General features: G+C 42.9%; 1 protein-coding gene across 1 annotated transcript; it reads left to right on the top strand.

The window, feature by feature from the left end:
• The first annotated feature begins 29159 nt into the window (after positions 1-29159).
• On the top strand, positions 29160-52768 carry LOC119660019 (diacylglycerol kinase eta-like). The gene is given in 8 exon segments (XM_038068398.1): positions 29160-29645; positions 29740-30269; positions 34722-35268; positions 35596-35712; positions 50615-50816; positions 50917-51274; positions 51329-52148; positions 52637-52768. Coding segments are annotated over 8 exon segments (3177 nt in total). The 5' UTR covers positions 29160-29174.
• The last annotated feature ends 19321 nt before the right edge of the window (positions 52769-72089 follow it).

The raw sequence follows: 72089 nt of genomic DNA, 5'->3' as shown, positions 1-72089 counted from the left end.
CAGAGTTCATAGCCTTTCGCTTAAATTTTCAGAGCCGATAACAGCAGGTTTCATTTTTTTGGCTGACTAAGAAACCTACTCCGGGCACCCATGCTGGGTGGCCATTATATTAGATGAAGTAGCAGCTCCTCTCCAGGAAACACATCAGCCTTATATCGGGACAGCGTATCGGCTAGCTGCTCAGCAACATTAGGTCTATACAAGGACTGCATGTTCCATGAGAAACTGCGCAAATCGTTAATCCGTTGTCGTTGCCGGGTTCGTCGATTTGAAATCCATCCTAGTCTAGGCTCCTGTTGTGGCTTCGTAACATCGGTTTTCCGTGTGGGGATGTTAGCCCTACCCAACCTCAACCTGGAGGACGAGTTGGTACATTTAGTCCCGTTTTTAGGTGTGGCAGACTCGCCTTTATCGTTCTCCGATTGCAGTTTTTCACAAAGGAAGAATTCTCAGTGATCACCAAATGGAGGTGGAGATAGAGTTAGGTTATATCAAAACCCCTTCGTGTCTCTCTTGGTGTTCATCAAGGAAACGCCCTCTCACCACCCTTCTTTGTTCTTATTACGAACACCTTCACACGGGATATCCAACGCCCAGCACCCTATACACTACTTTATGCGGATGATGTTTTCCTAGCACATGATAGCAGAAATGATCTGGAGCAACTTATCCGAAAATAGAATGATCGCCTCATGCAACACGGTCGCAGATTGAATCTGAATGTACCTGAATTTGTGACCACCGATCCCCATGAAACAGGCCAAATCACTGGCAGCGGCAGTTTCCTGCACAGAACTAGGCAATTTAATTACCTCGGGTCAATGCTATTAGCCAATTGCGAGCTGCGTCATGAAATTGATTCACACATTAACGCAACCTGGATGAAGTCCAGAACTGGTGTTCTTTGTGATCGACGTATCAACGAATGTCTCAAATCTAAAATTTACCGCAATGTCGTCCTCTATAGTTCTGAGTGATGGCCGACTATAAAAGCCAATAAACGGCGCCTTGCGACGAAGATGTTGGGTTGGACTAGTGGAGTGACACGTTTTGGGCACATCCGAAATGAGGATATCCATGATACATATGGAGTTGCACCGATCGTGCAAAATGGCGTCTTCGATGGTATGGTCACGTAATTCGCGGTAACGAGAATTCACTTGTCAAGATTGGTCTGAACATGAAAGTCGATGGTAAACGACAAAAAGGCCGAACAGTGGCTTGATACGCTGGATGGGGATTTAAAAGCCCCGATATTGCATCCACATCAGGCATCTGATAGAGCCAAATGGCGAAATCGATCACGACGAATCGACCCCGCTTGTGAACCGGACAAGGGCTGAAGAAAAGGAAGAAGTTATAATAATGCCTTGTTGCCAATCGTCGGGCATCGGTTCACTGTCGCAAACCTTGCGCATCGGTTGATGAATCGCTCCGTGTAGTTGATCGCCTCCTCCGCTGTAACTCCATCGGTTCCTGGCGTCTGATGGCTTATAAGCCAATAATTTGCATAGACTGTTTCTCCCATGCTTAGTGGTAGAATCATTTGTCCTTCGTTTTCAGATGACGTCACCGATATTTTGGTTATTGAACAGCTCATCAAGGTATTCAACCCAACGCTCTAATATGCCTATGTAGTTTGGAAACTAGATTCGCATCTGTTTCTCAGCAGGATGAGCATCGAGGTGTATAAGGCTTCATTCTGGTGACATGTTTGTAAAACTTCCGGTTGATCTCTGTACTTCTCCAGTTCACAGACCTGTTTGTTCTCGAAAGCTTCCTTTTTCTGTCTATGAAGTCGCTTTTACGCTCCAATAAGTTTATAATAGGGATTCTAGGCGGTGTTTAAATTCCAAATGTTAAAGCGGCTTATATTTTGAAATTTGCATGGAAAACGCCTATGTTTTCAAAGCCGATAACAGGATCACTAGTGAATCTACTCCGAGACTATTGTTTACTGGATGGCCACTATGATATATGATGTAATGGCCGTTATCCAGAAAACCGGTGTCTGTTCGGCGCAACTCTTGCAAAGTTGTTACATCAGCCTTATATTGGGCCTCTGAGTTCATCGCTCCAAGATCCTGTCTAGCTTCCGTTTTCCGTACCCAACCTCCAACCTGGAGGGCCAATTGGTACACTTTGTCGCGTTTTCAGGCGCGGTAAGCTCGCTTTCATTCTTTTCCTTCTGCAGTTTGTCATTAAAAAAGAACTCGTAGGGATCACCATGTAGAGGTAGAGATAGGGTTTGGTAGTAGAGCTGTTGGCGTTGGTTCAGAATGTGTTTCCCAGGTTTTATGCTCCATGGTGGGTAGCAATCCACGTTTCACCCTGGGGCCTACACTACCCTTAAACTTCCTTAAAAGCTTAATAAATAACGATAATCCATAACATATGTTGAGCCATCAAATAAGTTCTAAAGTTAAATTGCGGATTCAAGCAGTGCACTGCAGGATGACTGATGCGGAACATAGCTCCCTGAGGCCAACCTATCTCTCTCTAAGGATGAGCTGTCTCTCCTCTGGGACGGTGTGTGCCTTCCAGAGGCCAAGCCTCTCGTCTACCAAGACCGTTAGTGAGTGGTGATAGCCATACTCTGTACGAGGTGACCCTACTATTAACAAAACGCTACGGATCTAGACTGGGGAGTCGAAAAACACCTCCCCCCAATCCAGGCTGTCATGCGAACCGTGCCCATTGGATAGTTTGCAGTCGGGGCTAACTGACTGTATTCGAACGGAGCCTCACTGATACCTGGTCGCCTCAGTGAGTAAGTTAGACCTTACCGTGCTACGGGGGACTATGGCACGGCGGACCTCTTAACCCCCATACTCGTGGGAATCAAATGAGTACAAAACAAGAAAGAAAACAAAAACCAAAACAGCGGGACCCCGTACCGCACCAAAACTGGTTAATCAGGCGGAGGCACGTCTCCGAATTACTGAGAGCCAGGTGACTATACCCAAGAAGGGAGAAATTGGGACGTCAAGCAGTGGATCCAAGGTGAGCATTGGTATACTGCGTGGACTACAGCCAACGAACACCACTGCTCAAAGAGCAGGAACCAGAAAAAGCATGTCTGAGATAAATATAACAGACGTCAGGAAGGAGACAGGTCTCAGTGGCGCCGGTGTTAAATGGTACCTGCGCTATCTGAAGGAAGGCCTGAAACCAGAAGAGGCCCTTAAGAAGGCTCAGGACAGACCTAAGCCATCTCTACCGGAACCGAGAAAGCGGAGAGCAGCAGAGATCAGACCCGCATGAAGGGAATGCCCCCAAAAAATCCAGACCTGAACCCAAGGGAGGAGAAAACCCGGGCAGGTCAGGAGTGAAGACAGGACCCAGGAAGCCCGGCATTAGCTATGCTAGTGCGGTCAAGGGCATTCGACTGGCCATACTGCCAAAAAGGTTTCCCGAGCAAATACTCACTCGGGAGGAACAGGAAATCATTGAGGAACTTGTCGTCAAGCAGATGATCAAGGGTTGGACGTCGAAACTGGTGTTCACCAGGATACGCTTTCGACCAGGTTTTATACTGGTGGACTGCGCGACGGAAGGCACCGCAGAATTGGTTAGAACCATAGTTCCTAGATTGCCAGGCTGGGAAGGGATAGAACTGTCAACATGTGCTGGGGATGATATACCAGGAGCCCACATGGTGACAGTTTTTCTGCTAAAGGCCGCGGCAATAGAAACGGAAGACCTTATGAGACTCCTAATTGCTCAGAATGAAGATCTCCATACTCGACTATGGAGAGTCTTCAGAAGCAAGGTGGAGGGCAAGGGTAAACTCCTCACGATCTGGGTAGATGACCGATCCCTGGAGGCAATTAAACGTCGGAGTTATCGTATCAACCACCGATTTGGCAACATACCCGTGCATGTGCACAAGGAAAAGCCAAGGAAAGAGACCTCGTAGGAGGCATCGGGTGGAAAACTTACCGAGGTGCCTGAAGAAGTCTCGGAAGCCATAGAGGCGGAAAGAACTGGATCAACCAGGGAAATAGACCTGCTGCCCAGTGAAGAGCAGAAGTTGGACGACCTAGACCTAGGACTCCTAGGGCTCGGGGTGGACAGCGACGCGCAGGAAAGCGCCATGTCGGAGGAGGAGGGTGACACTCCGACAGTGGAGAAGAGCTCCAAACAATAACGGAGCCAATGGTCAGCACTAAGATAGCCCAGATAAACCTCCACCATGCGAGAGCTGTATCTGCAGTGATTGCAAGGGCAAATTCCAAGGAGAACATTGGAATAGTGCTGGGCCAGGAGCCCTGGATGTACCGAGGGCAGATTCGCGGTCTGCAAGGAGGAGACATGCAGGTAATTTGGGACTCCTCTTGTGAAAAACCAAGAACTTGCATAATTCTCAAACGTAATTTAAAATACATATGTCATTCAGAGTTCTTAACCTGGGACCTTGTGGCTATCCAAGCCTCAGTGGAAGCCGGGAGGAGCACTCGAGAGGCAGTTGTAGCATCGGGATACTTCCCAGGAGACGAGAGCCGGGCTCCACCGGAACAAGTCACAAACCTGACGAAGTATTGCGAGGAGAGGGCGTTACCACCTCTTCCCGGCTGCGATGCCAACGCCCACCACGAAGTGTCGGGAAGCAGCAACACTAATCGTAGAGGTGAGTACCTTCTCGAATTTATTCTTAGCAATAAGTTAGAAATATACAATGTAGGGAACACTCCAACATTTGTGACCAGCACCAGACAGGAGGTACTAGATATAACTCGTCGGATGAACCCTCAATGTCTGATCACAGGATAATCCGATTCGACATTGAGGGTAACTACGAAATAAAAAGAAGAGAACGGATTGGGAATCCTACACAACGCACCTGAGCAACAACATTGCCCACCTTCAAGGGTTACATACCAAGGGCATGGAGATGGGCAAAAGTGGTCTTTATTCCGAAAGCGGGTAAATAGGATCCTTTTCACCCTAAATCTTTCAGACCAATCTGCCTAACATCGTTCGTTCTCAAAACGGTGGAGAAGGTCATAGACAACTATATTAGAACTAACGTTCTAAAGCGTAATCCCCTACATCACTGTCAACACGCTTACCGGGCAGGACGGTCAACTGAAACTGCTCTGTATCAGCTGAGAGAAGTACTACGGGACGCCATAAAAACAAAAGAAATTGCACTGTGCGCGTTTTTGAATATCGAAGGAGCATTCGACAACACATCGCACACAGAGATACAGGATGCCCTGAGCCGCAAAGGACTGGGAAATACCCTGGCACTCTCGATGGGCAAAATGCTAGAAAGCAGACAAATACAGGTACAAACAGGTACAAATTCTATTGTCATGAACACCACTCAAGGCTGTCCACAGGGTGGAGTACTATCGCCGCTGATGTGGAGTATGGTAGTGGATGAACTCCTGGACGTGTTAACTAATACTGGAATACAAGTCCAGGGCTACGCGCACGACATTGTTCTAATCTGTAGGGGCAAATATGAAGATACCCTATGTGATAGAATCCAAACTGGATTAAGGGTTACTAGTTCCTGGTGCAGGAAAGTGGGACTGCGGATCAAACCCAACCAAAGCCACCATAGTACCATTCACTAGGAGGCGTAAGCTTGATCACCTGGAAGCCATAACATTACATGATATGGAGGTGAAACGAGAAACAGAGGTCAAATTTTGGCAATCACGCTAGACCAAAAATTACTCTGGAAGACACATGTCGGAAACACTTGTCGGAAAGCCACGAAGGCTCTGATGACTTGCAGATCGATAGCAGGAAAAAAATGGGGTTGCAGCCCGAAGATACTACTTTGGATATATACTGCAATAGTAAGGCCAATGATTACCTATGGAGCGGTAATCTGGGTAGAAAGAACCCAGCTCAGCACATAAGCTCCAAAGGCTGGCTTGCGTGTGTATCACTGGGGCAATGAGGACATGCCCAACGGCATCCCTGGAGGTCCTTCTGGGATTAACCCCTCTCCGTCTGCACATACAGATGCAGGCAAGGAGATCAATATTCAGGATGGCCGGTAGTATGAGTGAACCGGGGAGCTGCCTAAATCGAAGGAAGATTGATATCCTTTCTAGGTGGTATCCCGAATTACTGATACCGAGGGACAACATGACAACGAGGTTTCACTTCGATAAGAAGTTTGAAACACGTTGGAGTAACAAGGCAAACTGGGAGAGCGTGGCTGCGACATACGGCTTAAACCAGCAACTGATTACTTGGTACACTGATGGATCCCTCACAGCAGAGGGAGCGGGTGCCGGTGTCATTGGTCCAAGGAAAATGTACTTTGAGCCAATGAGCAAGTACACTAGCATATTCCAGGCGGAAATTTACGCCATAGACAAATGTGCCTGCTTTAATCTGCAAAGGAACTACAGGGGGCAGAACATAGCTATTCTCACCGATAGTCAAGCAGCGATCAAGGCACTTAGGTCCAACCAGGTGAACTCTAAACTGGTATGGGAATGCCTTGAGAGACTGAATACATTCGGCTCGTCCAACAAGGTCTGGATACTTTGGGTTCCAGGCCATGCTGGGTTGGAAGGCAACGAGGCAGCGGATGAACTAGCCAAGAAGGAAGCAGGGATGCCTTTACATGGGCCAGAACCCTTCTGTGGAATCGGAAACGGTTTCATGGTTATGAATCTAAGAAACGAAGAGAAACGGTTGAGGGAACTATATTGGGCGGGCCTACCAGGGATGGAGCAGTCCAGAGTGCTTATTGGGGGATACGAACCCATGCGCACAAAGGATTGCTTAAACCTCACCAAAGAGAACCTCCGAATCATAGTGGGAATTCTCACTGGTCATTGTCGGCTGAACTACCACCTAGGGAAGCTAGGGATATCTACAGACACTGCCTGCAGCTTTTGTGAGGAGGAGGACGAAACCTCTATGCACGTCCTGGGACAGTGTCCGGCACTTGTGCAAAGTAGGTCGATACATCTGGGAGAACACTTAATACCAGATGCAAAGCCGAAACTTCTGGAAGTGGGGAACATACGAAAGTTCCTAACGGTTACAGGCCTGCTTGAGATACTATGATCAATAGGTACACTATAACCAGTAAAAGGGTCACAATAGTTCTTCAAGGACACGGTGCGACTTTCCCTTAACAGAATAATAATAATAAATTGCGAAATTGTCTTCTAAATTGCCTGCAAATTGACTCCAAGACTCACCAAATGCACTTTTTGGCCATTTATAAAAGTGGTCAAAAAAAATTTACCAGGTAACAATTTAACCAGAATTTTATCAGGGGCTCAGAATAGAAATTTCAATGAAAAAAGAGGGATATTATTGGCAATTTAAAATGGGATCTTACCAATTTGAATGTTGTTAGCAATCACGGGTTCCAAGTAACAAGAGGGCATTCATACAAAATAGGCGTCAAAAAAGTTGCATCAATGTCTACGATACCCACATATTGATCAGTGGGCGCAACTTCCCATTTACCAATCTGTTGCGTTTCATTATTTACCAATTTATCATTATGCATTCCCTTCTTCCTCTTCGAAGCTTGTATTAAAAGAAACAAACACGAACGGATCTAAAAGGATAGCTTTCTAGCTTTTCATTCGCAATCCACACCCATACACATCAATAAATTTGTGTATTGTGTAACACTCAACGGTCCACGATTGGATGAGGATGTCGCGCTTTGAATGTGCATGGGATGCGCTTTCCTTTATAAAGGATGCGTCCAGGACGAATTGTACATTCGCAACCTGCGTGCAATAGTGCAAAGTTTAAAAAATAGTTGCTTCATAGTCATAAAGAATTTCAATAGTGAACAGTGTACTGTACATAGTGTGCAACAGCTGAGACAAGTGTGTAAAGGTCTTCCCTGATTTAACTTCCGGTCTGCAAAAAAGCAACAGTTTGTTAACCATTGTCCTAAAAAGTTCTAATTTTAATTGCAACTGAAAGCGAACTTAAAATATTTTGCTGCAGTGATATTTGTGAACTTTATTAAATTTGAACTTCCTGTGGAAAGTTTTTAAACGATTAGAAGTTTCCGGTCTGTAATAACCAAACAATTAACAATTTGCTATCTTTATTGAATTTCGGTTTTGGTTGGAAATTTTTTAAGTGATTGGAAGTTTGTTAATTTCAGAACATCATCAGGACTTCCTGTATCCTGTTCTGCGTAGAGTAGTGGAAAATCTCCGAAACAGTGTTTTTGTGTTTGAAGTAAGTCCATTTAGATATTTATGGCAGGCCGGATGAATCTGCACATTCGATTTATGTTCGTTGAGCTATTATAATATTTAAACTATGATGGTAGGGTACAGTCAAGTGGTTTATCTTCAAAAAAGAAACTGGAAGATTTTGCAGTCTCTAATATTTGTCAAGCGTCTCGCTTGGTAGAGCCCCGCCTTAGCCCTTTTCAGTGCTTTTATGTTCAGTATAAATTTTGGGATGCTTTTTGTACTTGTCAAATTGTCGTTTTGAAGTTTTCGTTTTGTTGTAATGGAAGGATTTTCAGTTCAAGTTTTGATTCTCCTCTCTCTTACCAGACAATAGTTTCAGTCGAGATCCAAAACTTTCTGCTTTGCATTGAAGCAGCCTTTGTCAGTTCCAAGCAGCGATATTCAAATTATAATATACTCATGAGGAATCTTGTAGAAGTATCAGGACTTTATATATAATATAAATAAAGTATATGGTAATAATATGTTTAGCTTACTTATAACACTTTAGAAAGAAAAACTTCTCTAGTTCAAGCCACGATTTTTTTTCATATTCCTGCTCTATTTCATTCTGCCTCCCTAAAACTACATCGAAAATCGTGATATGCTGGATCCAGATCTTAGTAATCCGAATTTCCTGCTGAAGTTTGGCTGGTAATTCAGTAGTGTAAGCTATTTTCGTTTCCTTGGCCGCATTTGAAAATCTGTGAAAATGTCTCCTCGCGTACGTAAATCAGTTTCTCGATATGGTAAAATCCTCGCGACTACCACTCCTAACAATCTAAATGCTTACGCCTGTTTATATCTATGGTTTTCCTGGGTGAGATATATTCCCTGCAATACATTTAACCATTTAACACCCTCGAATGGACCGTCCACGCCTCTTTTCTCCCAACACAACATATACGAAGGGGGACCCAAAAAAAAACGGAAATTTCATCATAACTTCTTTATTTCTCAATATTTTTACACCAAATTTGGATCACCTTCAAAGTAGTCGCCTTTGACTACAATGCACTTCTCCAAACGATTCTTCCATTGTTCAAAACATTTTTTAAATTCACTCATCGGGATGTCCTTTAAACCTTCCAGCGATTTTTGTTTCACCTCCACCACAGTAGCAAAACGCTTCCCTTTCATATTCCTTTTGAGTCTGGGGAACAAAAAGAAGTCACAGAGGGCCAGACCGGTGAGTATGGTGGGTGGACAAACGGTGTCATGACGTTTTTGGTCAAAAATTACTTCATGGAAAGGGCGGTGTGGGCCGGCGCGTTGTCATGATGGAAGAACCAGTCGCCTGTGCGCCAAAGAGCTGCCCTTTTCTTCCGGATAATCTCCCTCAATCTTTTCAAAACCTCCAAGTAGAACTTTTGGTTGACAGTTTGACCCGGAGGAATGAGCTCCGCGTGCACAACACCTCTGCAATCGAATAAAGAAATCAGCATTGTCTTGATGTTTGACTTCACTTGCGAGCTTTTTTGGGACGAGCAGAGCCAGCTATCTTCCACTGACTTGATTGCTGCTTTATTTCGGGGTCGTATCCATAGCACCACGATTCATCACCAATAATCACCTTGGAAAAAAATTCAGGGTCCTCTTCGAGCTAATTTTGAAGCTCAAAACATGCCTGAAGTCGACGCTCCCTTTGCTCGTCTGTGAGAAGGCGCGGGACGAATCTGGCTGCAACCCTTCTCATGTGCAAATCTTTGGATAAAATTTTCTGAATTGAACTCCATGACATTCCCGACATCTCACAGAGTTGGTCAATGGTTCGACGATGGTCTTCACGAACGGGGGCATTGATTTTGTCGACGTTTTCATCAGTTCTTGACGTTGAGGGGCGCCCTGAACGAAGTTGGTCTTCAATAGAAATTTCTCCATTTTTAAAACGTGAAACCCAATCGTAAACTCTGGTTTTATTTAAGGAAGCATCCCCATAAGCAGTCTTAAGCATAACAATAGTTTCCGCCGCCGATTTCCCCAACAGGAAACAAAATTTCACAGCCGCGCGTTGTTCTCGACAATCTGCCATAACGTTTTCGCCGAAATGTAAAAAGTTGTTCTACTGAAAAAAATCTCACAGCGACATAACTTCGCACACTGACGCAGGTGGCGTAACGCTAACGGACATGTGGTCAAACAATAGGTTCCCCCACTCTCCCTCCCCACTACAGCGTAATTCACGGAACTTATGAGTCCCCCCTCGTACAAGTGCAGTGCAAGGACGAGCACTAACATCCATGACGACCGGATTTCGAAGTCAGGGTGACGAAATTGATAGGCTGTCGCCCAATCACGGCACCCAGTTAATCCTAGTCCAATTTGATCTGTTCCTGATTTGCCTAGAGTGAAGCCTGTTTGGTATGAGCCAATGATGTTCTGAGCGTATGGGGTTATCCGGCCTAGCAAAATTGAGAAAAATACCTTGTAGATTATATACTGTGTGATATGTCCCTTCTTATGTGTGAGACACATAATGCATCTTTGCCAGTCGTCAGGCATTTATTCGCTGTCCCATACCTTGAGCACAAGTTGATGAACCACTTGGTGTAACTGGTCGCCTCCATATTTAACTGATTCGGTTGTGATTCCATCGGCTCCTGGCGACTTATGATTTTTAAGCCGATGAATTGCACTGACTGTTTCTCCTATACTTGGTGGTGACGGCACTTGTCCGTCGTCTTCAGTTGGCGGGACCTCCAACTCGCCGATGTTCTGGTTGTTCAGTAGCCCATCAAATTACTTAACCCATCGTTTCAATACGCTCATTTTGTCGAAAATTAGATTTCCTTCTTTGTCTCGGTAGGATAAGCATCGAGGTGTATAAGGCTTCATCCTGCTGACTTGTTGGTAAAACTTCCACGCCTGGTGCGGTTGCTCCTTGTACTTTTCTAGTTCACATACCTGTTTGTTGTGACAGCCTTCCTTTTTCCGTCTGTGATAAGCCTCTGCGAGTGGCCGCGTTCTCTGAGAATGCAACATTACTCGGAATGCAGCATTCTTCTGTTCCGTTGCTAGCTTACATTCATCGTCAAACCAGCCGTTCCGACTTTTTTGCGGCTGGGGAGAAGTATCTTTGTGGCCATATCAATGATAACATTCTTCTGATGGCTGTGAAGATCATGTTTTGATGCTTCATCTCCAGGATATCTGTTGACTGTGCGCGTTCATTTCCCTCTTATATGTGTTGCGGAGGGCTGTGTTGTGAATGGCTTCAGTATTCACTTTCACCTGATTGACAGAGGGGATTGTAGGTGGTGTCGTAATTCGAAATCGGAGCACCGTGCCAACGAAATAGTGATTCGAGTTTATATTGGCCCGCCTCTATGTTCTGACATTCATCAAGGCTGGGTGGAGGCGGCGTTCCATCTGCACGTGGTTAATTTGGTTGAAAGTGGTCCCATTCGGAGAGGCCCAGGTATGTTTGTGGATCGCTATTCGCGGAAACCAGGTACTTCCGACAACCATTTCGTGCGATACTGCTAACTGAATAATCCGCAGTTCGTTATCATTGGTATCCATATGTAAGCTAGCCTGAATATGGGCTCCGTCCCTACTTGACTGTTGAAGTCTACAAGTACGATTTTGGTATCATACTTGGGACAGACTTCGAGCGTCCGGTCAATTGCCTCGTAGAAGGTATCCTTCTCCGACTCTGCAGTCACCTCCGTAGGGGCGTGGACGTTTATGAGGCTTATATTTCTAAATTTGTCTCGCATATGCTTATATTTTCAAAGCCGATAACAGCAGGTTTCATTTTTTGGCTGACTAAGAAACCTACTCCGAGCACATGGTTTACTGGATGGCCGCCATAATATATTGTGTAGCGGCTCTTCTCCAGGAAACCGGTCCCTGTCCATCCAACTCATGGCCTGATTTATGCTGTGTGCCAACGTGTGTACACTGGTAAATTTCTTATACCAGAAATTCTGGACTCCATCCAGACCTGGGCCCCTCCAGTTCTTCGAGTTGTTTATGGCTCGTCGAACTTGCTCTTTGGTAACATCCACAAAATTGATTCCAGACCTATTGGCATGCTGGGCCGGTAGCCCCCAAAATCCACCCGAACACTCTTTCCCTTCGGTCACCGGAAACTGCACTGTCTGGACGTTCTGCTGGGATTCGTTGAAAGATATGAAAATGCTCGCTTCCTCGCGTATGCCGCATTCTGTACACGTCTGGAATGACTTTCGCTATACCGTCGTAACCGGCTGCATATGACAGAAAATTTCTGTTTTAGTGGGTCCAGAGTTTCAATTCACTCACTCAGTGTCTCACTGGGGATGGCATAGTTTCGGTAAACCCTCTGCACTTTATTCTTCACCCGTCTGCTAGCATTGCCAGTGCTGATCTGAATCAGTCTAGCAGTGTCCTGCTTTTGTGAGTCACCCCGACCACCCAGACGAATTTGGTCACTCAAACCAATAACACGAAAGCGAATCTTCCTTCCGTGCAAATCTGCTAGCCGCAACTGCACCACAATACACAAGTTATTGTAGTTGCAGCCGCGACATATCGGCACACAGTCGAGATGCAATCTCATCATCGATTTGAGATAGATATACCTGGTCTATGCAAAGGATCCATATTCGAGAATTTTATACCCGCTCTTTGTAATTCGTCCCGATCCTCAGCGGAAACCTCAGCTGGATGGTGGAGAAGAGTGCTTCGGCGAGTACTGAAACAGCTGCTGCGCTGCGGCGTGATGTTGTTGATGCCACCGTCTCTGCCCCCATCGACTCTCGGTCACCAGTTTCGCCGATGACCTCAAGTAGAATACGCTCCTTTCACAACCAGGCTTGGGACCGGCTACGGCGGAGTTTTATTTATGCTATTGTTAACTTTATTTATACTATTATTAACTTAATTAATTTCGAAAAAGATATCGAGAATATTTTGAGACCTGGGCTCCGATTAGAGGCAGTTCCATGTTTTTTTCAAGTTTTTTTCGACTGGGTATTTTCTGAGAATGAGTCCGTGCAAGAACTCATCAAACAAATTTGGGACATCGTTCACTTGATTCCCAAAGTGACTACGTTCGGTGGAAAACAATTTGACTCGCACGTGTGTTTTTTGTAAACATTTCAAATGCTTTTTTTGGTCAGTTCTCTTTTTCTGCACTTTTTTACTTATCCCCATGCGTACCCGAAGACCGAAAAACCATGGTCATAGGGATGACGTTCTGATATGCTTCAAGAAAATTCTCGACTTGTATTGTTGTGTAAAGTATTGTATAGGTTGATTATTGCTACTCAAATCCCTGAAATTTCTGGTAACGAAATTTTCCTGTAATGTATAGCACACACATGCTTCGTCACACTGGATTGAGTAGTGCATTCATATAAATATAATTAATTAAATAACATATAATTACCTTTTTCTGTCTACGTATTTTGCTTTGTTCCCACAACAAATAAATAAATAAATAAATAAACTGAATAGAGCCAATTAGACCCCGGTAAATTTTCCAGCAAGTTGTGTTTTGCTGGAAACTATAGTCCCCTAAGCCAGTTTGATCATATTGTCCGACTTCATTCGCTTCATTTTATTCGATTAAAGACATCACCTGACACATCACATCGCGCCCACTTTTCAAAATTTAATAATTCCACTTGTTTTCCACTATCCTTTCCGTTCTTCCATAGAGTTTCCTTCTCTTCCACCAGTCAAAGCGCTTTTCTTGCATTTTGCTTTGTTCCTTGTAATTTAAGTTGTCATTGTTTGCATGTTACTATGCGCCTTGTCTACTTTTCGTAAGTTACCTGCCACGTGGAATAAAATCTTCGCTACACTTATTCTGTAAGGATCCATATTCTAATTATCAACAACTTCATTGCGATGCCACATTGAATTTTCGCGCTGCTCGCTTGAATCTTTCCGCATAATGACTCTACTATTTGCGCTTCCCAATTTGTTGGTTTACCAACTCTTCAATGGTCACGCCTTGAGGTTTCGTAACCTGATGACCTTGCCATCTACTTTGGAGCATCCAGCTGTTTTGCAACCTCTCGTATCGTTTTCATTGCTTGTTTCATGCCTCAAATTGCTGCTGTTTTGTCCTTCCTTCTGCTAGTTTGAAACTGACTTTTCTCGGATGAATTATTCTTGCACTATTGTCACTTCCGAGTTACTCCCCTCTTAGCCCATTGAGTTCTTATTAAAAACTTCCATTTACTTTTGTTTTACGGAGCTTTCCCAAGCATTGTTCAACTTCTGGTCTGCATTTTCATGCCACCTTTCTGAAAGTTTGTCTCAATATTTTACTGTTTTTTCTTGCTATGTTGACTGACTAAGTTTATTAGCAACATGTAGGTTATCACACGGTTGAAGCTGGAATTTGGAGTATTTTTTGGAAAATAGCATTCATGGACGCGAACTTCACACAACTTTATTATTTCCTCAGTTCACGATAATGAATCCATTCAAGCAAACTTTGCAGAAATGGCTACCGTGTCGATAATCCAAATGTATGATATTGGATCCAAAACAGAATATTCAATTAGTAAACTTCCTGGCATTTGTTCCAACTTTGCACTCCTGTCGTGGGTAAGCTTTAGGCATAGTAGATTATCCAATTAAGAGTCGCCACTACAATTTATCCAACCATTAGCCAAAATGGGGAATTTCCTCTCTACATCACAACTCCATCAGCAATTTCACCATCTTAATTGAAATTTTCTGACCTATTTGGCTAAATAAAGTACAGCCACACCGTAACTGTCGACTGATTTGGATGAACGTTGATTACGCTTTCGCATCAGGTAGGATACGCTTAAACTGATTACAAAAATTCGAACGTGATAAAGGCATTTCGATTCATCCGGTGGAGAGATATTTTTTAATGCTAGCTTGCTGCACGGTGATTGAGTAAGAAGCATACAAGGACACATTGGTAAATACTTTAGTGTGCCGTCTAATATCTTATGAATCTTATAAAAGAGTAATGTTGTAAGCACGATCCAATGCGATGAAATTAATTGGATCTATCTTTTGGCTAATTAGCGGATAGAAAGGCCTGGGTCTCGGCTTGATAATCATGGTGAGGTAGTTTTCATTTCCGACTCCATATACTACTGCCCAATGCAGAAAGGACAGAAGTTATCCAAACAAAGTATCTTTCCCAAGGTGTGAATCTTAGAAAAATATCATATGTTTTGGAGTTGGAAATTTGCGATGTACACTGACCCAACGCTTGAAATTTCTTCCCTATGAAACCTCCCAATTAAAAAATAAAAATATTTCATTTCAGCCCTGCAAGCATATATGTAGCTGCCTCTTCCTTTATTCGATCAATTATCCCTTTATTACATAGAGTAGAGGAATTTGTCCTTCGAGCGTTTAAGGGCATTTGCAATTACTTTTCACATTCTTTGTGCCCATACAATTTTCAACTACTACCATTATTTCACGGTCCTTCGTCATGCGGGACTTAAGACACAATTCACCTTTCCGGTAACTAAGCGACACAAGACCATTCCCCTTGCCTTAACCTACTTCGTATAAGTTCTGAACACAAATTTGACTGAAGTTTCCCCTACTACTAATATTATCCAATGGCATTTCTTGGTGAAGTTGAACAAATCCTGATCCGATTCTCGGTAGGTTCGCCCCTTATAGTCCCCCCTGCCGTTCCCCTCTACTTTTTATCCTTGCAACCATGAACCTCATTTCCGATTTCACAGAAGGGTTCTGGTCCACATAACCGCCTCCCTGGTGGTTTCCTAGCTAATCCATCTGCTGCATCATTGCCTTCCAACCATTCCCATACCCCCCAACTGCCTCCGTAGCCGCTTGGCCGTCGGCTGGAGTATCAATATTCTGTCTGCTGACTAGAGTGTCTTAATAACCGCTAAGCTGTCGGCTGGAATGGCAACATTCTGCGCCAAAACGTGTGCTTACCCATTGCTTCAAAGTCCCCTCTTCATCATCATCATTAACGACGCAACAATCGATTTCCCGTCTAGGCCTGCTTTAAAAAGGGACTCCCGACACCCCGGTTTTGCACCAAAGTCCACCAATTCGATATCCCTAAAAGCTGTCTGGCGTCCTGACCTACGCCATCACTCCATCTCAGGCAAGGTTGCTTCGTCTCCTTTTTTCACCACAGATATTGCCCTTATAGACTTTCCGGGCTGGATCATCCTCATCCAAACCAAAATTAAGTGACCGGGCCACCGCAGCCAGTTGAGCCGAACTTTATCCATAACCAAACAGTCGTGGTATCGCTCACAGATTTCGTTGTTATGTAGGCTACGGAACCGTCCATCTTCATATAGGGGGCCAACAATTCTTCGGAGAGAAGAAGAAAGACAGAAGAACGCGGTCAAGAGTTTGTAGTTATTTTGCTAAGAACCCAAGTCTCCGAGGAATACATGAGGACTGGCAAGATCATTCTTCTTTTTCTTCAGCCTTTGTCCCGTTCACAAGCGGGGTCGGCTCGTCGTAATCGGCTTCGCCATTTGGCTCTATCGAATGCCTGATCTGGGTGCAATCTCGAGGCTTTCAAATCCCCATCCAGCGTATCAAGCCACCGTTGCTTAGGTCTGCCTTTTGGTCGTTTACCATCGACTTCGATGTTCAGACCAATCTTGGCAAGTGAATTCTCGTTTGCATGAATTGCGTGACCATACCATCGAAGACGCCTCTCTCGCAACTTTTCCACGATCGGTGCAACCCCATAACGATCGCGGATATCCCCATTTCGAATGTGATCTAAACGTGTGATGCCACTAGTCCAACGTAGCATCTTCGTCTCCATTACCGCAAGACGCCGTTCATTGTCTTTTATGGTCGGCCAACACTCAGAACCATAGAGAGCGACTGGACGGACGACATTGCGGTAAATTTTAGATTTGAGACGTTCGTTGATACGTCGATCACAAAGGACACCAGTTGTGGAAGGCCACTTCATCCAGGTTGCGTTAATGCGTGAAGGAATTTCATAACGCAGTTCTCCATTGGCTGATAGCGTTGATCCGAGGTATTTAAATCGCTCAGTTCTGGGCAGATCACTGCCGCTGACAGTGATTGTGCCTGTTTCATGGAGATCGGTCGTCAAAAATTCATTTTTGTTTAAATTCAATATGAGACCGTGTTGCATTAGGCGATCATTCCATTTTTGAACAAGTTGCTCGTGATCATTTTTGCTATCAGATGCTAGGAAAACATCATCTGCATTAAGCAGTGTGTAGGGCGCTGGACGTTGGATATCCCGTGTGACGGTGTCCATAACAAGGACAAAGAGGAGTGGTGAGAGGGCACTTCCTTGATGAACACCAACAGAGACACAAAGCGGTTTTGATACACCCCCCATACTTCGAACTTTACTTTTCGGATCGTGGTAGAGCAATTGAACCCAGCGCACGAGTTCTTCTGGCACGAAGTGTTGTCATAAAGCATACCAGATGAGTTCGTGTGGTACACGGTCAAACGCTTTCTCTAGATCCAGAAAGGCAATGTAAAGAGGGCGATGCTTCTCACGGTGTTTCTCCATGAGTAACCGCGCAGCGTGTATTGCGACAGTAGTTCCGCAGGTCTTGACAAATCCGGCTTGATTCACGGTTATTTCAACGATTTCGCGAATACGGTTGTCAAGAATGCATTCAAAAATATTCATGGTATGGGAAAGTAACCGGATCGTACGGTAATTTGAACATTCTGCTGGGCTACCTTTCTTTTTCCATATTGAAACAGTGGTACTTTCTTGCCAGTCAGATGGTGTTCTTCCTTCCTGAATAACCCGGTTAAAGAATTCACTGAGCCACAGTGTTGGGTCCCAGCTCTTCGCTTTCCAGAGCTCAGATGCGATGTCGTCAGGTCCTGTTCCTTTCCCCGATTTCATTTGTTTTATTGCCTTCCCGACTTCAGTTGCGCTGACTGGTGGAACTGCTCCAAATGTCGGCAATGATTGTCGAAGTGGAGGATGAGCAAATTCTTCAGTTGAAATCTGCTCGAAGTATTCTCGCCATCTATCCGTTGCGGCTCGACGGTTGGTAAGCAAAGTACCGTTCTTGTCATTAACACAACAGAAGTGTTCGATATCCTGTGTGCGTTCATCACGGCTTTCAGCAACTCGATACAGATCTCTCTCGCCATCCCGAGTGTCCAGTTTATCGTAAAGATTTTTAAAATGGTTCGCTCGGGTGACAGCGACCGCTTTCTTTGCTTCCCGGTTGGCATTCTTATAAAGTTGCCAATTAGCAGGCGTTTTATCGTCGAGAAATTTGTGGTAGAGGCGTTTCTTTTCACGGACCTTCATTTCAACATCATCATTCCAAAGCCAAGTATCTCGGTTGAGGTACCGCTTACCCGGCTTGGTGACCCCGAGGGTTGCAGAGGCCGCTTTGTGGATCGTGTCTTTCATGTGGTTCCATGATTCTTCCACATTCTTAATGGTCGGCAATCGTATGAGTGAGACCGTTTCTTCTTTCTTCTCACCAAATCGCCACCATTTAATGCGCGGCGGTCCAGTGCGTTCCTCACGCTGTTTTATCGGTGGCTTAATTCGCAGGACGGCAATCAACGGCCGATGTTGAGGTGCGATGGTCTCATAGGGAACGACTTTGCAATCAATGACAGTGGCAAAATGTTGGCGTCTTATGAGAATATAGTCGATTTGGGTTTTATTGTTCCCACTATAAAATGTGGGAAGATGAGACAATCGTTTGATGAACCATGTATTCATAAGTACAAGGTCATGTGTGTCCGCAAAAGCGATTATACGCTCGCCACCTTCATTGCGCGCTCCGAACCCCTTTCCCCCATGGCACCTGTTACCGTCTGCCTTTTCACCCACATGACCGTTAAGGACGCCGGCAATGATTATGTAATCGTCAGCAGGCACGTGACAAGTCTTTTCATCGAGAAGTTGCCAGAAGGCATCTTTCTCGGCATCAGGTCGACCTGTTTGTAGTGCTTACGCCGTGAAGAAGTGAATAGTGCGATCAGCTGATATAATGGTGAGCTTCATCAGCCGATCATCAAATCGTTCGACTTCTTTAATGGCATCACGGAAACCCTCTGAGATGGCAATGCCAACACCATATTGAGTGTGTGGGTTACCAAGATAGAGAAGTTTGTAGCCATTTTTACCGCGTTCGCGTTCAATGTCGCAGCTTTTGGCACCAGACCATCGGGTTTCTTGCAGAGCGCAGATGTCAATGCACCTTTTCCGAAGGGCTCTTGCGAGTTCCTCCGACTTTTCAGTTCGGGTACCAACATTTAGCGTGCAGACACGTATTTGTTTTGTTCGTTGTGTGCGGACTAACTTGCTTACGTCCTGACGCCGTCCATGCGTCAAGAACCCTTGCCCATTTCTCGACAGGACCGGGGCCCGTCCTGCCGTGTCGACTGAGGTGGATGCCCCAGCATTTCTCCGAGGCTTGTGACTCAATCCGATCATCATGTTTGTAACAACTAAGAGAGATCAGGTAGGATTTAGCATAGTAGAATAACTCCAACTATACTCTATTTATCTCTTTCCCTGATCTCAGCATTTTGTTTTACTGAGGATAGTACAGAGTACGTTGCCTCAAATCCTCCTCCTTTACCTGGGCTTGGGACCAGCATACTATGTTAATAGCATGGCGGAGTTAGTACTGGCAAGATCATAGTCTTGTACAGTAAGAGCTTTGACCCTATGGTGAGATGTTTCGGGTGTAAAAGTTTTTGTAAATTGAAATAGGCTCTGTTGGCTGCCAACAACCATGCACGGATTTCATCGTCATAGCTATTATCGGTTGTGATTTTCGAACATATATTGGAGAAATTTTCAACATTCGCAAAGTTGTAGTCTCCTATCTTCATTGTTTTCGTTTGACCAGTGGGATTCGATGTTGTTCGTTCTTTCGGTTTTGGTGTTGGCGCTGACGTTGCGCTTGCCCGATCTGGATGAAGGTAGACTGTACATCTCGGGTTGTTCTTTCCATGATGACGTCAGCGTAGACCAGTAGTTGGGTGGACTTAAAGAGAATGGTACCTTTCGCATTGACATCCGCATCGCGAATCATTTTCTAGAGGGCCAGGTTACAGAGGATGCATGATAGGGCATCCCCTTGTGTTAGACAATTGTTGATGTTGAATGGCACTCTCGAGACCATTCAACATCAACAATCCTGCTCCCTAGTCAGCCTTATAAATTTCGTCGGGATAGCGAATTCTCTCATAGCAGTGTACAGTTTTACCCTGGCTATAGTCAACGGTTTTTTTCCATCGCTTGCCGCACAGAGAAAATCTGATCTGTTGCTGATTTAGCTGGAGTGAAGCCTATTTGGTATGGGCCAATGATGTTCTGGGCGTATGAGGCTCTCCGGCCTAGCAAGATGGAGGAGAATATCTTATAGATGATACTCAGCAACGTGATACCTCTATAATTGCTGCACTGTGTGATATATCCCTTTTTAGGTATGGGACAGATAATGGCCCGTTGCCAGTCGTCAGGCATTGAGTCGCTATTCCATACTTTGAGCATCATTTGATGAGCCGTTTGGAGTAATTGGTTGCTTCCATATTTAACCAATTCGGTTATAATTCCATTGGTTCCTGACAATTTATGGCTTTTAAGCCGGTGGATTGCACGGAATGTTTCTTCTATGCTTGGTGGTGGCATTTTTCCATCGTCTTCAGTTGGCGGCACCTACAAATCGACGATGTTTTGGCTGTTGAGCAGTTCACCAAAATATTCAACCCATCGCTCCAATCTGCCCCTTCTGTCGGAAACCAGATTTCCCTTTTTGTCTCGGCAGGATGAGCACCGAGGTGTACAAGCCTGCTGCTAACTTGTTGGTAAAACTTTGGCGCCTGGTGCGGTTGCTCCCTGTACTTCTCTAGCTCATATTAGACTTTTTGGTTCTCCCAGGCTTCCTTTTTCCGTCTGTGAAGTCCCTTCTCCGCTGGACGGAGTTCGTGATAAGCCTTTGCGCGTGCCGGCGTTTTTTGAGAATGCAACATCACTCGGTATGTGGCATTCTTCCGTTCCGTTGCTAGCTTACATTCATCGTCGAAACAGCCTTTTCGACTTTTCTTGCGTCTGGGGCCAAGTATGTTTATGGCCGTATCTATGATAAGTCCTTCAAGTGATTGGGAAGATCATTTTTTGATGCTTCCTCTCCAGGACATCTATTAGCTGCGGTTATTGCGGTATCCATTTCCGCCTTAGATGTGCTATGAAAGGCTGTATCGTGCATGGCTTCAGTATTTACTCTCACCTGATTGTCAGAGGGGATTGTAGGTGTCGTAATTCGAGCTCGGAGCACCAAGGCAACGAGATATTGGTTCGAGTCTATATTGGCCTCCTATATGTTCTGACATTCATCAAAGCTGACTAGTGGCGGCGTTTGATCGGAATGTGGTCAATTTGGTTGAAAGCGGTCTCGTCTTAAGAGGCCCACGTAAGTTTGTGGACCGCTTTCCGCGCGAACCAGGTACTTCCAGCAACCATTTCGTGCGACACTGCTAACTGAATAATCCGCAGTCCGTTATCATTGGTATCCCTTTGTAAGCTATGGGAGCGACGTATCGCCTGAATATGGGTGCTGTCTATGCTTGACCGTTGACTTCTCCAAGTGCGATTTTGATATCGTGCTTGGGGCAGGCTTCGAGGGTCCGCTCAGTTGCCTCGTAGAAGGTATCCCTCTCCGACTCTGCAGTCTCTTCTATAGGCGCATGAACGTTTATGAGGCTGATATTTTCAAATTTTCTTCGCAATCGCAGTGTGCGTAGCCTTTGGCTTATATTTTTAAAGCTGATAACAACAAGTTTCATTTTTTAGCTGACTAAGAACCTGGAGACCAGTTGGCACATTTTGGCCCGTTTTTTAGTCCCTTCTTCCATGGACACAAAGAATCCGTCAGGGTATCAGATAATCAATTGCCGGTTTAAGCCGTATCACTGCTACGCTCTCGCAGTTTGCCCTGTTGCTTCAGCGGGTTTGAAACTTTCTAGCGTCATCCTTAAATACCTCCTAGAAGGGATATCAATCTTCCTTCGATTTAGGCTACTCCCAGCCTTACTAATATCCTCGGACATTGTGGAGATTGCTTTCCTTGCCTGCATTTCTATGTGAAGATAAAGCGAAGTGAATTCCGAAGGACCTAGAAAGATGGTGTTTCGTATGTCCTCTTTGTCCCAGGGATACGTACGAGCCGGTCTTCCAAGTTGCTGTACATCACTGTCGATTCTGCTGAATTCGCTTCTATCTCTCCAGATTAGCGCCCCAAAGGGTATGACCTTAATATGCAATACAGCGTATATCGAAGTGTTTTTATCATTTTTTTGCCTGCTATGAACCTACAAATCATCGAAACTTTTGTAGATTTCTAACATATGATCCCAGTACGATTAGATTAGCTTTTGGTCCAGTGTAACTTTCAAATATTTGATATCACATTCCGCAGCTGGATTCTGTGAAGTCTACTGGCTTTCAGGTGATCTAGCTCGCGCTTGCTAGTGGATACTACTATAATCGTCTTAGTTGGATTGATGTGCATCCTCGTCCTCCTGCACCATATGTTATACTACTTAGTCTCAACCCAGTTTTGGTTCTATCATATAGTGAATCCCAACATTTTCCCGACATTGTCTTTATATACTTTCCAGACTGGATCATCCTCATAGATACGGAGTAAGTGACACGCTCGCTGCCCAATATTCAATCGGATTGTGTCCACAACCAGTCGATCGTGGTATCTTTCAAAACTTTCGTCGTTATATAGGCTACGGCGTCGTCTATCCTCATGTAGGGAACAAAAGTTCTTCGAAGGATTTTTTCTTCGAACGCGGCTAAGAACTCAAATCTCTGAGAAATACGTGAGATTGTCTTATACAGTAAGGGCTTTGACTCTATTGTATTGCGTTTCGAGCAGAAAAGACTCTCAAAGTTCAGTGCTCACGTGATTACCGAAAAGGAAAGAAACAGGAACATCGAACAGCATTTGTGAACTAAGAATACCAAAGAGCAGAGAGTACAACTTTGAAACCGTTGATAATTTCTCAATCTAGCGTAAAAAATCACAACTGATAACAGCTACCACGATGCAATCGGCGGGCGGTTGTTTTCATCCAATGGAGCCTATTTTCGCTTACAAAAACTGTTCTACTCGAAACGCCATACGATAGGGTCAAAGCCCTTACTGGATAAAACAACCTCACGTCAGCACCGAATCCAAGATCTTGCGCCGATTTTCGCCCGCTTGAAGGATGAAGGCAGTTTTTCTACCTCTTGGGTTGTTCTTCCCATAATTTCGACATCGTCAACCTAGACCAGCAGCCAGGTGGACTTGAATAGGGTGATGCCTTTTCCATTTATGTCATTATGACAGATTCCTGGGTCGGGTTAAAAGGGATGCGTGATAAGGAATCACCTTGTCGTAGATCATTGTTGATGGTAAACGCAGTCGCACATTTGTCAGACTCAGCCTAGTCAGTCTTATCCACTTAATAAGGATTCCAAATTCTCTCATGACCGTGTACAGTTTTATTCTGGCTATGCTACCGTAGGTGGTATTCCGGATAGCTGAGTGGTTAGAGCACAAGGCGGTTCAAATCTCACTGGTGGCAGTGGGATTTGTATCGTGATTTGACGTCGGATACCAGTCGACTCAGCTGTGAATGAGTACCTGAGTCAAATCAGGGTAATAATCTCGGGCGAGCGCAATGCTGACCACATTGCCTCCTACAGTGTATTGTAGTGTACCGTTACGGTCTTAAATGAAGTGCTCCAACACACTTCAAGACCTTGATCCAATATGGATTGTTGCGCCAACGATTATTATTATTATTATTATTATTATGCTCGATTGAAGAAATGATGCAATTGACCCAACCGTGGGTACAAATCCATGTCCCGTCCTGGGACTGCAGCATCCCGTAATATATCAATCATCTGATACAGAACGGTTTTGTTTGACCGCTCAGGCCGGTAAGCTTATTGACATGGGTGTACGGGACTTCGCATTAGAGCGTTACTTCTGAAAAATTTAAGGTGATTGTTTTTAGTCACTTTCGGAATAAAGATACTTTTGTCCGATAGAATCTCGGGGAATGAGATATAGAAAATATTACTCTATCTTTAGCTTAGCTTTGTATAACTAAACTGTTGTTTTTTGAATCCCTTCCGAGAATTCTTTGAAGCTGTTTCGTTTTTCTTCCTCTGATTTTGCACCTCACTCAACTCTCGGTTTAATTTCTCGATTAAAGTGTTTTCGGACGTTTGTTCCTATTCTGGCTAGGTTCCTATTCCGCCAGTGTACATTCTTTGACGATGTAACTGTCTTATCTGGATAGCAGGCCCCATATGCGTCCAGAACGACAGTCGGCGCTTCCCCACAACTGACCTCAATTCCAGTAGATGACCCATGTTTTTTTCTCAGGTGTCGTATATTCTGACTGGAGACGCAGGAAGTCTGGAAGCCAGAAGTATATATTTTAATTTGGATTCAAGAATGATGCAAGCTTGCGGTATTTTCCAAGAGGAATTTCAAATTACCTATATATTTCCTCTTTATAGACTAAGAATCAGCTTCTGGTAAACCCAGGGTTCTTGAGCCGATACTAATTCAATGTTGCCCTTGGAAATTGCCATTGTAGCTATTGAGAATGTAGAATTTGTGCGATAAAAGTTTGCTTGGGCTATTTCGGTATTGGTCATTGGCTCAATTAATGTATTTCGTTGTCCGCTCTGAGCGCTAGCGTCTACATCCCTCAGCTTCTGCCGCTCAGTGGGCAGAAAGTCCATTTCCTTACTTGATCCTAGCTTATCCACCTCGACATCGCGCTGTCTGCCAATATAAGACGTGCTCGAAAGGCTAGACTATTTAGCACCTGCACCACTGAGGGCTCTATTGTTCCTGACGTTTTATATAACAATTTGTGTATTCTTCATCGTTTTCGAGAAAACTTTCGACATTGGCAACGGGGATTATATAATATTTTGAGCGCTCAAATGAAGAGGAGCGTTCAGGAAAAACTAATGGCTATACATATATAAAACTAATAGCTATCATGAAAGCAACATATGATGACGCAAAATTGGACACGCTATACCAAGGTAAGATCTCAGAGGAATTTGGAAGTCTAAAGCGGAGTCCGCCAGGATTGCATCTTGTCACCAATATTATTTCCCCTTGTTATTGGTGAAATTGTTCCATGTTACGTCATGGAATAAAATTTACTGTCCCAAGATGAGTGGGTCGCCCCAGAAGCACTTGGCACATAACAGTAGAAGAGGAATATAGAGTTCCCGCGAAGTCCGGAGATGAATCGAAGTGCATTTCAGTGGGACACGTAAAATGGCGTGTAGGCGTACTTGCCGCGCTATGCCCTACCGATGGGTGAATAGTAGCCATATACATATAATGGAAGTTTACTCTTTTCATCTTTTTTAAAAGGAACCTTCCCTTCTCATCTTATCTTGATATGCTGGTTTTCCTTATTGTGGCATTTCAATAACACCGCTGCATGCTTACATTCTGTTCAAGTTTTGTAATGACCTGATGCATTGTTGAATAACCTCCGAGATACGCATCCGTAAATCATATTATAAAGTTCGCGCGTGATCACTATTAAATTTGGAGGATTCTTAGGAAAGCTTTAAACGCTTGTATCTTCGTTAATATTGTGAATTTTGAGCGAAGGAGCGAAACATTTGATCACCAGTATGTAAATGTGCTTTGCGCGGAGTTTCTCCTGTACTTAGAATGCTTTGCGATTATAAGCTTCCTTTGGTTTCACCCTTCGTCTCATTTGAAAAAAAGATCATGACTGAATTGTAACTTATGTTGTAATATGTCTTTGCCTTTCCCTCCGTTTTGAAAATAAGCATATTGCACAAACCCTCTTCCTTTATCTGGGTTTAGAACCATCATATTATGTAGCTAGGTAGATATTAGTGCCGCTCCAAAGAGCCCAATTAACGCTGTGGGGCGCCGTTTTGATGCCATAAACTCCTAAGACTATGACTGATTTCAGAGCAAGCCCGTAGTATTCATGAAGGAACTCAGCTTTCCACCCTCTAACTAGAAATTTCTGTCAGGCCCCCAAAAAATGATTTACCCACTGTCCGTAGGCTGATTCTACCTAGAGCTGGGCAATCGCAAACGAAGTGTCTGAAGGTTTCCCCCTCTTTTCCGCAGCCTCGGTAATGCGAATTATAGCGTATCCCAAGCCACGCGGCATTGTCCCTTACGGGCTAGTGTCCCGTATAGAACATCACCATCTTGTATGCATTTGCACGCGTGTGACACAGGAACTCGTATGATCGCGTTTTGTTATAAGCGGACTAAGTCCGACATGAATTGGCACAGGTGGGGAGCTTTCACTATCTGAGGTCCGTGGCTGCTAAGCAGCGCAGGTAGATTCCGACCTTGACTGTTGCCAGCGGGACACCGACTGTACCTACTGAAGGACTGCCAAGAGTAGAACCCGCCTGGCCAATCCGTCGGCCTGCTCATTTCCCTCCGTCTTCCCATGATCGGGGACCCAGTGAAGGGTGACCGTGAGCGTGCGGACTGTTCACAGCGTTTCTGCCCTGCTCCACCAGCCTAAAGGGTGTCGTCACTGAGTACAAGTCCTTAATGGGCGCTTGGGACTCGGATGTGCCCCAACGCTTAGAATATACTGGCGAAACCTCGGAGGCCATACGACTAGGTGTAATTCGCGTACCCTTGTCTTGGTGGTGAATAGCGTCAGTTCCATTTTGATTGGGTTTATTTCGAGTCAACATCTTGCGGCGCACACTGGTCAAAGTTTTCTTGATGGCTTTGGTACTAATATTGTTGAATGCTCCCGCTATATCCAAGACGGCAGCTAGGCTGCACTACTCAATTGTGCCAATTAACTCGTGGTTAGCGGTTTCTGTGGAATTACCTTTGAAGTAGGCTTGCTGGGGCTTAGAGAAAGGCATTCTTTCGATAATCGCCCTTCATTGGATATCCAGGACTCGCTCTAGGGTTTTCAAGCCGAATGAAGTGAGGTTGATTGGTCGAAAGTCCACCGCGGACTCATGACCGCGCTTGCCCGCTTTCAGCATGAAAACCTCTTATGACTGTGGTACTTATCCTAGAGAGAGGCAGCTCCAATAAATCTTGAAAACTACGGCACAACTCTTAAGCCATCTGGGCCCGGAAATTTATGTGCGGAGAAGTTGTTTATAACCGAACCGTTCTTATCCTCGGCAATTAGCGACTCGATAGTTTCGCACGGCTGTTGAGGCTGCAAACCCTCCAAGCAAGGCTCTGATTCACAGTCCTCCCCGCTAGAAGACTGCGTCTGAAGCAGCGGCTCCAAGTTTTCACCAAAAGATTCCGTCCAGGAGTCTTCCGATTTTTAAAGAAAGGATGGACTCCTATGTTTCTTGGACAGAGCTTTACGGATTTGCTGGTGCTTTCAATGTTCTGACAATAGTCAAACCAAGACCACCTCTTGGCGGTCTTGATGGCCGACTTGTATTTCTTTAGGTAGTCCTTGGATGACTGCCAACATTTAAGCCTGTAGCAGGTGTTGAAGATCTCCCTGGATAGCTTCCTGAGACCAGACAGCTCTTCATTCCACTACGGTGGCAGTGTCTTCTTGCAGTATTTACCAGGACACGAGATTTCAAAGGCGATATCGAATGCCTTTTCCAGAGCCCAGAGTTGTTAACCCTGCTGCGGCACCCACACATTGATTTGTATTAATAATAAAATGAAAGAGTGACTCACCTCTTTCGTTAATTTCCGAGCTGCTTCAAAGATTATGCCTTGCATTAGTGTCGCAGCCTATTAACAGGTTCGCCTTCTTTGTTGCTATGGTGATCGTCGAATGATGTAGTTCTTCTAGCGGAGCTGATCGGTCATGAGCCATGTACGTCGAGGAAATATACACATTTTCTGCCCCCGCCCGCTCCAGTTTGACCACGACTAAGTCGTGGAGACTCAGGTCCGGACGAGTATACATGCTCTGGTTCAGTCCTGATCAGCGTCTCCTGTGCGATGTTATTAATTTTAATATTTGCTTTGGAGCCCTTTGATGGTTCCGTCGTCTCCGACCCAAGGCTTCTGTATTACTGCGATGTCGATGTCAAGCAGATTAGCCGAGGCGCACTCCAAGTGCTGCAGATTTATTTGCGTTACCACATTATCTGCTTGCGTGGGGGTTCGTCAGTATTCGTCGGACCGTCGATCCTTATCTTCCCCAACAGTTCGTTGGCGGCACCGATTGGATCCAGGTCTTCATCCGGTTTTGCAGAACGGGACACTTTCATCTTTGTGTTTCTCTCTCCGAACCGCACTTTATGCATATATTATGTAAATAACATACTACGTGAACGGTAGGTTATGATTGTTTCATGGGAAGCACTAATTAAATGTCTGCTTGCCGTTGCTTTTCAGGATATCTTGCAACTACCACTTTAAAGGGAGAAACTTGTATCGGTTTGAATAAAACGTTCCCTCGAAATATTCGGAGTTTGTACAAACAGTTAATTGTTACAGAGCTACAAAAGCTACTTCGATTCACACCGTAGATGCAACTATTTTTCAAAGATTTCTTCTCTAGAAAATGTCACGAATGAAAGTTAAAATAGATCATTTAGGAATCTTAAAGTATCCTCATTTGCTATAACTTTCCTTTTTACCCCATAAACCGTTATAATTTCTGTGATAATTTGTTCATCTCATTTCAGGTCAGAGCCAGCGGAATAGACGTTACGAAATGGCAAAGAGTTTAAATGACCTAAAAGTCGCTTCTGAGGGCCAGAAATCCGATTTAAAATCTCATGACTGTCTCTTGAATTACCATCAATGGTATGCTATATCGCACATCCTACCCACTTACTGCAATGTTTGCGGCGGGGCTCTTTCGGGGGCCAGACAATATGGTCTTTCCTGTGAAATCTGTAGACAAAAGGTACATCAAGGCTGCCGAACGCTAGTGACAGATAATTGCAAATGGACGACATTTGCTACAATTATCAAAGATATAAACGAAGAGCCAGATGGAAGCCTCGTAATGCCGCATCAATGGATGGAGGGCAATTTGCCCGTTACGTCCACGTGCAGTGTTTGTAGGAAAAGGTGTGGGTCCATGTTGAGGCTAGAAGATTGGCGTTGTCTATGGTGCCACGCTACTGTTCATACTGCATGCCAATCCCAAATGCCGGAGGCATGCTCGCTGGGGCCAGCAAAAATTTCGGTGGTACCACCCACTTGCATCCATTCAATGGATGACGTCAAATCACAAGGGACTCTGTCACCTCTATTGGTTTTCGTTAATTCTAAGTCTGGTGAAAATCAAGGTGTAAAATTTCTACGACGTTTAAAACAATATCTAAACCCCGCTCAAGTGTTTGAATTGTCTTCAACCGGACCTGGCTTGGGATTAAGACTCTTCCGTCACTTTGAGCTGTTCCGGATTTTGGTGTGCGCAGGCGACGGGTCAGTGGGATGGATTTTCAGTGAAATCGATAAGCTTGATATGCACGTGAGTATTACCGGACTAAATTCAAATTATAATATGGTCACAGCAGAAATGGCAGTGAAACGGAATATTACCCCATTGTGTTTTCTCTTCGCAGAAACAATGCTTGGTTGCTGTTCTTCCGCTGGGCACCGGAAACGACCTGGCTCGCACCCTAGGTTGGGGTTCATCATGCGATGACGATACTCGTTTGCCTCAGATACTCACACGTTATGAAGCAGCCAGTATCAAAATGCTGGACCGTTGGAGCGTTACAATGTCTGAGAGGGACATTCCTGTTGAGGACTCAAAGATGTCTGTAACGAACGATCAGAAAACAGTACTGTCGAATTTCGTGGAAATTAGCAATTGCTATCTGAGGAGCATTGTCGAAACGGACGACTTTCAGGATGTAATGTCGTCTTCAAAAACCTTGTGCGAGAAAGTAGATGAGTTTTTAGTGAAGATATCTGAAAACGTAAAACACGATGAACGATTAGCTTTAAAATGTAACATAGTACGCCAGAAATTGGAAATGCTCCTGGATACCCTTAAGGACGAAGAAGCAAACAAATATGGTGATAATGATTCATTTCAGTTATTGGCCGACATCGTTGAACATGGAACTCAGAATGCAGCTAAAGAATCGTAAGTAAATATTTGATGTATCTTTGAATTCAGTTGAATCTCACAATTCGTAACATCTATCGGTTTTGGGCGCTTTTTTTAACGACTTTACAGCTACTTTATCTATAGGTGTTTCTACATAAAACTTTTTGATACTCTAAGCATTTGTATCTAGCACTTGGTGGTCGCCATAAATCCCTATCGTTGACGCGCCCTTCACCTGTCTCAATTATTTTCTGAGAAGCTTGCACTTCTGCTCATTGTTTTACGACACGTAATTCTTGGGCGTCCCGCTAGTAGGACATCCTGGGGTAGTGGGTTTCGTTGCATAGTACAACTCACAATGGAGTATGGAGAATGTATGAAGAGACCGAGCGACAGGAGGATGAAAAGATGCCTGCAATAAAAATTCTCAATGAAAAAAGGGGCGGCAATATATCCAGATACTTTTCACCCCGGCGATGTGATTTTTCGCTACGGCCCTATGTGTGGCCTATCTACTGCCGCTTCTACCTTCTGATCAACACCCAACTCCGTGATGCTCCGAAAAGAGGACACAAACATGAATTTATGAAAGCTCATACTCGCATATAGTAAAGTTCGGGGGTCCAGGTGACAGAAAAATTCGCCACAAATCGTGAAATCTATTGCGAGAATCTAAATCCTCGTATCTCCGTTTATATTAGGAGTTTCGAGAAAATTACAAGCTCGTGATTATTAGTTTTAGGAAAAAAACCTGAAAGTTGGCATATGGAGGGTTTGATTGCGAGGAAAATCCCGAGCCCGACCCAGTTACCAAGTCAGACGACTCCCGCCGGTTATCCGTACCGGACCTTAAAAACCTCCTTCTCCGCATTTTTGGTAGTGCATTTTATCCTTAACTGCCAGGTTTGGTGATAGCTTCCTCAGTAAGTAATCTGCAAAACTGCAAAACTTTCTTCATCTACCTCTGAGATGCTGCGGTGGCGTACAGCCATTCAGACTGAAGCTATCAATCCCTCCTCATTTCACAATCGGGGTACGGCGGCTACTATTATTTATTCCACGTTGTCGGATGCCGGATTTTACTTGATACTAGTACTAAGTGCGGTTCATTTAGGAAAGAATGATCCTACCTACTTAAGGAATAAAAGGCCGCTGGTGGTGTGGTTGGTGGTAGGTTAATGGGAGCACATTTCAAGTCAATATGATCATTCTGTTAAGGAAACTTTCATCTCGTCCTAAAGAACCATTCTCCACAATTTACCGGTTATAATGGACTTATTAACTGTAGTATGTCAGGAAACGCTTGCCAGGAATTTAAATAGACCCACTAGTTTCAAGTATTTCAATTTGGCATTTGGCAATATTGGCAATATTAATTATTCTCCAACAATCCTTATAACCCAACATAGCTTTGGACTCGGTGCGTCTCCTATTGAAGGAGCCGTGTGATTCAAACTTCTCGTCGTAATAAAACCTCGTTATCATGTTATCCCTTGGTATCACTAAATTGTAGTCCACTTAGAAAGAATATCAAGTATCCTGCGATTTGGGCAGCTTCCCTAATACTCTTGGCCATTCTGAAGATAGCTCTTTTCGGTTGCATATGTATGTCCAGATAGAGAGGAGTTAACCCCAGAAGAACGGCAACACCAGGCATTGGTAATTCTTAGTCCAGTTTGGATTCTATCACACAAGGCATCGTCATATTGGCCCCTGCAGGTTAGAACAATGTCCTTAGCCTGGACTTCTATTCGAGTATTTATTGGTTCTCCTTCGGATTCATCGACTACCATACTCCATATATGTGGTGATAGTTCTCCACCTTTTGGGCCATCTTGAGTGGTATACATAGAATTTGTAGCTGTCAGTCCAGAAGGCCAGGGTGTTCTCCACTACTTTCCGAATAAATACCTATTGTATCTCTCTATGCAATTTATTATCGAAAACTCCTTCGATGTCCAAAAACTCAAGCAGTTGCTTTTGTGTTTATGGCATCTTGTTATACATCCGCCATTACAAGTTGGAACGCTAGTTGTAATATAGTTGCCTATGAGGTTTTCCACCGTTCTCGATTAGTAGAAACTCTAAGATGATTTCTACCGCTTACCCGGGAAATGAGTTCTGAGAGGCAATATCCCTCGTGAGATACTGATGTCGTCTCCTGGGAAGTAGCCTGATGCAACGAATACCTCTCGAGTACTCCCTCCGACATCGAGTGAGGCTTTAGGTTAGGAACTCGGAATTATACACTGCAAATTTCCTACACGAATCTGTCCCCCGCACACCCACGGTTCTAGGTCGTCCACTAGATCTGCTTACTTGCTTCATCCTGCTCTTTCAGCCTCTATGACCTCCGAAATTTCTTCGAAGACCTTAGTAAGTTTTCCACTCGCCAATCGAAGACTTCATACCAGTTTCTGAACAACTTTATTTGATGGAGATTAGTTGTTGGCCGGTGACCAAATTTCAACCTGAAATACCAGAGCAATGTTTTATTATCTGAAGAACAAATGAAATCGAGTAGCTTATAAGATAACAAGCTCCTTCTTTATCCCTTTCCCTCATCTCTGCAAATTTTACTATTTTATTAGATACGACATATCAGGTTCTTTTGGGCTTGGAGCCTCGCTGGACATACAACATAGTTGTATTTCCTTGGCTAGTGCGGCATTTATTTGTAAACATGAATATTTCAAGGATAACTTGTGTCGTTCCAAAATGCACGGCCAATAACCTCTCTAATTTCTAATAAATGTAACTTATTCTAATTCAAAAGCTTTTTTTATCGTAATTATGGTTATACATAGTGGTTAAGCAAATAATAATAAAGTGAAATTATGATGTCCGTGAATCACCTAACGAGTAAGGGCTTTGGCTTATTTAATGAATATTTTTGGGCACTCCAGCAACAAACCTTACAGATACCGGGCATCTCCGTTAAATTTTTTGGTTCTCTCTCGGTCTATAGGGTACTACAAGATCCCTTGATTTGCACAACCATTTTCTTTAAAAAATATGTGCCAGGATATAATAGGAGACGCTCGATTGCTTTGTTTGAATTAGCAACATTATGTGGATGAAGAAAATAGTCGAGTAAAACAAAAGAAAACCAATTTCGAATTCCCGGTTTTGGGGTTAGGTTCACCAATTCGACATCCTTAATAACTATCTGGCGTCCTGGCCCACCCCTTTGCTCTATCTGAGGCATGGTTTTCCACGTCTTTTTTTCTACCAAATGCATATGTTGCCCTTATAGACTTTTAGCACCGGATTATCCTCACCCATACGGATTAAGTGACCCACCCGCCACAGCCGATTGGGCCGGATGTTATCCACGTCCAGACGGCAATATTATCGGTCAAAATATGTCATTGCTATATTCAATGAATTTCCAAACATTTAATAATTTGATCATGAATTTTATGCTTGGATTTAGGCACATCTTTGTATAAAACAAAACCTTATTAAAATCGATTCAATATCTGTCTGTCTGCCTGCTACACCCGATTTTTTTCGGAACCTTCTGTTACGAAATTCGGTGAGGATATGTGTTAACGTTTTGTGTTGAGTTTAAGGGAGGCTCCCCATGCATGCGAAAGGGAGGGGGGTACATTTTTTTCACAGAATATGATCATTTGGGGTATTAATTGAAAGGGCCCGATTAGTACTTTTCGCAAATGGTATATTTTTTGATAATGGGTGAAATATAGGAGAGTGAGAGTCCAAAATGTATGCCCAAAAAGTGAAATAGCGAATGAAAAACGCGTATAGAGAGTTTTTCACATAAGATGCCCAGTTTGCGATACCTCGACTGGGATCGCCCAACGATATTCGTAAATTCTTCAAGTGGTTATTTGCAATAAATTAATTCTATTTCGTTTTGAGAAAAAAATGGGCTGGAAAACAATAATTTAAAAAAAAAAGAAAAATGGAGAGAAAACATGGTTTACTGGATGGCCGCTGTCGTATATGGTGCAACGGCTCTTCTCCAGCAAAGCGTTTCGCCCTGGACCTATACTACCATTTGACCCTGTCTTTCACTATTATATGGATTTCTTTCGAAGAAAAAAATCGATCGTCTAATGGCGAAAAAGGTGCCGAAGGTTCGCAAACTGCGCGTAAGGTATACCTCATGATCCTGGAGATTGAGTGGATGAAGTCATGACGAAGTAAGGGGCGAGGTGACACGAAAATTCCCTACACCATCCGAGATGTTGTAACATTATTGAAATTGTGAAGCATGTTATGCTGCATTGTCTGAGGTTGTTTTATTGAATCGTAGTATTTTAGCATACGATGGTCAAGTTGGTTCTGTGTCAGCCTCCCGATCTCAAAGTACCAGGTTCAAGTCCTATCTGGTCAAGTATAATTTTGTCCGTTCAGGGTGTCAATACTTGCTTTTTTCCGAAAAGCAACCAGAGGACACGATTATACATTTCACAATAAAATATGCACAACTACAATATCATATTCATTCAATATTTACAGGCCAGGTCCCTCAGGGCCAGACCCTGTATTGCAGAGAAGAGAAGCACACGAGCCTAGCAACACCCGAATTTTGTGCTCCAGAGAACGCAAGGTACTACAAAGTCAAACTGAAAGTGTAAAATGGGCAATACGTGACCTAATGGAGCATTCAGCACCACCTAAAAATTATCAACAAGAACCCTACGAATCTCTCAATCTTGGATTTTCACCCCCCGACACGTCGATATGTTTATCACCTTTTTCCATTCCGTCAATTAACATTATTTCACCATCGAGTTCAACAACTTCTTCAGCTTCTATATCTCCTCTATCGAAATTTGAACCCACGCCTTCATGCTCTACTGTACCCCAATTCGATATATCTAGTGATGAAGCAAAGTGGGAAGCAGACAATGCAGACTTTACGGCTGTTCCTGGAGAGCCGTTGAGCGCACTTCAACCGATGGAAGTTCACAAAGAAAATTGTTTAATGCAACTGACTACGAGGGCACATTGCGAAGAAATAAAGGAGTCCAATTTGCAGGAATCCGAAATAGTGGATTCATGTGTAAGTAAGAAATTCTGAGCATACATCTAAGGAGAATATTTTGTTTTTGCTTCTCATACGAGCAGTCGGCTTCTGATGAGGACTATGCAGAGGCCAGCGGTTTTTCATCGTCAGTAACTAATTGCAGCGTACAATCAGAAATATTAGACATGCCGTCCGAATCATATTTGCAGTATATTGATGCAGGTACCGTCCAGGTAATAAAGAATCCTGATAAGTAATATATGGCCGTAATGAGAGGTTTCATGTAGTCAAAATTACTATGTTTTCAGTAGGTTTCTATCCAGTCCACTTTTATTATTAAGACAATATATCGCTTTTTTTCAGCAACTAATATCAGATCTCATCATCCAAATTGATTCATTAAAAACCAGCGATTCTTCAGAACCCATAGCAGAAGGACGCCCCGTTGACGACATTAGTTCGAAACTTCACCAAGCAAGAGTAAGTATTTCAGAATTTTTCCTTAAGCACATCTCAGACCAAATATATCTTCAACATTATCATTAATATTAAAACTTGGTGTCCTTGACCATTTTGGCTTCGACTGTTAGGATTCCAAAGAAAAAAAACAGTTCACCAACAAGACCTGATTGAATTCTGAGGTTACTGACGATGATGGTCAATATGATCATCCATCACCATCACCACCATCAACGGCGCAACAACCGGTATCCGGTCTAGGCCTGCCTTAATAAGGAACTCCAGATATCCCGGTTTTGCGCCGAGGTCCACCAATTCGATATCCCGAAAAGCTGTCTGGCGTCCTGACCTAAGCCATCGCTCCATCTTAGACAGGGTCTGCCTCGTCTTCTTTTTCTACCATAGATATTGCCCTTATAGACTTTCCGGGTGGGATCATCCTCATCCATACGGATTAAGTGACCCGCCCACCGTAAACTATTGAGCCGGATTTTATCCACAACCGGACGGTCATGGTATCGTTCATAGATTTCGTCATTGTGTAGGCTACGGAATCGTCCTTCCTCATGTAGGCGGCAAAAAAATTCTTCGGAGGATTCTTCTCTCGAACGCGGCCAAGAGTTCGCAATTTGTCTTGCTAAGAACCCAAGTTTCCGAGAAATACATGAGGACTGGCAAGATCATACTCTTGTACAGTAAGAGCTTTGACCCTATAGTGACACGTTTCGAGCGGAACAGTCTTTGTAAGCTGAAATAGGCTCTGTTGGCTGACAACAACCGTGCGCGGATTTCATCATCGTAACTGTTATCGGTTGTGATTTTCGACCCTAGATAGGAGAAATTATTAACGGTCTCAAAGTTGTATTCTCCTATCCTTATTCTTCTTCGTGTTTGTGTTTGATCAGTGTGGTTTGATGTTGTTGGTTGATTCGTCTTCGGTGCTGACGTTGCCCCCATATATTTTGTCTTGCCTTCATTGATGTGCAGTCCAAGATCTCGCGCCGCCTGCTCGATCTGGATGAAGGTAGCTTGTACCTCTCGGGTGGTTCTTCCCATGATGTCGATATCGTCAGCTAGGCCAGTAGTTGGGTGGATTTGAAGAGGATCGTACCTCTTGCATTTATCTCAGCATCACGGATCGCTTTCTCGAGGGCCAGGTTAAAGAGGACGCATGATAGGGCATCCCCTTATCGTAGACCGTTGTTGATGTCGAATGGTCTTGAGAGGGATCCTGCTGCTTTTATTTGGCCTCGGACATTGGTCAGGGTCAGTCTAGTCAGTCTTATTAATTTCCTCGGGATACCGAATTTTCTCATGGCCGTGTACAGTTTTACCCTGGCTATGCTATCATAGGCGGCTTTAAAGTCGATGAACAGATGGTTCAACTGTTGTCCATATTCTAACAGTTTTTCCATCGCTTGCCGCAGAGAGAAAATCTGATATGTTGCTGATTTGCCAGGAGTGAAGCCTCTTTGGTATGGGCCAATTATGTTCTGGGCGTATGGGTCTATCCGGCCTAGCAAGATAGCGGAGAATATCTTAAAGATGGTACTAGCAACGTGATACCTCTATAATTGCTGCACTGTGTGATATCTCCCTTTTTATGTATGAGACAGATAATGCTTCGTTGCCAATCTTCAGGCATTGATTCGCTATCCCATACCTTGAGCACAAGTTGATGAACCACTTGGTGTAACTGGTCGCCTCCATATTTAACCAATTCGGCTGTAATTCCATCGGCTCCTGGCGACTTATGATTTTTTAGCCGATAAATTGCACGGACTGTTTTGCTCCGTTGGCGGGACCTCCAACTCGCCGATGTTCTAGTTATTCAGTAGCTCACCAAAGTACTCAACCCATCGCTCTAATATGCCCATTCCGTAGGAAATCAGACTTCCCTCTTTGTCTTGGCAGGATGAGCATCGAGGTGTAACACATCGTTCAATAAGTCCCGGGACTAACTATGAAAACAACATTTTATCGGCAAAATTCTTTATTATTCATCAACATAATCTCCTTCAAGGGTTATACAATCATTCCAACGCTTCTCTAACTTTTCAATGCCATGTTTGTAGAACGATTTGTCTTTTGACTCAAAATGAGCCTCAGTAGCAGCGATCACCTCCTCATTTGAGCCAAATCTTTTTCCCTGGAGAATCTTTTTGAGATCTGCAAAGAGCCAGCAGTCGCTGGGGGCCAGATCCGGCGAGTACGGAGGATGAGGAAGCAGTTAGAAGCCTAATTCGTTGAATTTGGTCATCGTTTTGATTGACTTGTGGCACGGTGCGTTGTCTTGATGAAAGATGACTTTCTTCTTCTTCATGTGTGGGCATTTTTTCGCTATTTCGGCCTTCAAACGATCCAATAACATCATGTAGTAGTCGCTATTGATGGTTTTTCCTTTTTCGAGGTAGTCAATGAAAATTATACCATTCGCATCCCAGAATACGGACGCCATTACTTTGCCGGCCGACTGTTGTGTTTTTGGACGCTTCGGGCGGCTTTTACCGGTCGTACGCCATTCAGCTGACTGCCGACTTGACTCCGGAGTGAAATGGTGAATCCATGTTTCGTCCACTGTCACATATCGACGCAAAAAATCCTGTTTATTGCGAGTAAACAGTGCCAAATATCTCTCCGAATCATTGATACGTTGTTGCTTTTTTTCCATTGTGAGCAAACGCGGCAGCCATTTGGAAAAACCTTTTTCATAGCCAATTTTTGGTGCAAAATAGTAAATGCACTACCAGTTGATATGTTCACCATCTTAGCTATCTCGCGCACATTTATTTTGCGGTCACCCATCACGATTTTCAATACTTGCTTGGTGTTTTCGGGAGTTACTCCCTCATTTGGCCGACCCGAACGTTCCGCATCATTTGTATCAGCACGACCGCGTTTCACGTCGAAAACCACCGACAAATGGTTATTTTCGACGGAGTAGAGTCCGGATAACGTTTTTCAAGCCATTGCTGAGCTTGAACAGTGTTTTTTCCCCATTAGGAAACAATGTTTTATCAACACACGAAACTCGTTTTGGTCCATTTTTTCACGATTGCAAAGGTAGCGTCAGTTTAACCACTATAGCTTTCTTGGTTATATTTCGAATCGCATCAAATTTTGACACATCTTATCTGAAGGTTGGTACTTCTGAACCTTGGTATATAAATGGCATTATTAGCGCCATTTCTACGCTAGTCCCGGGACTTATTGAACTTCCGCGCCTGGTGCAGTTGCTCACTTTACTTTTCTAGTTCACAGACTTGTTGGTTCTCCCAGACTTCCCTTTTCCGTCTGTGAAGTAGCTTCTCTGCTCGACAGAGTTCGTGATAAGTCTCTGCGCGTGTCCGCGTCCTTTGAGAATGCAACATTACTCGGTATGCGGCCTTCTTCCGTTCTGTTGCTAGCTTACATTCATCGTCAAACCAGCCGTTCCGACTCCTTTTGCGGCTTGGCCAAGTATATTTGTGGCCGTATCCATGATAACGTTCTTCAGGTGATTGTGGAGATCATTTGTTGATGCTTCATCTCCAGGTCTTCTGTTGACTGCAGTTATTGCGGCATCCATTTCCCTCTTATAGGTGTCGCGGAGGGTTATGTTGTGGATGGCTCCAGTGTTCACTCTCACCTGATTGTCAGAGTGGATTCTAGGTGGTATTGTTATTCGAGCTCGGAGCACTATGCCAACGAGATAGTGATCCGAGTCTATATTGGCCCCCCTATATGTTCTGACATTCATCAAGGCTGAGAGGTGGCGGCGTTCGATCAACACGTGGTCAATTTGGTTGAAAGTGGTCCCGTCTGGAGAGGCCTGTTAATTGAATAATCCGCAGTCCGTTATCATTTGTTTTTTCGTGTAAGCTATAGGAGCGGACGTATCGCCTGAATACTGGCTCCTTACCTACTTGGCTGTTAAAATCCCTAAGTATGATTTTAATATCATATCTGGGACAGGCTTCGAGCGTTCGTTCTACTGCCTCGTGGAAGGTATCCTTCTCCGACTCTGCAGTCTCCTCTGTAGGGGCGTGAACGTTTATGAGGCTTATATTTCTAAAGTTGCCTCGCAAGCGCAGAGTACATAGCCGTTCGCTTATGTTTTCAAAGCCGATAACAGCAGGTTTCATTTTTTGGCTGACTAACAAACCTACTCCGAGCACATGGTTCACTGCATGACCGCTATAATATATGGCGTAGCGGCTCTTCTGAAAGAAACCGGTCCCTGTCCATCGCATCTCTTGTAACGCTGTTATATCAGCCCTATATTCGGACAGGATATCGGCTAGCTGCTCATCAGCTTTATCTCTGTACAGACAGCGCACGTTCCATGAGAAAATGCGCAAATCGTTAGTCCTTTATCGTTGCCGGGTTCGTCGTTTTAAAGTTCGTCCTGTCCGAGGCTCCTTTCGTGGTTCCGTAACATTGGTTTTCCGTGTAGGATTGCCAGCCCTACCCAACCCCCAACCTGGAGGACCAGTTGGTACAGTTTGTCCAGGTTTTAGGTGCGGGAGACTCGCCTTCATCCTTCTCCGTCTGCAACTTTTCGTTACGAAAGAGCTCCCAGCGGTCACCACGTAGAGGTTGAGATAGGGTTTGGTAGTAGAGCTGTTGGTGTTGGTTCAGCAGGCATTTCCCAGGTTTTATGCTTCATCGTGGGTACTAATCCACGTTTCGCCCTGGGACCTATACTACCCTTTGACCACCAACAAATATGATCATCCAACAAACCGAAAAATGGCGAGTGGCGGAAAGAAACAAAAAGAGCTTGCTTGAACATTTTCTAGCTTGTTGGGAAAGTTGGGTCGGATGATTTAATGCTTCGTTCCCTCTCTATGCCCCTTATAAAAATCGTGCCCCAAAGCCTCTCAATTATTGACCAAAGTCGTGACAGAATTGACAGCAAATAATTCGTGATACCGAAAGGTTGACGATTCTGGTATGAAAGTTTTGTGGTCATTTTATGTAAAAATGGATCCCTTTAAACAAAATTCGTTCTATATAAGTATTAAGTATATATAAAATGTACTATACTATTATTTAATTTATTTGAGTCGGTTTCGGTAAACCGGCAAATATGTCAAGGTCTAGAACGGCGTTTTCTTTCTCAGTAATGGCGAAGGTGTCGAAGAATCTGCCAGGGTTTCCAAGATAACTTGACTTTATCTGGGAACCTGCTTTCCTCAATTATTATCTTAGTCCGGTATTCTGGATAATCAAGGCATGGTCAAGGTATGTTGCGGTTAAAAATCTCTCCACCGCGAAGTTCGACAAATGAACAGAGTTCGCGAAGTTCTGAGAAAGTGCTTTGCATTGGTTCTGATGATCATTGCAGTAGCTTACTTATTGGCCTTTTCCGCATTTGATTGTTGGCTTAAGTGTGTCCAATTTAATCCAAATCTACATATGGAGGTCTCTCCTCGGATCCAACCTTGTCTTGATGGGATGGCAAAACACATAAACCTATAAGAAATAGATTGTAACTCTGCTGGTAAGGAGTTGCAGACTTCGAAGCCACCTGCGACTTTGAACAGATAAATATTGGCTGAGGCAGGGATTTTCGAGTTCTCACAAGATTCATGTTTCCCACGAAGAAATTCTTGGAAAATATGATCTTTCCTTCAGTGGAAATCCTGTCCTCACTACCTATGGCCCATTTAGCCAGAAAGAAGAGTACAACAACTCCCGAAACTGGAGACCTTATTAAAGCAGGCCTGTCGGTAGCACCTTTGTCTATTTCTTCAATAAAATGAGACAGCAAGGGTCGGTGAAAGGAAACTTCAGCCGCAGAGGGGATGACACTACAAGCTAAACCTCACTTATAGGATCATCTCTTCCTTCTCTACTGGGGAATGCGGGTGATAGAGAAGCTGGTGATTTATACGCAACTGATCTAATACCAGTATATGAAAACGGCGGAAGATGGAAACAACTGATAACACCGGTGAGTCCTTAACTGGAAGCAGCCGACTACAATTTTCAGCATATATTGAACTACACATAGCTCTACGAACATAAAGACCAGTCAAATTAACTTGCAGCATTACAAACTCTCTTCCTGGAAGGCTAGCAAAGTTGTCCGACGACCCTTATATATTTCTGGTACTATAGCCATGGGTTCGCTTTAACAAAATCTGTGGTATTGGAGAAGGAATGCGGTTAGCATCGTCTTCGATAAGAGAGCCTCAACACTGGGAGCCTGCGTCCTGGTATCAAAATCGTATCAAAATCATACTAAGACAATTCTGTTTTCAGGTCCCAGTTGCGGTCTTCTTATAATACTATGTTAATGCTAAGAGAAGAAGGATCATAGTTAGCTCTGCTTACTTAACCTATAATTTTTTACATCCTCTGCCGAAGCTAAAGCTAAGTAATTTCTAAGGATCTCTGTTGGTGGCACTACGAAGAAGTGAAGTACTTGAACTAATAATCTATACTTCGAAGTTATTAGAGTTGATTTAAGACTGATGGGTACAAGTCGAAGTTAGGGCAGAAAGTCAAACCACCGATACTTCAATGTTAGTCTGATTATTGCAGGCGAAGAGACTGTAAACAAAGAAACAAAGAAATTCCAGGCAATAAAATGCAGCTTCCTCGGCAATCAAAGACTTCTTTAACGAACCCTGGATCGAGCAATGCTTGTCCAATAATCCGCAAAATTCGATAAAACTGCTCCCTGGTGAAATCGAAAAACTTTGAAAATAAACCTTTAAAAAGTTAAATTTCTTCCCAAAAATTCCTGGACAGACTGGTTGATCGTTATATTTGCCCGCCTAGATCATCTCAACAAAATGAAAACTAACAGGCTCGAAATACAGTGAGTATGCTTTCTATTCTTTGGATTCAAAGATAGAGGACAACTATGAGCAGCGCAACGGTGTTCGGGCACATTGAAGGGCAAATGAGCTTTTTGAAAAAGTTTGTGATGCCGCTAGAGGGCATGGTGTCGATAATACTTTAATTGAGTAGAAGTGTCCTATCGCACCCCTGTGAAGTATGTCGATGGACTCACTGAAATATTTGCCATATACGCCCGGCTTATGTGGGCCACCTGGCTGTGCTACCTGTTGATCAGATCTCGGAACGGAAATATACACTTGATTGTCAGTTGATACTTCAGGTGTTAACTGTCAAATAAAACCACCATGGTACTATTTTGGAGGAGGAAATCGAATGAACTTTGCCATTCAGAGATGTCGGATATAGCCCTTCAACTCTCCGAAGAAGTCAAATATCTGGACATTAAACTTTTCGAACAAATTTGTATAAATAAACATAAAGCGTGCTCATACAGCTTATGGTTTGTGCAGGCGTACCTTCGCCTCTACATGGGGACCTAGGTCTCATATGGTAATGTGGATGTCCGTTGTTAAAATTAGGCCGATGTTCGGCATACCATCCTTAGTGTGATCGATTAAGTCTTTCACTGTAAGCTAGCTTCATGGCGACTTGCTGCGCAGTTCTAAATGCATTACTTAATTTGTTACCAATGAATATATGAATTCAGAGCACAGCAATGAGGGCACTTCGTAGACTAATATGACGAGACAAAAACTCACTGAGGAAGAGGACAACTGGTCGTCGAAATACCGGTATATGAGGAATAAAAAACTCTATATTCTGCATTAACAAATAAAATTTGTCTTTTTTTTTCATTATAATATGTTTACATTTATGGAGAATTAACGGAGATCAGGACATTAAGCATTACCAGAGTTATTGATGCCTTCTGATTTTCGGATTCATATGTCTGATAAAAGACGTGAAGTTATGCTCAAGAGTAGAACGAACCATGGCTTACATACAGAACCCGAGTTTCGGAGCAGGAGACGTGAAGTGAGTTTTTTTCTTGTAGCAGTTTTTTTTCCGTTTTCTCAGCAACGAAAATCCTGGGACACATAAACGAATTGGAGATATTTCATGAGATGAGGAAGTTCAATATAATGGACATGAGACAAGAGAACTGTATACAGGATATTTAGCTCCCAACGCATTGTTCAGGATTTTATGACGAAGGAAAATCATTGCGCATCTTCGATCGTCGACGGTAAATGCGAGAGAAAAAACCTGCACGTAAGGTCTAGTGTTAAAGCCGTGCATAGAATGGATTGCATTGCTGTGCACCCACATGATTGTGACCACTTGGCTGTAGGCATGGGGCATTGCACCGCTGTTTATGACTTGTCACATAAGCTGGGAAACACAGGAAAACCATTTAGGTGCCATTGTACACCGACATACCAATATATTAATCACGTGGTTAGCTACCTCATCCCTACTCCAAAGATAATCCGTGCCCTGCTGGATTTGCTCCTCTAGTTAATAGTCTTCTTGGTCTGACTACTCAGAGCTCATGCTTTTAAATTCTCTCACACACACATCCCAAACCATTGTCGGTGGCTTTGCCTTAGCAGAATTCATTGGAATTCATTCGTTGAAACTGAGAACACTCACCCATGCAGTTAATATATATATTATCCTACGATAGGTTTACGGGGGATCTTGGCTTGACATTAGTTATAAAAGTGTAAAAAATCCGTCAGCATAAGTCAAGAAGTCTTCCTTTTTCTTCTTCTTCAGCCTTTGTCTCGTTCACAAGCGGGTCGGCTCGTCGTGCCTGGCTTCGCCATTTGGCTGTATCGAATGCCTGATCAGAGTGCAATCTCGAGGCCTTGAAATCCCCCCCCCCCCCCCCTTACGTATCAAGCCACCGTTGTTTAGGTCTGCCTTTTGGTCGTTTACCATCGACTTCGATGTTCAGACCAATTTTGGCAAGTGAATTCTCGTCGGCACGAATTGCGTGACCATACCATCGAAGACGTCTCTCTCGTAACTTTTCCACGATCGGTGCGACCCCATAACGATCGCGGATATCCTCATTTCGGATGTGATCTAAACGTGTAACGCCACTAGTCCAACGAAGCATTTTCGTCTCCATTGCCGCAAGACGCCGTTTATTGTCTTTTATAGTCGGCCAACACTAAGAACCATAGAGGGCGACTGGACGGACGACATTGCGGTAAATTTTAGATTTGAGACGTTCGTTGATACGTCGATCACAAAGAACACCAGTTGTGGAACGCCATTTCATCCAGGTTGCGTTAATGCGTGAAGCAATTTCATAACGCAGTTCTCCATTGGCTGATAGTGTTAACCCGAAGTATTTAAATCGCTCAGTTCTGGGCAGATCACTGCCGTTGACGTTGGATATCCCGTGTGACGGTGTCCATAACAAGAACAAAGTGGAGTAGTGAGAGGGCGTTTCCTAGATGAATACCAACAGAGACACGAAGCGGTTTTGATACACCCCCCATACTTCGAACTTTACTTTTCGGATCGTGGTAGTGCAATTGAACCCAGCTCACGAGTTCTTCTGGCAGGAAGTGTTGTGGTAAAGCGTACCAGATAAGTTCGTGTGGTACACGGTCAGACGCTTTCTCTAGATCCAGAAAGGCAATGTAAAGAAGGCGATGCTTCTCACGGTGTTTCTCCACCGGCTTGATTCACGCTCATTTCAAATCTTCATGGTACGGGAAAGTAACCGGATCGGACGGTAATTTGAACATTCTGCTGGACAACTTTTTTCCATATTGGAACAGTGGTACTTTCTTGTCAGTCAGATGGTGTTCTTCCTTCCTGCATAACCCGGTTAAAGAATTCACTGAGCCACAGTGTTGGGTCCCAACTCTTCGCTTTCCAGAGCTTAGATGTGATGTCGTCAGGTCCTGTTGCTTTCCCAGATTTCATTTGTTTTATTGCCTCCTCGACTTCAGTTGCACTTACAGGTGGAACTGGTCCAAATGTCGGCAATGATTGCGGAAGTGGAGGATGAGCAAATTCTTCAGTGAAATCTGCTCGAAATATTCTCGCCATCTATCCGTTGCGACGGTTGGTTAGCAAAGTACCGTTTTTGTCATTAACGCAACAGAAGTGTTTGATATCCTGTGTGCGTTCATCACGGCTTTTAGCAAGTCGATACAGATCTCTCTTGCCATCCCGAGTGTCCAGTTTATGGTAAAGATTTTTATAATGGCCGTCGAGAAATTTGTGGTAGAGGCGTTTCTTTTCACGGACCTTCATTTCAACATCATCTTTCCAAAGCCAAGTATCTCGGTTGATGTACCGTTTACCCGGCTTGGTGACCCCGAGGGTTGCAGAGGCCGCTTTGTGCATCGTGTCTTTCATTTGGTTCCACGATTGTTCTACATTCGTAATGCTCGGCAATCGTATGAGTGCGATCGTTTCTTCTTTCTTCTCACCAAATCGCCACCACTTAATGCGTCGCGGGCCAGTGCGTTCCTCACGCTGTTTTATCGTATCTATAAAGCTACTGTCACATCGAATACTGCGAACTACATATTTATAGGATCGTCGTGGACAGAGGTGTTCATATATCACAAATAAGGAAAAACCTTTCTGAAACGAGCTTCTAGTTTACGAATTGTTCCGCTTCATGATACACCAGAAGAATAAAAAAGCTGAAATATTGATACGATATACAGTGACCCATAAAAAACCAAATGAAAGAAAAAGGGTTTGATCCCAGCAATTATAATATAATTACTTTACACACTCGGTATTATAATACTATTAAAAGTTGAAAAGTTAATGCGTTATAAATATAACAACATAGCACGAAATTCAAATTTGCGGTCAAACACTTTACAAATGATGGAGCGCCAGGATGCGACCGATTTTTCAGCGTAATCTTCAAGCAATAATCTTCATCCTTAACGACTACATCGAAGCGGAAGATATTCTACACCAATAAGATTTCCATTATCATCAACGACAAAATAATCGGTCTCCAGTTTAAGCCTGCCTTAATAAGGAACTCCAGACATACCGGGCCAAAGTCCAGCATTTCATTATCTTTAAAAGCTGCCTGGGGTCCTGGGGATTCCAGACTTTTTGTGTGTTCCTGACTTCTTCTGTGGTATAAACGTAGACTTCTCTTGGTCGCTTGGTACGAACGATTTTGGAACTGAGTTTATTATACTATTACACAGTTCATTTCGTTTATATCAAATTGACTTTGAGATAATCAACTGCTCGACTATGAAAAGTTTCCATTGATTAGCAGGATTTCTACCAAATTTATAAGTGTGATGCTCTACTATATATTCAAACCTATATTACTTAGCGAGTTTAGAATTAAATTAAAGGGGGTGGGGTGGGTTCGTGGTAAATTTTCAAAATATCCTATAATTAAGAGAGAAGACATTTACCGAGAATGAGGAGGACAGGGTATATCTGCTTCTCACAAGTCATTTCCCGGGATCCCCACAACGAATAGAAGGGTGAAAATTGAAACTGGAAACTAGCAAAAGGGATATACTCGAAAACTAAGGTAAGTTAGGCGGAGCCTATAAACCGCTGGAATTACCCGGAGTAAATGGCATTTCTCCGATATTACTCTAAAAGGGCCTAGAAATCATCTTAGAGTCCCGTATAAAGGTAGTAACGGGCAGCACAGTTTTTGGATATGTACCAAGGGCCAATGGCCAATGGCCTTTTTTCCGAAAACAGGTAAAAAAGATCATTTTTTCACCCTAAATCTTGCAAGCCAATTTGCTTAAGATTGTCCATACTCAAGGCACTGGAGAAGGTCATAGACATTAGATCTAACGTAATCTTCTACCTCAATGCCAACTTACCGAACAGAATGGTCACCCGAAACTGCCTTGTATAAGCTGATGGATATATAATATTATGGGATGCCATAGAATTATGTGCGTTTTTGGACATTGAAAGCACAAATTCTATTGTCATGAACACTATTCAAGGCTGTCCACAAGGTTGGGTACTAACATCGCTTACATGGAGTATGGTAGTTGATGAGCTCCTAGGAGAGCTAACAAACACTGTCCAAGTCCAAGTCCCGAGTTACGCTGACGACAGTTTTTTAATCTGGAGGAGCAAATATGATGATGACCTAGGTGACAAAATCCAAACTTAACAATGAATCAATAGTAGTTGATTCAGGATGGCCGGGCTCTGCATCAATTCAGCCAAAGCACCATAGTAACATTCATTAGGAAGCATAGACTTGGTTACCTGGGAGCCATTAAGCCATCCCCATTAACGGGAAACAAAGGCCAAATATTTAAGAATTATCTTAGACAAACAGCTAGGAGGATGATGAATTGCAGGTCTACAGGAAGAGGAGGATACACCCCGAAGGCACTACTTTGAATATATACTGCCAAGTTACTGGTTACCTAGGAGACGGTAATCTAGGCAAGCATGAACTGAATTCAACCGCCGAGAAGGTACACACACTTCAAAGACCGCCCAAGGTGAGTATCAGTGTGGCAATGAGGACATGTCCAATGACAGAAGTCCTTCTGGGATTAATTCAGAATGTGTTCAGAATGGCCAGGAGTATCAGATAGACTGTGACTTGGAAGTGGAGGTAGGATTTGATAGCAGAGTTATTGGTATTGGTTCATCTTTTCCCAGGTTTTATGTCCCATCGTGGGTGCCAATCCACGTTTCGCCCTGGGACCTATACTTCCCTTTGACCGGGGTTACAACCACACATCTAGTAAGGCTGACACGTTAAAATAATCGGCGATCGCCTACGGATTTCGTCATCGTGCGTCGCGAGCAAAGTTGTCCAACATGTCTTTAACTTCAGACAATCTGAGCTTGAATAAGGCGTTGCAGGTGTATATGTACATCGCCGCTTATTTTTGACCACGCAAAGTCACTGGTCAACTAATCGGAAGTGCATTGTATAGCTTGTCTATCATAAATCCATATCGCCGTGCTACCTATCGAGTGTATGACCCATTACGGTCCTTGTTTGGTTACGGAGGCAACCTCCATCTCAGACTTACAGATGGTCTGTTCAGGTAAATCCTGTGCGACGTTGCAATGATTGAGGTTTATTCGAATAAACCTCATGTCTTCAGTGCAGTCAATGTTTTTCTGAATTGGAGGCATTAACCACTTCGAGAAATATCCAGGTTATATCGTCTCTTCTGTTTTTCATTTCTTCGCTCAATAAGCATTTGGAACCCTATTGCATTCCTTGACAATATGGCCGTTCTCCTTCCACCTTGTGCGTCATTCGGAGCGATCGAAAGTTATGAACAAGCTGGATCTTTTTAACTCGAACATGAGATCGTTTTTTTTTGGATCCCATGGATTTTACCAGGTTTGACCTTATTTAGAACCTTCGCGTTGGATAGATTATCCTTAAGGGGGATAACACTCTGGACGAATTCGCACCATCACTTTCTTCTTCGCCTTTTTGTGAATGACCTTAGTCCATCTACCATTTTTATTTCTCTTAGGTTTCGCTCCGGGTGCTGATGATGGCACTTGAGGCACAGACTTCTTCCCTTCCGTTCTTTTGTTTCGATTTCAGCTTTGGCTTGGGTTCTTTTTCAGTTTCTGCTTGGGTGCCCTTTCCTCGTCTTGCGACTTATTATAGCGAACCATAATGGCTCTTATCAAGTTTTTGATAGCTTAGTGCACGTTGTTTCTTTCTTTCTTTCTTTGCTTTCCTGGCTTTCATTTCTTGCGTCTTTGGCATTGGTGCAAATCGGGGACTTGAGGAGTTTCTCCTGAATGGGTTAATCTCTTGTTCTTGGAGTATATCATCATCTTGGACTAATTTAGTTGGTATCGAAACTATTTTCGTCGACTAGAGATTTCTTTTCCGCCCATCATTTTTCGGCTCCGATATTGGTGTTATTAGTAAAGACTTGATTTGGTTGAACGCCTCTTTCTCCAAACCTAAATCACTTATAGCATTTGATGCCATGGTGACCAAGTTTTGCAGGAGCCCGTTTGTTTAGTTCCGAACGCCGCCAGCACTGGGGTTTCGAGCCCCTGCGCAGTAAGTTTACTCCTTCTCCCCTTTTCCGTGTTGGTTCTATTTTCTGGGCATCCTTCCTATAGCCATTTTGCTCCGCGCATCAGCAGCACTCAAATGTCCATGTACAGTGTATCTTGCTGTATATCCGTCTGTCACACGCACTTTCCTCAGAAACGGGTATGACTATTGTCACGGAATTCGGTAGAAATCATGGAACTGTGAACTGGAACTGCCGAGAGGATCCCAAAGAGACCAATTACTTCAAGGACCCATTCTCAGAAACTACTCATACTAAAATTATGATCCACATGGTGTCTGGACCTCAAAACACTCTCCCTTGGGCTATTTGTGTAAATAAATTTGATAATAGTGTACTATTATATTTTGAAAATTGCCTGATGGTTTTAGGGCACATACTGGAAAGTTCGGTAGAAATCCTATTATTATTTACAAATGGAAGTGAAAAATGTCTCTTTCGCGTCAAATTACTACTCCATAAGAGATAACAGTACCACATCCAATTGAATATTAGTTATGTTCAACCTGTAATATACTCTGAGCTATGTATAAATTCATACCTAAAACGTCGAGGTTCCCGTTTCCGACTATGAGGGAGAAGCACTAGTGTTAGACTTCAAATCAACCATGACAAGTAATAGCCTCATGTGATATAAAACGACAATAAATATAAAGAAAGAGGTTTAAGAGTTCCAATTTGGTGCTTTATATCGATTTCTTATCTTGGTGAATATTTTCAAGTTCCAAGAATTCATTTTTTAAGATTTTGTGTAAAACAAAATCTTATTAAAATCGATTTACAGTGTGTCTGTCTATAATACGCATTTTTCCCGAAAACAGTTATAGCGATTGACACCAAATTTGGTGGAAAGGTGGGAACTGTAAACACTCACGCAATCACTGAGTTACATCATTATATGTCGAATTTCGGCAAAAGCAATTTCTTATGAACTCTCTCATAGCTGCATGGTGAAACGAGTCCTGGTTAAATCAAAAAATTGTCTATTATATTCCATTACTTCACATCGAACACGTTCGAAATTTATAGCCGAAACCATTACAATTTCTATCACCATCCAACAGGAAGAACCAGAGACGGCAGAATTTAAGATTGAAAACCAGGACTTATCTACAGCATACGCAAACATTCCTTTTAGCATTCAGGGCCCTAGCACCTCTTTATCCTTCAAGAAGGAGGAAAACTCAAATAAATCTAAAAAAGTGCACCAAGAAAACAGGAGACTTCCAATCATTAATCCTTTGGTGAAATGTCCTGCATTGTCAAGTGAGTGTTAGCACATATGATATATAGTAATCGTGTTTAAATGTATATCGTTGGAAGCATGTCAGTGATGTAAATATTATTTTCGAAAAAACTACATCAGATTTTACAGTCGGACCAGGATTAATATAATTATATTTTCTAGTCAATGCAGAAAGCATATGTGCTGCAGTAAATCCTCTAAACCCTGGCGAGACATTTGTGGAGAAACGCGTGATGAATAATTATTTTGGAATTGGAATTGATGCAAAAATAGCCTTAGATTTCCACAATAAACGGGAGAAACATCCTAAGAAGTGTAAGTCGAGAACTAAGAACTATCTCTGGTACGGAGTTTTAGGGTCCAAACAATTGCTACAGAAAACTTACAAGAATTTTGAACAACGCATTCAACTGCAATGCGACGGGCAAAGAATTCAACTACCACCTCTGCAAGGGATAGTAGTTCTAAATATACCCAGGTTTGTGACATAATGATGAGTAAATGCGAATAATGGCATTGTTATCTTTTACAGCTATATGGGAGGAACAAATTTCTGGGGAGGAACTAAAGAGAACGATTTCTTCCTTGCCCAGAGCTTCGACGATAGGATCCTTGAAGTTGCCGCAGTATTTGGATCGGGGCAAATGGCATTTTCTCGGCTTATAAACCTACAACATCATCGAATTGCACAATGCCAAATGGTTGAAATTCATATCCTCGGCGAGGAGGCGGTGCCTATTCAAGTTGATGGCGAGGCTTGGCTGCAACCGCCTGGCACGATTCGCATCATTCACAAAAATCGTGCCCAAATGCTTTGCCGCAATCGCCAACTGGAGATGGCCCTGAAGAGTTGGCGAGAGAAACAGCAGCAATGTAAGACGTCAATTCAGCGAGAACCAACTTCGATTAGTAAGGAAAGCATAATAGTTGGCTCCGAGGACATATTCTCAGAACGAGAGAGCTATGCTCTTTTGACCTTTATCGAATGTGTGAGTTCACTGGTTAAATGGGTGGAATTGTTCATCATTTCACATCCTACTTTGGGATCCGAGCTCTATGCAATTACATGCCGAGCTCAGAAGATTCTGGAAGCAACATATCCACAGATCACGCAGGAATCGAAATCTAGGATAAAATTAGCCAAATTAGAAAGTGTTGCAAGAAAATTGCATGAAGAAGCTTATGCATTGTTACGGAGTCACAGTCAAAGTCTGGACCTACGGGAGGGACTTGAATCGAAGTTAGAGGGAGCCTTTGCGAATATGGAAATGGAACTTAGGAGGACAATTGTTCTTCATGGTTTAGATGGACACGACCGCCTCTTCTTCAATATTATGGCACCATTGCAACAAGTAAGTTTTTTAACCTTTCATTGATAGTAAACGTAAACGAAACATCTCTTTGCTGTTGCATTTATCATTCATTTGCTACTTTCTAGAATGTATGATTTTGGTGCAAAATTGGAAAGATTTTAGATAAAAATATGCAAATTGTAAATAGCTCATTAAGTTACAGCTCAACACACAAAAAACTTCTAAGTACGGTGTAACAGTAGACACAGCTGTTTCTACTTTAAAGGAGAGAATTACTTCGTTGTCCTATGTGTTTTCGACTGTTCCGTTTATCAATATATTCAGCGAATGACGTTGTTCTACATTGAAGGAGGGTACCAAATATAGCTTGTTTTGATATCAATCGGAAAGACATATATTAAGGGGCTTACATACTTTAATCAAAAGTTCATGCTCAGAAATCACTCAGCCAAAACATCAGGATAAGAAAGCATTTATTCCTCAATATATATAGAAATATAAAACACAAATTTCCATATTTTTTAAAGTTGCAGGATTATATTAGAACTGTAAAATTTTGTAATCATACAGGCCAGAATATGAAGAACAATACTGAAAACTTTGTTGGAAATCCTACTATTGATAGGAAAGTTTTAGTAGTTAAATTTACTGGATCCTAAGATATCATATTTAAAAAGCAACAGATTAATGTGAATAGTCTGACATGCCTTTTGTGTGAAACAAAACCTTATTAAAATCGGCATACTGTCTGTTCGTTCGTCCGTGTGTCTATCTGTCAAACTTTTTGGTAGAAAGGTGGGACCAGTGAAACCACTGCATGCAGTGAATAACATCGTTCGACATTGAGTTTACTGGGACTCCCAATACATGCAAAAGGAGGGTGTAAAATATTTTTTCACCGAGTATAGAAATGTGGGGCATCAAATGAAAGGTCTCGTTTAGTAGCCGATGTTACTTATAAGATTGACTGCAAAAGGAGAGGAGTGCGGGAAAAGCGCCAGTTTTTAAGGTCCCGCTTTCAGAAACTATCCAACCGAAACATCTAAAAAATAACATGGTGGTCCATGTACATGATATCTAGGTCTCAAAATATTCTTCATACTAATATATGTTTAAACAAAGTTGATGATAGTGTATTCTCATATTAACTATAAGTAAATTTTCTAGAAATTGAATGAGAACTACTCTAACTTCTTTCTAGAGTCATCAACTTTTGCTGTATAGGCTATACTATAGAGCATGGCATTACGAACTGGTGGTTGTTTGATGACACTATTACAAACAAGGTTATAAAAGGTCAAAATTGTTACTTTTGTGCATTCTAAGATTTCAATGTCGGTATCATACTAAAGTGAATGGTGTGAGAAACTAAATGCATAAACTTTATGAACTAGGTACGAATCGGACAAATGCGCACATAAATATGCATATATTAGAAATACAGAAACCCTTTTATTCCTGACACACTTAGGTTCCGGTTTCGGACTTCTCCGTCAGGTAATACCAGAGACGTGAAGCGGGTATCGAATATCGCTCAGCCAAACTTTCCGGTATTCCGGTATTCATAAGCGGGGGCCGGGGAAAATCGCAAGAAGGACACGGATTTTCCTATTTGATCATCATCTGATTGTTATTGTTGTTGTTATGTACAGGGTTGTATTATGATAGTTGGTGAAATTACCTTTTCTAAGACTTGCTCCAACTTCTGCTGCATTTTTGACCAAACCATAAACCTGAAGGAGAAAGCGTTAATGCAGTTTTAATTAGACCAGATGTACTTACCGGGAACTAACGGAATCAATTGGAAAATATTATTTTGACAGCCTTTAAAAAATTAAGTTTCTAAATTGCCCTAATTCCTTTTAACCTAAACATCTGGATTAAGGAGTTGATGTCAACGAAGCCCGGAAATCCTACCTCGGGCCATAATAACGAGTGTTGTGATCATTTTGATAAAAGAATTGTTAAAATCAATCCAGCAGTTCCTGAGAAAAATAAGGAGAAATTTTGAAAAACGTTATTCCGAGATAAACGCTTTCAAAATTTCGGAAGATATTTGCGCCCATTCAGAATCTAAAAACTTGTTAAGTTTAAAGGCATTCATTTGATTATATTATGCTCACGCAAAGTAAACAAACATTACTCACCTTGTCAAACTTCATTAACAATAGTTGGATTTACTCCAAACTTCCCAAAGTTATGTCTTATGTTATCCCTTATGCAAGTGTCAAATTTTGTATTTTTAGCATGCACTTGAGGAGGGTTTCCGGCTAAATTTCACATCTATGGAAATATACTATTATTAACTTTATTTGTGCAAATATCGGAACAGGATGTATTTTGAGGCCTAGATTTCGTTTAGATACACTACTGTGATTTTTTCAGATTTTCGGTTGGATAGATTTTGAGAACGAGACCTGTTATACTTTTAGAGGGTCATATTTTGAGCTCTCACTACTTTACGTTTCACTCGAGATCAAACATAGGACTTAAGGTGCTAATTGAGCCTTTTCATTTGATACCCCACATGGCCATATTCTGTGGAAAAAAAATTTGCACCTCCTTTCTCATGTATGGGGAGCCCCCCCCTTAAACTTAACACAAAATGGCGCCACTTACAATATGCAAAGGGATCGACAGAACGCACGCTCTCACAAACTTTCGTGACAATCGGTCTAGCCGTTTCTGAATAAACCGGATGTGACAGAGAGACGGACAGGCAGACATCGGCTCGATTCTTATAAGGGTTTGTTTCACACAAAACCTTAAAAAGAATCAAATATCACAAATCTGGAAAAATGTCATGTCAGAAGTATAATTTATATGAAAAATGGCCTGGTTGGATCTTCTTGTTACTCTGAGGGACTTGAAACTTTGAGGTATGATTCTTAAGATTAAATTCTTTCGAATTGGTTAATAAAAAAATGGCAAAAATAAAGTTGCTGACTGTAAAAAATCCCCGCAGTAATACCTCGCAATTTTTAAGTGCAACTAGAAGGTACTTTTGTGTAAAAAGTGTGTACAACATTTTTGTAAGATCAAAAAAAATAATTTTTAAGTTATCTAACACATCACCTTGAAAAACGGAGATTTCAGAAAAACGTTCATAGTTCCAATAACGTAATAGGTATAATTGTAAGAACTTGAAGTCACTCAGCGATTCCAACCCATCCAATTGTATACATACATATCGTATATCGGTATATATAACAGTTAATCGTCCTAAAACGAATGAGAATGTGTGAGGTTAAGAGAAGGCCGGCACCCTTTCTCCAGTAGAGAACAGACACTTTGAACGCTATAGCTTTAAAACTATTTTGAATTTCGATTTGAAAGTTTTGGTATTTATTATACTGGAGAGTATCGACATAGTTAGTTAAACAAAATTATGAGTGCCTGGAACCGATCGCAGGTATCCCCGCCCCTTTAAACAAACTATGTCTACTTCAGCTTTCTTCTGGTAGATGGTCCACGGGAAGAGGTTGATTGGTTCGAATCAAATTCATTTCTTCATTCGCTGTCCTTAATAATTGACATATTTTGCTGCCAGAGGTATGTGAGCGCATTTCTTTCTTTTGGAAAAGAGTCTATTTGCGCTCCGTAAGCATGTTGTTTCCTATTTCACATTTGCTTCAAATTGTTGAGTTGCGAAAAGCACCGAAGCATCGCTAGGGTAATAACTTCCTTCTGAGCAACTTAGCCTTCTTCTTGTTCGTCAATGGCACGACAGGCAAAATTGACTCCTGACCTTCAGGCGGCACATTGTATTTTTACTTTTCCCGTGCTATTTGCGCGATTAAACTGACTTTTACCATTTGTTAGAAAGGACCTTGCAGATATCCTCCTACAAGCTAATTTCATCAAGATTCTTATATTGAATAGCGCTCTCCAGTCTTTTGTTTTTAGCCCCGTTGCTCTATTGTAACTTCTCTACCCATAGTTTTGCAAAAATGAAAAAAAAGCCTCCCTCTCAGATTGAGGATTACGTCGTATTACAGGATTGCTAATTCTCAATAGCTTAATTTTTTGCCCTTTGAGTTGGGGATTAAGAATACGCTCAAAGCCTTCCCTGTTTGCCGTAAGAGGCGACTAAAAGGGATAGAAATTTGTGGGTAAGCAACCTGGAAATTTTGAAACTCAACTGTTATCGAAACATCAACAACGCCTCGAATAGGGACTGACCTCACGGCGACGACCTTTGGCTATCAAAAACGGTCTATAATTGATTTGTGGAATGTGCGCACACTCCTCGGCAACGCAGTGAGGGTCCTCAAAATGCTCGCTTTCTCCAACTTGAGCGGGAATTCCAGCGGTATAAACTTGACATTTTTGGTGAAAGCGAAGTAAGATGGTGGGACTCTCTTTTGCGGCAATTTGATTTTGTACCCTGGAAAGTCAACTGGTAGCAGCCGTGAATCCGGTGTCGGGTTGCTTCTAACGGGGAGTCGGTTAATGACAGAGTTCTAGCAGTAAGATTTCTGTCCTGGTTAAGGGACGTCACAGCTGTACAATGATACGCACCAACGAAGACAGCGAAGGATGCTTTCTACGGGCAAACGCGGTTCAGAGGAGACTTCTTAAAGGTGATGGTGTGATTGTGATTGACAATGTGGGATCTGGCAACACCTTGCTCGGACATGTGATGGGGAAGCACGGTCTTGGTGAACGTAAAGGTAACGGTGGGGGTTTGTTGATTTCTGCAACATTCACCGCCTCGTAATTGGTGGCGCACTGCTTGAGCGCAGATCCTGCCATAATGTCAGTTGGGTTTCAACTATCCGACACCGTACGAGTAATCAGATCGACCACTTCGCGATCAGCAGCAGATTTAGAAGTTGTCTTGTAGATAACAAGAGAGGTGCTAACATCGGGCTCGAAAGGATCACCATCTGTCGCTCGACAATGGGAGAGCTATCTTGCTGATCGAACGGCACATCTACTGAGTAACGCGCTTGAGAATATTGATGAGCATTGGGCCGCTATCATAAATGCTCTTTTCTCGGGTGCTGCACAGGTCGTCGTTTACGTGTCGAAGGGATGTCATAAGGCCTGGTTGGCTGCGGAGTCGTGGAACGTTCCTCCTCTAGTGGATCAAATGGCTAGTCACCGTAAAATGCAAATACGGATTGTTCCTGAAAGCAGAAAAGAAATAATTTAGGCCATCAATGCACACACGCAAGCAGAGCTATTTATCGTTGCACCTGGAGTTACTGCAGATCTGCTGCTTCCATTCGTACGGAAATTTTGGGAATCCGAGATCTTTCTCAGAGAGTGGAAGGAGATGATCGTTAAGATTCCAAAAAAGGGCGCCCGTTTTGAGTTGCAAAACGGAGTCTACCACGGTTACATTACCTCGGTTACGCTGATAATATCTGTTTCCTCTCTCACTGGCTTATGGATCTTGGCCAAATGGCTCTGGATTTGGAAAGAGATTCAAGTAGAGTTGAACTGATGATAAACACCAACAAAACAGAGGTTCTCAGTCTAACGAGTCATCGGACTCTCTCTGTCTGTATAAAGCCACGATCAATTAATCAATTAATATTTTAATTTAGGAAATATTGCAGATAATTTAACATTTAATGAGCACCATAATCGGCCCCTTGGTAAACGTTCGTTCGATTTTCATACACCTCCAATGTGGCGGTTCAATCCGGACAATCTTTGCAATACTATTATAGATTATGATGGTCGTGTTGACTGTTAATGACTGTCAAGCATCGCTGACCGTGAAGTGATGGATGGTTAGAGTTCAATATTTTGTAGTAATTGCACGTTTGCTAGTAGTATTTCTTAGAGTTCTTCGATGTTTTTGGCGCTATCATCGAAAGTCCTCTTGGGCCAGGAGTTGTTGGGAGTTAGATGTGATTCGAGACACGTCTGCTGATACGTCCCCAATATTCGTTGCCTTCAAAGCTGTTGATTTTGGACTCGCAAGTGTTGAAGATATTTAATTCACACCTGCCGATATAGTGACCTTGGTGGTAGGTCGGATGCAATTGGTCGCAAATGTGCACTACTTGTCTGGGGAAGATACAATCGCTCAATTCTTTGCCGTTCATCATGTAATAATGTAAATTTCAGCTCGGAAATAACAAAATTGAATTTGACTAATTTTCTCCAAAGTTAGCATAACGTCCATTGTTATAAATTGAAAGTTATTCATTCCACCCGTGACAATCGAGGACATTTGTTGTGTCGCGGAGTAATTACGTTTCCCATCGAGGCTTTTCTACCCGCTTCTTTTGATCACCCTGCAATTGAGCGACAATTTGGACCCAAAAAGAATAGTGTCCACACTCGTCTTCAGTTTGAATTGAAATATTTCGTGAATGCGTAGACGAAGAAAAGGCGCTAATTGTGTTGACGGACAGTGAAACTTTATTGTCTTACTACTAGTCCCTGATGGCTTCATTTTGTTTAGCAATTGCACCGAGTTCGTTCAATATGCGAATTAAATACCAAATGTTGAAATTTCGTATGATCGGTATAAAAGAGAGCATCTAGTTCCTATCGCACCGTAGAAGAACGCACCCTTAGAAAGTGTTGTACGTTAACGGGTTCCCCCCATTATTTTTAAAGCGGCAGGGGGGAAATTTAGGTTGGGGCGGGCCGCCGCAGGGCCAACTTGTCATCGGGCCCCCCATGAAGAAGAAAGGAAGGCAGGGGCCACTCGTCGCGCGGGTGAAAGAATCAACTCTGGGATAAGCCTTCCCGTCGGTCCCTCTGCGGGTTAGTTTTTTTGTGATTTTGTCCCCTCCCTTGTTAGGCTTTTAGGCAGTTTATCCCCGTAGGAAAAGAAATTTTCTGTGGTATCGATCCGCCTCGAGACTTCATGCCTCCATTTGTTCGACTATTTAGTTTAGAGATATCCTTGAATCAGAAACCCCGACTTTCATCTCATCAAATCGCTAGCATTAGAGTTAGCTTGTCCGATTCAAGATATTATCTCGCACAGTGGGTATTTACGACTGGCAGCCCGAAAAGTGGCATTTCCGCTATTTTTTTAGGTTTACACCCACCGTGTTTGATTGAATTAGGATCAGAGCTTCTTTCGCTTGCAAATACTCTGATGCCCAAACAAATTTAAGGAATTATGTTCACCAAGTGAACATCCTCTGATAAGTTTGAGCTTGATGCTCAAAACAGAGCTCTTCATCGGATTCCTTTGCATAGTTGGCTGAAATTAATGCCAAAGTGCCTGCATGCAAGATATAGAAAGACCTAAAATGGACCTTGTCCATCCGAAGCTCAGGAGCTTCACCTTATAAATGTTTGCCAAGAAATTAGCACAAATTTTTAACTCATCACATATTAAATTACAATATTGTGTTTTCTTGATTTTATGGAAGTTTGGTTCAGATCGTGACTTTGAGTTTCGACCGGACTATTCGAAGCATTTGGAGCCATACCGTCACCCCATTCCTAGTCTGGCAGGGACTTAGATTAGCGGTTGTGATCAAATTCCTCACAAAACTGAAAGTTTCCCAACCCTTTCCTCTTTTTCCTGAACAGTGTTGAGTTGATTCGAATACTTGATCGTCGAGTAGCGTCGACTTTGTTCTTCATGGGAATTTTTTTTTTGTCAGTGGATTGACCTTTTTAAGGTTTTGTTGAAAACAAAACTCTATTAAAGTCGATTCACTGCTTTTCTGTCTCTGTCTGTCCGTCTGTCTGTCTGTCTGTCACGCACACTTTTCGAAGAAACGACTGTACGAATTAACATAAAAATGGTGAGAAGGTGGGAACTGTGAACCCCCACGCATGCGGTGAATTACATTACTGCACATGAAACTTAGGGTGGAGGGCGACCAGATACTTAAAAGAGGGGTGCACAACTTTTTTTCACCGAATATAGTCATGTCAGGTATCAAAACGAAGGTAATACTTTTTGAATCAGATGTTAGTTTTGACATTAGTTGAAAAGGAGGGAATTGCGGGGGTCCGCAAAGCTGCAATTACTTCAAGAACCCAGAAACAAGAAAAGGGAGGCAAAGTCGCCTTTTCGGCTCTTTTAGCGTACCTACCAATCAACGCTGAAAGCAGAACTCCTCCCATTCCCACTCGGCAAGCAAACATCGAACGAACTGTACACGGAGACGGACCACCTAGTCTCGCACAACAAATCAAGCGGCTGCCAGACCCACGGTCATATTGAAACTTATCCACTTTTCGAGGTGGAGCAACGCATTTGCCATCTACGAGTTCGGTTCTGAGACCACCCAACGAACTGACCAGATTCTACAGAGGAACCAATTTTCCAGATGACCGAATAAGTAAAAAAGGGTCCATATGGGGCCTCACTGGAGTCCCTGATTTGACGGCAATCAGCATCGGCAATTCTCTGGATTGTATGGCCATGCTGGATGGGCTGTCGATTCTAAGGAGAGGACGAGCTTTTCAACGATTACCTACAGGCTATTCTGCAGCTTGAGGACCGTCTATTTACACCCATAGCTGACAGCGAATTGCTTCAGGTCCTTCGAGCGGGAATAGATATTTCGCTGAGAAGAGTTTGCTGCTCCAACATATCAGCACCGTAGCACAGCTTCATCAGGCCGCCGGAAAACTGGAGTTCTTGGATAAAAAAGAGCAATCGAGGAGAAGGTTGGGAACACCTTGGAGGCCCAGCCTTTCGTCTCATCCTTCCTCTCCTCTAGATCACAGACCCATCGTGAGTGAGGTCTCCTGTGGTTTCAAGTTTCCGCCGTCTATCGCCGAAGGTGGTGACGATCATTTGGAGGGTATATTGTCTACTCCACTGCGCTTCAGCTGCCGGAAGCCTGTCTACCGCTGGGATCTGTGCGGGGCGCCTTGTCAAGTATTTTTTAACGGATGCAGCGCGCCGGACACTTATATACCTGATTGCACCGTGTGTGCATCAAAAAAGCAATCGTCAGGCTGGCGGCAGTCCCAAGATATGGGATAAGCTGTGTCACCAAAATTTCCGAAACGTGATGTCCGTAGTCCATTTGTTACACCAGGCATTGTTCCTTCGCAATGTCAGGATTGCACATAACGTCTGTAGTCCATCTGAATCTGACAAGTCCTTAGTGCTTTTACTGATAATTCTGTAACAAATTTGATAACAATCCCTGCAGCACCCAACTCGGATTTATCCGCAAGCATGGCAGCCATTAACGGCATTTTAGCCCATTTATTTTACTTCACCAACTAAAACATTGATTCTACCCCCGGATTTGTCTGCGGAGGCACGTACGATCATGTACCTAGACACTGGCTTCTGTACCATGTTCAGCTGAGTAGATGTGAGGAAGCTCGAGAGCAGATAATTGGTATCTCGAAGCAGCATAATTCCGTTCCATTCTCCTCGTCTGGGCGCGAATTGTATCTCCGCTGAACTGGGAGAAAATTTAGTCACCAAAAGAAAAATACGCCTCACTTTAAAGATGGCAATTGGAATTCTTCATTCCACACTAGAAAAGGTTTCTGCTACGGTCACGTTTATAGAATTTTTTACTCCTAACTTGGAGTTTTGGATCATCCCCAGCCTAAGTCAAAGCTTGTATTTGAGAGCCGATTTTGTTCGCGCTTTCAATTTAGCACCTGACCTGGCCTGGTTCGCTTTGGAGACTGTCGATAAAACTTGTGGTCGGTGGCATGTTTTGTTCCCCGTACGGGAACTTCAGCTACAAGCTGTGATATCCATGTCCACTTATTTTTCGAAGCGAGGGCTGGGACGTACATCGTTGGTATCAAATCATATGATGTAGGAGATGCGAAGGCGATATAACAGCATCACCCGCGCTCACCAGCCGTGGAGAAGCTTTTGTAATGGGAGGTGTATCGGTTGTTGGAGGTGGTCGTGTAAATAATACCTAAGCTTAAACTATTGCTTTCATGTCGTAGAAACTTAAAGTTGCGCAACGCAATTATATGGTGACGGAGCGGCATTATATTATTATATGGGGGTACATAAATTTGAGGTGGTCTCTGATCACGCTACCATCAAATGGCTCACGAGCTAAAATGATTTGAATAGTCCTCTTCCACCATGGACGTTGGGGCTCCAAGGTTTCCAGTTTCGCATCAAACATCGCAAAGCGACACAGAATCTCGTTGATAACACTCTATCCGGGGTTCATGGGGTTGGTGCCATAAAGATGTTGACGCTCAGCAGCGAGGAGACCGATCAATTCGACTTGAACTCTCTCCACTTTTAAATCTGCGAAATATACCCTATTGATAGCCTAAATTCAAGACAACTCTAATGAACTTCCGGATCTACGTTGACGTGTACAAGGGAATAGAGCACGCCTCTGAAGAAGCTCTTCAGGAAGCTTCAATTTGGAAAAGTTGAGTTCCGATGGAATTGACTGAGGGTTTGATTGAGCGACTTCATGACCACTCCCTGTGTACTCATGGGGTTTTGCTTGGGCTTTGGGGTTTGACCTTACATCATCTAAAAAGCGTGTACTTTTGGACCCGTATAGCTCAAAAAGTAAAGTCATATGTGGATAGTTATACTACGTGCAAGACCACGAAGGCGAATCAGATGCTTTACCCTTCTATGCGTCCCACTCCGCTCCCCGATAGGCCCTTTTAGAAGCTGCTTATTGACCTTGCATCTACGAAGTAAGTCAGAAAACGTCGGAGTTCTCATCGTGATGGTTCACTCCACAAAATTCGTGCAGCCGATCCAGCGCTTCGTGGCTGGGGTTGGTTTTAGTTGATCTGATCTTTAATGTCTTTGGCACTCCTGAATCGATATTAATGAACAATAGGGTACAGAAGATATATGACTTGTGCTGCGTGCTGTGATCGTCCGCCTACTCGGCCACTGCGTGCACACCATAATATATGACTTTCGGTCAAAACATAATCACTCATGTAGGATCCTACTCTCTGTTGCGCCAATTGAACCTCCTTCAGGATCCTTCTTCGTCATTTCGAAGATAAATTTTTCTTGCCCGCCTTCGGAGTTTGAAAATTCAAATTTAATACTTCTAATTTGGGTCTTCGAACTTCGGCTGTGAAGAAGGAATTTTTGTCGGTGGGGCAACACTACCCCGTTTTGCTGCTTGAGATGTTTGTGGATTTGCAAAGTTTTCCATTTGAACTATAATATTTGATTTGAAAATAATTGGGTGGAAATCGCATAAGTGGCTGGGAATGTTTAGCATGCACTTGGCAAAGTGATCATAGCTGACTCTAATATTAACTTTGCAGTCCTTCTCGATGTCTACTTGGTTACACCAGAGCGGATGCTTCCTTTCTCAGTATCTTTGAGGTAGTTGCTTTCTTGGTTGTCGATGCTAGTTCTGTTTCAGGCATCATTTTCAATGAGATGGGACGCGAATCGATAAGTTGCTCCTTTAATAAGTCCCTCCGCTATTTGCATTTCAACCACTCGAACCCTTTCATCATCGCCCTTATACACTTTTTCTGCTCTTCCATCTTAAATAGGTAAAGAGCAGGAATATTGTCTTTTTTCAGTGACATCGTTGGGCGTCAGCCTCTCAATCTCCCTGTTTTGAGTTCAAATTTCAGTCACCATGGGTGTCTGCGTTCGCCTTGTATCTGCCTCGCTGCTGTGAGCTTATCACTTGCACAGCGTTGAGTGGAACTAGGTTTTAATACCATAGTATTTCGCTGGAGTAATCGGGTGCCTTCTGCATGTTTTAAAACTTTTTTGCGGCTTGTGATGTGGGTGCTTAAACTTCAACATATTTGCTTATATGCATTGTAATCAGCGGAATCAATTATGGTGCTCGATGGCATCGATCTCTGTCCAAAGGCATCCTCCGTTTTAGTTACAGAAATTGCATTCTGTTTCTTTTCCACTTCGCATTCCCCAGTTGAAATATATTTTGGCAGCCAATGTCACAGTAAAGAAAAAATAATGGATCGTAATATCCGAGATGGTTTTGCCAATTGGTTTGTAGCTGTGCCTCTGGAAAAGACATATGCAGGATTTTCCGTTGAATTTACATGACAGCATTATTGTTCTATTGCTCACTCGTGGATTGCTGAATTAGATCCGCATCTAACTTGAATGCATATACGCTTTTGAACGCATCTGAAAACACGTAGAATTCCAGCTCTGCAGGTACCTTGCTACGAATATACACCACGGGATTTGGATATTGGTTTCTTTGAAAAGTTGGGCAAACAGGTGTACCCCATTCCGCATTCTGTTTGATTAGCTTTTGGGCAATGATTTTTTCAGTGATAAAAACCGATACTAAAAGTCTCAGCGGGTTGTAAGCTTAATCAGTAACAATGATACGTTTTTTGAACCCTTGCTCAATAAATGTCATCTTTTTGGTTGCCACGCAAACTCCAAAATTTTGATTGATTCCTGATTGGCATTGCTGAGATCTACCTCCTTCTTTCTAACTTCGTATGGGATTCCTCCTAGCAGTCTTGAGTGATTTCCACTTAATTTTCGTAGCCTGGAGCCTGCTACTTGGAGCAGTGCAGTGAGATGTCACTGTTTCTCAAGGACTTGGGTAACAGTGTTTACCCCAGCAGTTGCGTTGTCAACATAGAAGCCTTTGTATATTATATCTGCTTCTAGCGGATAAATTGATGCTCTCTTAATAGGCAGCTCTCGAAACATCCCGTAGTAAGATATGGCGATGATGCATGTCTATATGTTACAGTTCTCCATAGTTCGTCCTTGCTGACTGGTCGGGAGTGGAGTATGTCATTAAGCGATAGCTGGTTTGTTGTTGTTTTTGCTGACAATTCGAAAACTACTCTCAGTCTCGTTGCTTACGATTAAGGATGAGTTTAAGGGGGGTTCCCGGCAAATTTATAAAATTTTGCTAATATTCTATTATTTAAATTTAATTGCATGGAGTAGCTACTTTTAACTTCCACACAAATTCATGCCACGTACTGTATGCGTGGGATCTGATTGAGGCCTGTGAGGATTGTGAGTTCAATAAATATAGTCGTTTCCAAGAACAGTGCGTATGACAGACAATGTCTTTTCCAAATCTATATAAACATATGTATATGTACAAACACTACAAATATATCTGGGATTTTCAATATGTTAGATATAGATGTTTCTATACACTATCTATGTTGTATTGTATTGTATCAAGTAACATAAACAAATCGAAAGTAATTGCCAGGAATTCATACATATCACGAACGCGGTACAGTGGCAAAGAAGTAGTAATTTGGAATTTATGGAATTTGTGTCAACCACCATTTCCCTCAAGCATCTAAAGATCCATGCATACGCATGTAATTTTCACTTCACTCTGCACCTTCTTGTTGAGTTGAATTCTATAAAGTAAGTTTGGAGCGCAGCATCTACCTCTGAACGTCTCTCGAATTAATACTAATCTTAATTCAAATAGTTACGTATTTTATATATATTACATTCATTTACCAAGTCCAGTGGTATGCACTGCCACCATTTCAAATTGCTACAATTCACGGATTAAAAGTCAGGAAAGAAAAATTGTACGTTACGTGGAAAAATATATAATTTTATTGTGCTAGATTTATTCAAAATGACGTCCTACCTTCCTTCCTCCTTTTATACATAAGGATTTATATTCCAGACATTTAACGGCCGATATATGTGTAGTAAGTGCCCTATCCAAGGAGCTTTCTCTGTAATGCTCGCTTAGCGACACCAAATTCTCATATCAGTTTATCCTGTTCTCTTCCCCACTTTTCGAAATTCAGTATGTAGCGAGTCAGGCGCTGAAGCTGAGGCTGCAGCTTTTTTGGTGAAAATTGAGGAAACTCCCAGACCACCATCCACGTGGTGGGGACCAGACCAACTGGCGAGAAATCTTCTCCTAATTTTTTGGTCCACGGGCTTATCATTTTGGGTTACCACCCAAAGTTTAAAAAATTCATATGAATACGGTTTTTTCTAGGGCGGAGGCAACTCATCTGACTCTGTTTATGTCACTGCCGTGGGCGTGCAAACAACACCTTTGAACTACTTCGGTCACGCTACACCCAGGACAGAGGCAGAGACAGCGTCTGACGAGTTGCCTCTCCCTTGGACAGTCGTCTAACTGAAGTATCCTCCTACTCTATTTTGAGCTTATTTTAGTTTGCGATCCGCCACTAAGTAACGTCGGCAAACCTAATAATAAATCTTAGAGAAACAGTACTGCTTAAGCCTTTCACATCATCATCATCATCAACGGCACAACAACCGGTAACCGGTCTAGGCCAGCCTTAATAAGGAACTCCAGACATCTCAATTTTGCGTCGAGGTCCACCAATTCGATATCCCAAAAAGCTGTCTGGCGTCCTGACGTACGCCAACGCTCCATCTTAGGCAGGGTCTGCCTCGTCTTCTTTTTCTACCATAGATATTGCCCTTATAGACTTTCCGGGTTCCATACGGATTAAGCGATCCACCCACCGTAACCTATTGAGCCAGATTTCATCCACAACCTGACGGTCATGGTATCGCTCATAGATTTCGCCGTTATGTAGGCTACGAAATCGTCCATCCTCATGTAGGGGGCCAAAATTCTTCGGAGGATTCTTCTCTCGAACGCGGCCAAGAGTTCGCAATTCTTCTCGCTAAGAACCCAAGTCTCCGAGGAATACATGAGGACTGGCCCTATGGTGAGACGTTTCGAGCGAAACAGTTTTTGTAAGCGGAAATAGGCTCTGTTGGCTGCCAACAGAGCGTCTCAAAGTTGTAGTCTTCTATCTTTATTCTTCCCGTTTGACCAGTGCGGTTTAATGTTGTTGGTTGGTTGGTTTTCGGTGCTGACCATAAATTTTCTCTTGCCTTCATTGATGTCCAGTCCAAGATCTCGCCCGCCTGCTCGATCTGGCTGAAGGCATTTTGTATGTCTCGGGTCGTTCTTCCCACACGTCAGGGTCAGCCTAGTCAGTCTCATCAATTTCGTCGGGATACCGAATTCTCTCATGGCCGTGTACAGTTTTACCCTGGCTATGCTATCATAGGCGGCTTTAAAGTTGATGAATAGATGGTGCAACTGGTGTCCATATTTCAACAGATTTTCGACCGCTTGTCGGAAGGAAAAAATCCGATCTGTTGCTGATTTGCTTGGAATGAAGCCTCTTTGGTATGGACATATGGAGCTATCCGGCCTAGCAAGATGGAGGAGAATATCTTATAGATGGTACTCAGCAACGTGATACCTCTATAATTGCTGCACTGTGTGATATATCCCTTTTTATGTATAAGACAGATAATGCCTCAGTGCCAATCGTCCGTCATTGATTCGCTGTCCTATACCTTGAGCACAAGTTGATGAACCACTTGGTGTAACTGGCCGTAAGGGTTTCACAACTGATCGCAAAACAGTACCCTGCAGCCAGAACATTAAAGATTCCAGAAAGATTTCTTGCACGACCTGCATATGCTTTCTTGTATTTGGCCTCGTAGAATAAAACGGCATAAACTTTATCGGATTACCTATTGAACTTTTCGTAAGTGGTAAACATCCTTCGTCAATAAACTATTCGCTGGCAAACTTTTGTATCACATATGCGTTTCAGCACTTTTGTTCTCGGGCAAGTATATCGCTTCGAGACTTCTAGCCAGTCCTCGACGCTAGAATAGTCCCAGTAGATGCCGAAATCAATTCCAAAAGGCCAGATTCAATCTTAAATTTATAGTTTTTTTAGGGAAGTATTTTAATTCGTATTTTTCCCGAGCAACTTTCTAATTTTTATAGGTCCACCCAAAATTTTAATTCCTAATAAATAGATTTTTCTGAATGTTTTTAGTGGTTTGCTTCATAGTACCATAATTTTTGTTTTTTTATTTTTTCTGAACAATTTCATTATTAACTGATGGGGTCATCATCATTATCAAGGGCGCAACAACCAGTTTTCAGTATTTACCTGGTAAGTAAGAACCGCAGGTATTCCGGGAAAACACAAATTTGATATCCCTAAGAATTGTCTGGAGTCTTTGAGGAATACATGTGCTGGCAAGATGATTGTATTGGACAGTAAGAGCTTTTACCCTACGGTAAAACAATTTCTGTAAGTTGTAATAGGTTCTGCTAGCCTGCCAACAACCATTGGAAATTTCATCTTCATAGCTCTAATTGGTTGTGATTGAACCAATCTAGAAGCGGATAAAATTCAGGAAACTGGTAACTGAGAAATTTGTTTATACAATGAATACACAACAACTGCTTGACAACTAATTAAGCCCTGAAAATGAAGAGAGTCGGCAGTGCTTTCCAGCCTCGACCAAATTTTTCCGCTCAGGCGTACTATAAGCTATTTTCCCCTTCACCCTTTATCTCAACTGTCCAGAAGATTTCTGTTTTCATTTTTTTTAATATATTGACGAAAATGTTTACTCTTTTTATTAATTTTTCGATAATCGACAATCGCAACGCTGTCGTTCCAAAAGCTACTTCTGCTGGTGAGATCCTCCTTACAACTACCTTTTAGCCCCAACAGGACAGCAGGAGGAATGTCGAGCTAATAAGCATTGTTCTCATGGTACTAATTACCGAGTTAGTTTTGCTAGCGTTCAATTGCACCATTCGAAGGGGGTGGTGATGCCATCCGGGTTCATTTGATCAAACAGTATCCTAGATCGTTTCTATGCCTTCCCACTTTTGATCGCCAACAGCTAATATAAGTTCTAGACGACAATCGTTCGTCAATCGTTTTTGACTCGATGGCTGCACTACTGAGCGCAGTGATGATACTTGTCAAAAACAGTTTTGCGTAGCGTCTTGCGCACCAACGGTCAGACTACTGCTGTAGATGTGCCACAGTACATTGAATAATTATCCAGTATCATTGGTGAAAGCTACAACAAGGATGAATTTAAATAAAGAAGACCTTATAGCTCAGAATCCTTGATTTGTTTGATCGTTAGAAGCTTAGTGTCGATGTTGAATAGTAGGAAACCTGATTCTGCTCTAATCAAAGCATCGGCAATAACGTTCGGTTCACCGGAAACGGGAAGCACGTGAAAGTTGCCGACTTCGCCTATGAGAATCCTTATCAAATTTCTAGTAAAAGGTAATAAGCCAATGGTTTATGAACAGATTTCACTACAAAATCAGTGCCTTTCAGTAAATATTGAAAACGACGAATATTTGTGTATTTCATAAGCTTCTCTGTTCGAAACAGTTTCTGCTGGAAGTACGCTAAGGGCAACCACCTGGTAAACGTCCTTCTGTTCTGCGAGGGACGACAGGGAGTTTCACTATGAGTATGCAGTTCTTTCTCTTTCTTTTTTTATGGAAACAAGAGATAATAGAAAGGGCCCCATAATTCTTATCCCACATCTGTATACATTTTACACCAGGCCCTCATTTTCTCTTTACAGACGTACACGGCGGTGTTAACCTAACGCCGCAGGACATTTCTAGTTTCTTATCGTCTTAACACGTGAGGCCGGTGGAATGGTGAACTCAGAAAGACTGGATGGCGTGACTACGGCGGTCTTTCTAATTAATAATTTGTCGATCCGATGCGATGCAGGTATCGATTGGTCTCGTGACTGCACTCAGTTGCGTGTAATCGCTACATGACCGCCAGGTTCCATATTGTGTCAGATGCAAGGGGTAAGCCAAGGGCGACGGAATCCTCTGTTCATCAAGGACTCGAATTACACTTGACAAAAGCCAACTTCTGCAGTACAAGACGTAGAGCCTTCTCGGCTATAGGCGGACTGGATTTTTTCATGCATTGGTAAACCTCACTTTTCACATCAGATGCGGCCCGATTCAAAACGCTCGGAAATTCTCAAAACAGGCTGTGATAACACGAAACTCCTCGGAGTGACAATACTCCGAGTAGTTGACAAATCCTTTTTAATCACGTTTAGTCTCGGGATCCGGTAAACACCGGCTCCTCATACCGCATAGTAAACCGTAGTACTGTTAGTAGTAGTAGTGTTAAAAGGGCTACTGATCCTGACGGCACAGGTACTTTGGTATGAGGATCTACTTTCAGGGTGAGATTGTTACCAAGAGACTACCATCACCGCCAGGACGCTTGTAAAATCAAAAAAAGTTGTCTACTCTGGCACGCAAAGGCTATGCACAAAGAAGCATTGGCTCCAGCACGGAGCCTTGGAAAGGACTTGCTGGCACAACGCATTGTCTTGGCACGTCATCCGCATCGAACCAAAGAAATTTGCCATTGTTATCGTGTCGCCCGTGTAACCACCTTTTCGAAATTCATTCGGCTTTGCTCGTTCAATCCCGGAGTCTGGCTGAACCGTTAGCTGAGGTCCAATATTCCACATTACAGGAAAAGAATTGTAATTATTTTGAACAGAGTCACTGGGGTAATTTTGGGCCGCAAATCTTGTTTATTACAACCTTGTAAGTAGCACCCACGAGTTTGTGTTTTCCTCAGAAAACAACTACCTGCAGCAATTCCGCTTACTTTGCTGTGCGGCTCCTGCAAGGCTACTGCGAAAATCGAGATCTCCTTTTGTTCTTCTTCCTCTATATTCTGATATTCCAACTTCCCTCTTGTCCTTTGATAAACTCTACTCGTTCGCAGAAGCGAAGTTTCCTGGTTTCACAATTAGTTTGGTTTCTTTCTGTGGTGCAAATGTCATCGGGGGGAAGGTTTCAAACAGGATTTGTTTCGTGGTGTTTGTCATTCTGCTTCCCCACTTGAAGGCCCACGGGTTGAAATCGCTGGCAATAATTTCAGAGCTGTGGTCTCTACCGTTGCCTATTTTACTAATCTTGAACTAGGAGAGACGTAACAATTGAGGATATGAACAACGTTAACGTCTGCCCTTACAAAGCCAGCTACGGGAAATGTCATTGTTTCTTTTATAGTTTGACTTCGATATGCCTATATAGCCGGCATATAGTACAATCTATTTGTGGCGCCAACGATTATTATTATCATATAGTACAATCTCTGATTAAATGGCGATTTTCTCCAGCTTTTCGATCAGTTGTGCTAACCAAATCAAAACTAGGAATTGCAGTATGTTGTCCATATATTTTGCTTCCGAGCTTTCACTTCTGCTTGCTCACTTAGGACCTTTTCTATATGGCCGCGAAAACTACCCGCTGAATATTCGCCGGATTTATTTAGTTATTCTACTGCTCAAGTTTGTGAGTTATCGATTTTTTCACTTTTGCCAATTTTCGGGCCGTAAACGAGCAACTACCAACTTTATCTAAAATGTTTGCCAGCTCAGCTTTGCTCATTGAAAAAATTCGTCTCACCTTGGTAGCTTACAAGGTAATGAAAGGTTCAAAAATACTGTCCCTACTTCCATTGTCCATCGCTCTCACCTAGCGTATGTTGAAGAGGCGTTTTGCTCCTGGCCTAATATTGGACAACATGCTGTCTCAGGGCCGTAAAATAATCGGCTTCTCCATTATGAACTCACTGAGTTTGCTTCCTTCTACGTTCGCCTTTCGTACCAGCAGCATCAATGTTGATTGGATTCGTATTCCTTTCCGAGTCCCACAGCAAATATCCAGTGGAAACTGTCAAGAGATAACGTTGCCCTCGGTTATGATTATTCGTGCTCGCTAATCTTGCAAGAAGGATCCGATGAGGAGCTCACTTTCACTCCACTATTATCTCTTGTAGCTTTAACAAAAAACCGAGGATACTGGGTTTACAAAAACCTGAACCATATAACATTTCCTCTCCTGGTCTCCATGTATGGTTTGATTTCTGGGGATCTTTTCCATAGTCAATTTTTATACATGGGTACTCATTTGCTTTCACCTACCTAGCCCAGTCATAAGCATGGTCACAGTATCGGCCTTTCCACCAAATCTCACGTCAACATGGGTAACCGTTGTATAAGAGGATCTGGCTAGATAGATAGAAGAACAGCAGTCCCAAGTAGCATCCCATAACTTTTTGCCTAGGGGGTTAATCATGCTGGATCCGCAATGCGTATGTTTAACACTAAAAACTCCCCTTCCACCCGGGTAAACCACTCGGCATTCTGCAAAAGCTTTCCCTGTACTCAATTCGGCTTTGATTTCTTAATATGACCCTCACTAATTTGTCAGGCAACTATACTAG

Source organism: Hermetia illucens, chromosome 6, assembly GCF_905115235.1.
Source record: "Hermetia illucens chromosome 6, iHerIll2.2.curated.20191125, whole genome shotgun sequence".
Classification (NCBI taxonomy): domain Eukaryota; kingdom Metazoa; phylum Arthropoda; class Insecta; order Diptera; family Stratiomyidae; genus Hermetia; species Hermetia illucens.
The sequence above is the reverse complement of the archived record's forward strand: the minus strand, read 5'-3'. Positions and strand labels throughout refer to the sequence as shown.